General features: G+C 48.0%; 1 protein-coding gene and 1 long non-coding RNA gene across 2 annotated transcripts; one reads left to right on the forward strand and one right to left on the reverse strand.

The window, feature by feature from the left end:
• Nucleotides 1-393: 393 nt before the first annotated feature.
• Nucleotides 394-2,649, reverse strand: LOC134966575 (uncharacterized). Its single transcript, XR_010188669.1, has 2 exons — nt 2,552-2,649; nt 394-2,196 (listed from the first exon to the last, which is right to left on the reverse strand). It is a non-coding gene; the product is annotated as an uncharacterized LOC134966575 (long non-coding RNA).
• A 9-nt stretch (nt 2,650-2,658) lies between these two features.
• Nucleotides 2,659-42,018, forward strand: RPL22 (ribosomal protein L22). Its single transcript, XM_063943429.1, has 4 exons — nt 2,659-2,764; nt 6,506-6,610; nt 25,157-25,281; nt 41,823-42,018. Exons 1-4 carry the CDS (start codon nt 2,753-2,755, stop codon nt 41,965-41,967), a joined length of 387 nt encoding a protein of 128 aa, XP_063799499.1. The 5' UTR covers nt 2,659-2,752; the 3' UTR covers nt 41,968-42,018.
• Nucleotides 42,019-56,422: the final 14,404 nt, after the last annotated feature.

Here is a 56,422-nt window from a genome sequence, read left to right on the forward strand (position 1 = left end):
TATGAAGTGGTTTAAGTGGAGTGAGTTCCGTGAGCACATGGGGCATTCCGTTATCTACAGTGCGCCCATAGACTTTAATGTTCTGGATTCCCCTGTAGAAAATCCCTGAGATAATGTCAATGTTACTGAATACGTATATGTTTCCGTATTCCCTGACTCCGTGATTGTGAGGCGACTTTGCCCGTCTTTTCTCTTACTGTTATTGACTAGGTCTGGCAATTCCCCCCATCTTTAAATTCATGTTTGATTCTATTTGGTATGTTGTATGCTACCAAGAAAATATTAACAAAATCCAATAAAAATTATTGTTAAAAAAAAAAGAAGGGATGCAATACAATAACTTAAAATGTATATAAGATTAAAAGAAACCTGATTCAACAATACAAAACTTCATTTTTAGACTTCAATAATACATTTTTTTAATTTAAATCTACATTAAAAAATTTTTTTTGAATTTCAACAATAACAAGTTGCTATGGTAGTGTAATGTACCAATTTTTAATAGTCATTTTGTGTCCTTTATTACAGATATCATGTCTTTGGAGAAGAATGCAGAGTTTGTCACGGAATTCCCCGAAGTCTACCGGCAAAACGATTGTCTTTGGAGGATACGCTCCAAGGATAATTCCAACAAAGTTAAACGAATCGCAGCTGTACAGGCCCTAGTATTCGTCAGCAAGCCATTCCACAGCGAAGCTGACACGGAATGGGCGAAGAAGAAAATTCAAAGTTTCTGCACAGTCCTCTTAAAGGAGCACAAGAAAAGTATGGCATCCAAAAGATCCGATGCGGGATCAGATGAAGTCTATGTACCAACATTATGCTACTACAACTTGCTCAAATTCAGCATAAATCAAGGCGAACAGAGGGCATCTTAAACTCCATTGACCTGGTGGAAAGGGACGATGAAGGCGATAGGAAATGTAGCAGTATGGGGATGGCGGGCTAAATGTAATAGCCTTCAAGAAGCAGGGAGTGTTGGATTTAGTGAAGGTCTGGTTGGATTTTTAAAGCGGCAATCATGTATACAGCAAAACAAACCTGGTTATGCCGTGTAAATGATTGCAGCTTTAAAAATCTGTCCAGACTCACACGAAATCCCGCACCTTCTCTTTCTCGCAGACTTTTACATTTAGCTATCATCTTACCACGGCACTGTCCCCACACCACTGAAATATATTCCTGCCGGGCCTGTTTTGCATGTGCACTGAATGTTTGCACACCGGTTGCAGCAAGTGGTTTTCCATCTATCCCCCTCCTCTGCATGCTCCACGTCATCTGGCATAACAGTGCCAGCGGGCTTTTCATTTTGGCTGAGTGTAGAAAGTTTTGCAGCATACAGCATGGCAATACCACCCAGCCATCGCATCCACAGGCAGAGTGATGGCTGTATTAAAAACGCAGAATCTATTACTTAAAATTCCAAAAGCGATCCCCACATTCCGCTTAGCTCTTGAAAGTCTATAATTAAAAATCTGCCTCTGTTTGGTAAAATGCCCTTTGCGGGTATGGCTTTATAGAGTTTTCATGCAAAGCAAAGCCTCATCAGCCACAAAGACAAACGGCAGTCCATGCTTAGTTTCTTCAACAGACGGCACATTCACAGTGCTGGACATCAGTCTTTGGTAGAACGTTGTCTCTTGAAAGGAGCCACCATCTAAAGCTGTGCCATTCTTCCAGATGTCTACATAAATAAATTCCCAGGACACATTGACCACAGCAATCAGTACAGTGCTAAAGAAGCATTTATAAGGTAGTAGTAGGATCTACTGTTAAGGGCCCTACACACTTCCCGATTACACTGAGCAATATGAACGATCTCATTCATTAATGGATGAGATATCGTTCATATCGTGCAGTGTGTAGGCACCAACGATGAACGATGTGCGGTCCCGCGCTCGTTCATCGTTGGTGTCGGCTCGTTTATACATGCAAGCCAATATGGACAAACTCGTCCATATTAGCATGCAGGGCTTTGGGGCCGGGTGATGTCAGGGAGTGAAAAAACTTCACTCCCCCCGTCACCCTCCGCACCACCGCTGGGTTGTCCGGCTGCCATATTGTCCGACTGGCCCTTTAGAAGGTGGTGTTATGCGCATATGTGCTTCCCATCAATGGCTCCTCCACAATTTGGGAAATTCCAGCAGTCTTCAAGTTCTTGTGCAATACTTTTCCACTTCTCCACAGTGTAAGGAACTAGAAAAAAAAAAGGAATACAATGTCACTTATTTCATTTCCCCGCACCTCAACATATTATCCGTATACTTTGAAAACTATACTCATGTAATCTTTCAGAGTGGTACACTATGCAGAGCGCTCAGCAGGATGGCTTAGCCTCAGCAACCACTATGCAATACTGCAATGTCACTTATTTCATTTCCCCGCACCTCAACATATTATCCGTATACTTTGAAAACTATACTCATGTAATCTTTCAGAGTGGTACACTATGCAGAGCGCTCAGCAGGATGGCTTAGCCTCAGCAACCACTATGCAATACTGCACATTAAGGAAATGGCGTTTCTTCCTGTCCCCCCTTGCAGCCCATCACCGTCATTATAATGAACCATCGCAAACGACCAAACGATACGACAGCAGCAGCCATGCCCCTGGGACTCTGTCACGTGTCAGCACAGGGAAAGCAGACAGTGCTGAGCTATCGCTCCGCTCGGCGCTCGATGTCACCGGCCTGCCCAGGTTACATAGCGCATGCGCGCCGGTCCCTTCTTCCTTTCTGCCTTCTGAGGTCGCCATGGCGCCAGTGGTCAGTATCGGGCTCCTCACATTGTACGTCCCGGGGGCCCCGCTGCGCTCCCGGCAGCATCACCACGCGACCATCGCCTGCCCCACGGGGCTCCGCCGCGGCTGTCATAGTGCGGCCACAGCCGGCTAGGCCCGGGGAGCGTGCGGCACGCTGAGCGTGGGGAGCCGAGGCCTAGAGAGGCGCTGGGGCCGAGCGGAGCTGCCGGGGGCGCACGGCGCGGTGGCCGGGACGCGGGGTGTGGGTGGGTGGCTGGCTGGCCGACCGGCCGGCCGGGGTCAGGGTGAGAGAGAGCTCGGGTGTTCCAGGCCTCGCCCGCCGCCGCCGCACCCAGCTGTACACCCGCCTGGTTACAGTGTGACAGCGGAGAGCACGGCCCGGTTACCCAGCAGGCAGCTAGACCACCGGCCTAGTGTTCGGTATGCCCCGGGGGCTGCAGCAGCCGGTTACCCCGGGGCTAGTCCGGCTGAGGCTCAGTGCAGGAGGCGGGGGGAGAGACTGAGACATAATATATGATTACATAAGGGGGCTCAGACTGCACCCAGTCATCATGTCTCATTATTTGGCTAATTAGAACTATAGAACTTGTTACATTGTAAGCGTGTATACTTGGCGGTATGTACACTAGCACAGGTGTGTATTTATAGTTAATGCATAGGGGAGAGTTGGGGGTGGCAGGAACTGGCTTGGAAAGCAGTAGGAGTTATAGCAGCTTTCCTGGGTAGGGGGATAAGGAATCGCCCATTCTGCGTGCTGCAGTGGTTTTGCCTGGGCTGCTCCCGTCTCCGTAGTGTAGCACCAGCAAATGTCTAAAGTTTTTCTATTTTAAAATTGCCCCTATGGTGGGATTACTAAAAAGCTGAAATCTTCAAGTGCTTGCAGCAGCTGCGCTTTGTGTTTTTGGGTTGTCCATGTGTTCACTGTAAATCTCACTGTCCCTGGCAGTATGTAGGTATGGGCCTGGGTTTTTAATGTTTATTTTAGTTCCCAACCCCACAAGCAGCATTGAAGTAAAATCCATGTTGGTCAGGCAATAAACGTAGTTCGGCAATAGATTGCAAGCTTATGGGCTGTTAAACTTGAGTATAAATGGTCAAAAACTTTTGCATAATTCTTTGACACATCTATACAATATAAAAATAGGGATAATGCTTGGTGACTAATCCCACATCTTAGTAGTGACAAATCCTTGGGTATATAATGTTTCAGCCTCAGTTACTCCCCAATGCTGCCATCACGTATGTTCCTCAGCCAGGAGTTGTGAATTCAGCATAGTGACATGTGGAAGGCTGCCACTGAGCCACAGCACCACCATATTCCTCTGCAGTGAATTTGTAATCATTTACATCAATCCCCAACACAGAGCTTGCGTTCTAATTCCCTACCTCCCATTGAAGTTCATCTTCGTTGTCATCCATTTAAGCTACTGTATGTTAGAATCACTCGCGTGGGAGAACATGCAGACCCCACACAGATCAGGCCCTGGCCATAGTGCTGTGAAACAGCTATTGTAACAGCTGGGCTTCTCGCTGTATCCAGATTACTGTAACCATGGGAAGCCTGAATCTTCCAAAGTTTATCACTGTGCACTTGTAACTTTTCTGTATCCCAGCTGAGCAAGTAGGGCAGTCTGGTGTGAACGTTGGGTATGTTAGGATTATTAAACACTCAGACATAAATTGGTTTCTCTATACAATCGAAAAATGTTTGGGGAAGAGCAATAAAATTCATGGAAGGTTTTTACATATTGGAGCCACATTTAATTGCTTTTTGCTGGTCTGGGAAATTCAACTTTGTTTATTTGACATGATTTAGGGGGAAAAAGTTAGCTTCTCGACAGACTGGATCTAAGTGGTCCATGTACCGACGCTGGGATCCCAAAGGAGGAGCCAATCCCGGTGTCTAGATACAGATGCCGCACGGGACGCCGACAGCCCGATCGTCCTGTCGGCGTCCCGGGCCATTTTTTTTCAATCCCAGGTCTCGGGATCGATAAATGGTCAATCCTGGGGATACCCGGGATTGGCTTTTCCCTATGTGCTCTCCCCGTACACATAACTCACCTAGTGTTCCTTCTAGGCTGTTTCAGCAGGGTGCTGCACCCTGCCCATTTTTGAGATGTGAAAAAGCACCCTGCCCTTTTTCAGTGCACCCTGCAAGGACCATAAATCACCCCCTTGTATACAGAATGCAACAGTCAGAGTGCATGTTACAATGTTATTGTCTACTTGCTCATCTCTGAAATTGGAGCACAATTTCTATCCTTAGCGAACTGGATGGCAGATGAGGGACTGTAAATGACATCACTGCTGTGGCTGCCTGCATAACACAGCGCTCTGATGAAGAGGGAAAGAACAGGGTAAGCAGTGAGCATGTACTGCTTACAGTATTTCCCTAGTAGAAGAGCCTTTTTTTTTTTTTTATACCTATATATTTGAACCCCCTGCTTAACTTTTCTGTTTTATAACGCATACGAATTATAAACACTTCAGCACTGGAGGAGACATTTATTATTACCTACTTATTATGTATATGCTACAGCCAATCTTTCACGAAGACTGGACATATACAGTATGTTTCTCAGTACAGATGTTGGGGGTTACATGGGTGTCCTATATGTATGTAGAGGTATATGATATACTAAGGGGAAAATGTATGTACAAAAACTATAAACATTTGCGCTGTGCTTTGTGCGCAAAGCGTCACATCAAAAATGTGCCCTTCAAAATAAAAATGTGCCCCCCTCAATGACCTGCACCCTGCCCTAAAAAATCTTAGAGTGAGCACTACTCTCCATACACTGCAGGGGCGGGTGGGGAACATCTGTCTGAGCGTCCTGAGGACGCACAACGCTGCCCGGCTTAAAAAGAAAACAAAGGGCCACCTGATCCCGCAATCCCCGGGAATGGAGCTTCCAATCCCAGGATTGAATCCCGTCAGTTATTTGGCCTAAATCCCGGGATCCGCCACCTTAGGCACGCTGGTATCCTGTCGCGATGGGGTCAGGGTGCTGGGCCGGGAGGGTTAGGTACCCACAAGGGAGGGTTAGGGTACTTTAGGGGGGGCTGTCGGGATTGCCGCTGTCTGCATTCTGACTGCCGGCATCCTGTCCATCAGGAAACCATACTTTATTTAGGATGGTTCCTTTTCCGTATAGGGAAGATAAACTTTTTTATTAATATACATTAGTCCCCAAACTTTCTTGAATCACGGCACCCTAGAGTGTCAGCATTTTTTCACGGCGCCCTCAGACCAAACATTTCAGATAAATTTGGAAAGAACATTTGTGCCTACTGGTCATCCTTAAGGTCAGTTATGTGGCGGTGTACAGAGTTGTGCTTCTGACTGTCCACATGTTTTATGATAGGCAAAAACCAGTGCTAGCGGCTTACGATCACTGCTCATAATTTGATTACACTTTCATACAGGAGTGGACAAAATCTAAGCAGAAAATCGGCAATGGTGATAAATGTCCTGCTGGCTTCTATACAGAAAGGAATGGGTACACCACTTTCCTGGCTTCTATATACAGTATTTTGCTGCGCCAGATCTTTTGCCATGTCTGTTACCCTGTGTGCATATTCTCCATCCCAGCTAATAACCTCATGAGACCTGCAGATGGTTTCACAACTAGACTTTGGTGTGTGCAGTGTTTATATAGAATCTCATATTGTTACATGTGTTAGAGGGTGTGTATAAATGTGAGGACAGCACTCACTCACTTTTACTGTTGGTTTCCCCCAGAAAAAGACTGCGACGAAGGGCAGCAAAAAAAAGAAGCAGCTCTTGAAGTTCACCTTGGACTGTACACACCCTGTGGAAGATGGCATCATGGATGCTGCTAACTTTGTAAGTAAAACTTCGCTCGGCCTCTTGCGTGTCCCATTGGAGCATGAATCTGCCTGGTTTCCATGGTTACACTTAGTCTGCTGCACTGCAGCTCATGCCATTCTGTCATCCGGTCCACACAAAGTTGCTGTAGCTGTCAACAGGTCTTGCAGCAAATTGTGCACTCATCAGGAAGCATACATTTCCCAGATGTAGCTTTGTGCCATGGGTATAGCTCATCCTGCCAGGCGTAAGTCACCACAGGGCGGCAGTATGCCAATGTTATTCAGCTAAATGAATAGAAAGTTGAATAACTAGTCTTCTTTTATAAATCGATGTAGTTTCTTCTTTAATCTTATGAGCAGTTTTCAGCTCGACATAGGCAATAACTGAGAAACTACGGAGATCAACTTTGGCTGCAATAAAGGAGTGCCCATCTTTCTGTAATACGCATAGTTATATCAATTTCACTTTTAAAAGTTTATGCTCTTGCTACGGTTATAATAATCATCTAGCCCTTTTTTTTTGGGGGGGGGGGGGGGGGTGTCAAAACACTGCTGGTACTCCAAAAATGCTTCAAATCAACATTCTGTGCTCCGTTCTGGTACAAACAAGCCTTAATACCGGTAGAACATACCCTTAAAGGTTCTGTCCACCCAGCACTACTGGGGCGCAGGTGATTGGACATTAGAGACACGTGATTGAATGGGGCAGGCATTATTTGGTAGCATCTCTCTCTGCTCCTTCTTGCACTTTTCTGTCTTGATAAACTTCTTCCTGCCTGATTTATTCACATACTCCACTCTTGTGTGCACCGTGCTGTAACTACTCTATTGTGGTTTTCAGATTTTACTTTTTATGCTGGAGGCTGCATACCACACAAATCAAACACTCAGCCCAGGGGGGGGGGGGGGGGGGCTGACTTTCTATATAATGTATACCAACACACTCCAGGCAGTTGTCTGTGTTGGTTGAAACATGCCTATTTCTCTTTCATCCACTAGGGGACACTGGAGTTCCATCTTAGACATTAGGGGTGTGAAGCTGTGAACCGGAGGTGTGGCACAATCTAAACAATTTGCATTGACTGCACAGCCGGCTCCTCCCCTTCACGCCCCTCATGCCTCAGTTTTTGAAATTGTGCTCGAGGTGTAAGCACTCACAGGAGATGGCTCCTGACAAAACATTTATACTGCCAGGCTGCGTCAACCTAATAAAAGGGGGACAAAAGGCCTGAAGATACAACAGAGACAAAGATCCCTTCTGAAGGGATCGGCATCTCTTCTCAGGAGATCCTCTAAAGATAACCGGCTTTTCACTAAGTGAGTACTGGTAGAAAATATGGACCCTAGCATAAGAAGCCCCTGCATCTTAGACGCAGCTAAGGATTCCCCTTCCCCTCCCTCATGAAACCGGAGTGATTCTCCGTTCTCCAAACAGGCCGGTCAGTATCGCGCGCCCAGCGGTTAGCCCCGAGCAGGGAGAGCAGGTCTCCATGACGACGTCGGGCGCCGCTGGGCTGCGCGCAGTTACTGCTAAGTTAGAAGCCGCCGGCGGGTAAACACGCGCTGCGCGGGGAAATAGATCTCCCAGTGCGGCGCGTGTGTAAATCAGACAGGAAGGTTAAGTAAGTGTAACCTCCACACTTCTTGTAAGAAGGGGGAATAATATATATAAAACTTCAGTCCCGGGGCCGCGCTTTCCTCTCCACACGTCCATATAACCGCTAACGCTCCCTTAACTGGTAGATAGCCCTGGTCAGTGGTGGATCTACTAAAAGTAATGATCCTTACCATATAAAGCAGTGGCGGCCATTTTCTTTTTACATTTAGGCGCCATCCTGAGGGAAACTGTAATCCTTCCCCCACGTATAGATGAGGGTAGGGTTACAAAAGTTATATAAGACTCCCCCTGCTGGTGAACGTTTATATAAGACTCCCCCTGCTGGTGAAAAATTATATAAGTTAAAATGAGGATCTCCTGAAGAGAAAGTAATAATAAGAATTTACTTACCGATAATTCTATTTCTCGTAGTCCGTAGTGGATGCTGGGGACTCCGTCAGGACCATGGGGGATAGCGGGCTCCGCAGGAGACAGGGCACATCTAAAAAGCTTTTTAGGTCACATGGTGTGTACTGGCTCCTCTCCCTATGACCCTCCTCCAAGCCTCAGTTAGGTACTGTGCCCGGACGAGCGTACACAATAAGGAAGGATCTTGAATCCCGGGTAAGACTCATACCAGCCACACCAATCACACCGTACAACTTGTGATCTGAACCCAGTTAACAGTATGATAACAAAACGAAGTAGCCTCCGAAAAGATGGCTCACAACAATAGTAATAACCCAATTTTTGTAACAATAACTATGTACAAGCATTGCAGACAATCCGCACTTGGGATGGGCGCCCAGCATCCACTACGGACTACGAGAAATAGAATTATCGGTAAGTAAATTCTTATTTTCTCTAACGTCCTAGTGGATGCTGGGGACTCCGTCAGGACCATGGGGATTATACCAAAGCTCCCAAACGGGCGGGAGAGTGCGGATGACTCTGCAGCACCGAATGAGAGAACTCCAGGTCCTCCTTAGCCAGAGTATCAAAATTTGTAAAATTTTACAAACGTGTTCTCCCCTGACCACGTAGCTGCTCGGCAAAGTTGTAATGCCGAGACTCCTCGGGCAGCCGTCCAGGATGAGCCCACCTTCCTTGTGGAATGGGCATCTACATATTTCGTCTGTGGCAGGCCTGTCACAGAATGTGCAAGCTGAATTGTACTACAAATCCAGCGTGCAATAGACTGCTTAGAAGCATGAGCACCCAGCTTGTTGGGTGTATACAGTATAAACAGCAAGTCAGACTTTCTGACTCCAGCCGTCCTAACTATATATATATATATATATTTTTAGGGCCCTGACCACGTCTAGTAACTTGGAGTCCTCCAAGTCCCTAGTAGCCGCAGGCACCACAAGAGGTTGTTTCAGGTGAAAACGCTGACACCCCTTCATGAAGAAACTGGAGACGAGTCCCAGTTCTGTCCTGTTCAAATGGAAAATTTTAATATGGGCTTTTGTAAGACAAAGCCGCCCATTCTGACAATCGCCTGGCCGAGGCCAGGGCTAACAACATGGTCACTTCCCATGTGAGATATTTGTCAACAGCATGGTCACTTTCCATGTGAGATATTTCAAATCCACAGATTTGAGCGGTTCAAACCAATATGATTTTAAGAAATCCCAACACTATGTTGAGATCTCACGGTGCCCCTAGGGGCACAAAAAAGCTGTATATGCAATACATCCTTTACAATCTGGACCTCAGGAACTGAAGTCAATTCTTTCTGGAAGAAAATCTACAGGGCCGAAATTTAAATGTTAATGAACCCCAATTTGAGGTCCAAAACACTCCTGTTTTCAGGAAGTGTAGAAATCGACCTAGTTGAATTTCCGTCGTGGAGCCTTCCTGGCCTCACCCACGCAACATATTTTCACCACATGTGGTGATGACGTTGTGCGGTCACCTCCTTCCTGGCTTTGACCAGGGTAGGTATGACCTCTTATGGAATGCCTTTTCCCCTCAGGATCCGGCATTCAACCGCCATGCCGTCAAACGCAGCCGCGGTAAGTCTTGGAATAGACATGGTACTTGCTGAATCAAGTCCCTTCTTAGCTCCCCAGGCCCTTAGTCCTCTGTGAGCATTTCTTGAAGTTCCGGGTACCAAGTCCCTCTTGGCCAATCCGGAGCCACTAGTATAGTTCATACTCCTCTATGTCTTATAATTCTCAATACCCTGGTTATGAGAAACAGAGGAGGGAACACATACACAGACTGGTACACCCACGGTGTTACCAGAACATCCACAGCTATCGCCTGAAGGTCTCATGACCTGGCGGAATACCTGTCCCGTTTTTGTTCGGGCGGGACGCCATCATGTCCACCTTTGGTCTTTGCCAACGGTCCACAATCATGTTGAAAAACTTCCCTATGAAGTTTCCACTCTCCCGGGTGGAGGTCATGCCTGCTGAGGAAGTCTGCTTCCCAGTCGTCCACTCCCGGAAAGAACACTGCTGACAGTGCTATCACATGATTTTCCGCCTAGCGAAAAATCCTTGCAGTTTTCACTGCCCTCCTGCTTCTTGTGCCGCCCTTCTGTTTTCGTGGGCGACTGCCGTGATGTTATCCCACTGGATCAATACCGGCTGACCTTGAAGCAGAGGTCTAGCTAAGTTTAGAGCATTATAAATTTGCTCTAAGCTTATTTATGCGGAGAGAATTCTCCAGACTTAATCACACTTCCCTGGAAATTTTTTCCCTGTGTGACTGTTCCCCAGCCTCTCAGGCTGGCCTCCGTGGTCACCGGCATCCAATCCTGAATGCCGAATCTGCGGCCCTCTAGAAGATGAGCACTCTGTAATCACCACAGGAGAGACACCCTTTTCCTTGGATATAGGGTTATCCGCTGATGCATCTGAGGATGCGATCCGGACCATTTGTCCAGCAGATCCCACTGAAGAGTTCTTGCGGGAAATCTGCCGAATGGAATTGCTTCGTAATAAGCCACCATTTTTACCAGGACTCTTGTGCAATGATGCACTGACACTTTTCCTGGTTTTAGGAGGATCCCGATTAGCTCGGATAACTCCCTGGTTTTCTCCACTGGGAGAAACACGTTTTTTCTGGACTGTGTCCAGAATCTTCCCTAGGAACAGTAGACGTGTCGTCGGAAAAAGCTGCGATTTTGGAATATTTAGAATCCACTCGTGCTGTCGTAGAACTACTTAAGATAGTGCTACTCCGACCTCCAACTGTTCTCTGGACCTTGCCCTTATCAGGAAAGCGTCCATGTTTCTTTTAAGAAAAATCATCATTCCGGCCATTACCTTGGTAAAGACCCGGGGGGCCGTGGACCATCCAAACGGCAGCGTCTGAACTGATAGTGACAGTTCTGTACCAGGAACCTGAAGTACCCTTGGTGAGAAGGGCAAATTTAGACCTGTAGGTAAACGTCCCTGATATCCAGTGACATCATATCGTCCCCTTCTTCCTGGTTCGCTATCACTGCTCCGAGTGACTCCATCTTGATTTGAACGCTTGTATGTAAGTGTTCAAATATTTCAGATCTCACCGAGCCGGTTGGCTTCAGTACCACAATATAGTGTGGAATACTACCCCCTTCCTTGTTGTAAGAAGGGTACTTTGATTATCACCTGCTGGGAATACAGCCTGTGAATTGTGTGAGGGGGAGACGTCTCGAATTTCCAATGTACACCTGGGATATTACATGTAGGATCCCGGAGTTCCCTTGCGAGTGTTGCTGAAACTCTTGAGATGACCCCCTACCGCACCTGAGTCCGCTTGTACGGCCCCAGCGTTATGCTGCGGACTTGGCAGAAGCCGTGAGGAGCTTCTGTTCCTGGGAATGAGCTGCTTGCTGCAGTCTTCTTCCCTTTCCTCTCCCCCTGGGCAGATATGACTGGCCTTCGCCCGCCTGCCCGTATGGGGACGAAAGGACTGAGACTGAAAAGACTGTGTCCTTTTCTGCCAATATGTGACTCGGGGTAACAAAAGGTGGATTTTTCAGCTGTTGCCATGGCCACCAGGTCCAATGGACCGCCCCTTTATACGGCAATACTTCCATATGCCGTCTGGAATCTGCCTCACCTGACCACTGTCGTGTCTTCGTCTGGCAGATATGTACATCACATTTACTCTTTGATGCCAGAATGCAAATATGCCTCTGCGCATCACACATATATAGAAATGCATCCCTAAAATGCTCTATAGACAATAAAATCCTGTCCCTGTCAAGGGTATCAAAATTTTCAGTCAGGAAATCCGACCAAGCCCCCTCAGCGCTGCACATCCAGGCTGAGGCGATTGCTGGTCGTAGTATAACACCAGTATGTGTGTATATACTGTTATGATATTTTTCAGCTTCCTATCAGCTGGCTCCTTGAGGGCGGCCGTATCTGGAAACGGTAACGCCATGTTTTTTATATGCGTGTGAGCGCCTTGTCCACCCTAAGGTGTGTTTTCCAACTCGCCCTTACTACTGGCGGGAAAAAGGGTATACCGCCCATAACTTTCTGTCGGAGGAACCCCACGTATCCTCACACACTTCATTTAATTTATCTGATTCAGGCAAAACTACAAGTAGTTTATTCCCACCCTACAAAATACCCTTATTTGTGGTACTTGTGGTATCAGAAATACGTAACACCTCCTTCATTGCCCTTAACATGTAACTTGTGGCCCTAAAGGAAAAATACGTTTGTTTCTTCACCGTCGACACTGGGGTCAGTGTCAGTGTCTGTCGACCGACTGAGGTAAATGGGCGTTTTTACAAGCCCCTGACGGTGTCTGAGACGCCTGGACCGATACTAATTTGTCCGCCGGCTGTCTCATGACGTCAACCGGCTTGCAGCGTGTTGACATTATCACGTAATTCCATAAGTAAGCCATCCATTCTGGTGTCGACTCCCTAGAGAGTGACATCACCATTACAGGCAATTTTCTCCGTCTCCTCACCAACATTTTCCTCATACATGTCGACACACACGTACCGACCTACAGCACACACATACAGGGAATGCTCTGATAGAGGACAGGACCCACTAGCCCTTTGGGGAGACAGAGGGAGAGTTTGCCAGCACACACCAAAAGCGCCATAATGTATATAACAACCCTAGAAGGTGTTGTTTCTATATATGGGCTCTTAATATATAATTATATCGCCAATTTATGCCCCCCTTCTCTTTAACCCTGTTTCTGTAGTGCAGGGGAGAGTGGGAGCCTTCCTCACCAGCGGAGCTGGTCAGGAAAATGGCGCTGAGTGCTGAGGAGAATAAGCTCCGCCCCTTTCACGGCGGGCTTTTCTCCCGGTTATTAGGAAAACTGGCCTGGGTTAAATACATACATATAGCCTTAATGGCTATATGTGATGTATTTATTTGCCAAATAGGTATTTATATTGCTGCCCAGGGCGCCCCCAGCAGCGCCCTGCACCCTCCGTGACCGTGTCAGTGAGCCGTGTAGCAACAATGGCGCACAGCTGCAGTGCTGTGCGCTACCTCTCTGAAGACTGTGAAGTCTTCTGCCGCCTGTTTCCGGACCTCCGTTCCGCCGTCTTTCTTCAGCGTCTGTAAGGGGGATCGGCGGCGCGGCTCCGGGACGAACCCCAGGCTGACCTGTGTTCCGACTCCCTCTGGAGCTCAGTGTCCAGTAGCCTAAAACTTCAATCCTCCTGCACGCAGGTGAGTTGCAAGTCTCTCCCCTAAGTCCCTCGTTGCAGTGATCCTGTCGCCAGCAGGAATCACTGATTAGAAACCTAAAAAAAAACTTTACTAAACAGCTCCTTAAGAGAGCCATCCAGTTTGCACCCTTCTCGGACGGGCACAAAAACCTAACTGAGGCTTGGAGGAGGGTCATAGGGGGAGGAGCCAGTACACACCATGTGACCTAAAAAGCTTTTTAGATGTGCCCTGTCTCCTGCGGAGCCCGCTATCCCCCATGGTCCTGACGGAGTCCCCAGCATCCACTAGGACGTTAGAGAAAATTATTTTATTTATATTTTCAAGGGACTTCTGTTCAAAAGATCCTGAGAAAAATAAGGGGAGTAAGTGGACAACCCATCACCGTAGCTGATTGACAGCTGGTGCTGTGAAGGCTGATAACCGGCTGGTGTTTTACTAAATTTATTAGTAATTTTTATATTTTATATTTTATTTAATTTTTTTATTTTTATCTGAAAAGTAGATTTTTCCATTTACATACAGCCGGTTCTAAACACTTCACTCCCGTCATATACTACAAACTTTCCTTTCCCAAGTAAAGGGTGAAAGTTTTGTGTAAACTGTCAACTAAAAGGCTCATCATGTCTAAGGCAGCAACCAAGACATCTAAGTCATATTACGTGTGTACGAAATGTAATAAGAAAAGCACGAGGATTGACAGTACAGGGGTGTGCGAATCCTGCAGAGACAAGAGCGCACAGCCGGGGAGCAGTGCTCAATCCCGGTCATGGGAGGATGTTCTTACGGACAGAATATCCAAGGAGATGGCGGAATCACGCAAACAACAATCAGAGTGGGCTGCGGGATTCTCAAAGACAATGGAAGAGTTCCTCATTAGATTAACGCCGCCCGCACAACCAGATACAAATGTGCGCAAGGCAGTTAAAAGACCCCTTCCTGTGGCTCAGGTAATGGACGATGAGGGCCTCCTTATGGATACGGAGGAAGGTGAGTTAATTGAACCTAACCCGGATGCTGATACCACAGAAGAGGATTCAGCGATCTCAGGTATTGATTCCTTAATTGAAGCAGTTAAGGAAATACTGGAATTTAAGAGTGAGGAGGTTAAGGAACCTGAGGAATTCGATTTATTCGAAACCCAGAAACCATGTTCAGCAGTGTTTCCCATTCCTAAATCTCTCCAGAATCAAATGGAGGAGGCCTGGAAACAACCTGATAAACGCTTCCAATTCCCAAAACGGTTTCAGATAACGTATCCATTACCTAAGGGAGTGATGGATAGATGGGAAAACCCACCAGTAGTGGATGCTTCACTAGGTAGATTATCAAAGAAGACAATCTTGCCGATACCTAATGTAACGACTTTAAAGGATGTTTCAGATCGAAAGGTTGACACAGCTTTAAAGTCGATTTTTGTAGCAGCAGGGGCAGCACAGAGACCTACCCTTATCTGTGCTTGGGTCAACAAGGCCATGGGAGCATGGGCTAGTCGTATTATACAAGCTATAGAAGAAGAAAATAGCTTAGAAGAGATTACTCATCTGGCGGAACACATTCGAGAATCAGCATCCTATTTATGTCAGGCATCTAAGGATACCAGTAGGATTGCTTCACGCATATCCGCATCGGCCATTTCAGCAAGGAGAATATTATGGCTTCGAGAATGGCAGGGAGATTCTGACACTAAGAAGGCAGTGGAAGCTATTCCCTTTGCGGGGGACACGCTTTTCGGGCCAGAATTGGATAAGTGGATTTCCCAAGCTACTGCTGGGAAGTCTACATTCCTGCCCACTCCTTATACAAGAACCACTCCACAGGTTAAGAGGGGTTATTCGGGACCAATGTTTAATTCCTTCAGATCTCAGTCCTTTCGAGGCCGAGGAAGAGGTTTTGGTGGACAGACACGTGGGGGCAGAGGTAGAGGCCGATCACAGGCAACGTACAAGAAGCAGGATAAACCTGCTGAAAAGACAGTGGCATGACGGTCTCCCAGCTCACCTGGGGTCTCCCCTGGTGGGCGCACGATTGGAGAGGTTTCAGGACACATGGGCCAACACCTCCCCAGAGAACTGGATAAACAGCATAATCTCTCAGGGGTACAAGATGGATTTTCAGGAAAGACCTCACAGTCAATTTTTTACGACAGGCTTACCTCGGTGTCCTCTGAAGGCGAAAGCGTTACTTTCCGCAATTCAGAAATTGCTACAGTCGGAGGTTATTGTTCCAGTTCCTACCCCTCAGAGAGGAACAGGGTTTTATTCCAGTCTTTTTGTCGTGCCAAAACCAGACGGAACAGTCAGACCGATTCTAAATTTAAAAGTTTTAAACCAATTTATAAGAATTTACAAATTCAAGATGGAATCAATACAGTCGGTCATAGCAGGTCTAGAACACAAGGAGTTCATGATATCCATGGACATAAAGGATGCGTACCTACATATCCCAATTTGGTCTCCCCACCAAGCTTACCTACGGTTTGCATTGGTGAAGGATCATTATCAATTCAGAGCCCTACCCTTCGGTCTGTCTTCAGCCCCGAGAATCTTCACAAAGATCATGGCGGTCATGGTGGCAGAATTGAGAATAAGGGGAGTCACTATAATACCTTATCTAGACGATCTCCTAATCAAAGCCTCTTCTCAGGAGAAGCTGATACAAGATGCTCACACATCTCACCAATTTCTGATTCAACACGGTTGGATTGTGAATTTCAAGAAATCCAACCTCATTCCATCACAGCGGATTCAGTTCCTAGGTCTTATACTGGACACAGTGAAATTGAAGATTTTTCTACCAGAATCCAAGATTCAAGACATAAGAAAGTTGGTAACTCAGGTACTAGAGGCACAGACGGTGTCTCTGCATCTCTGTGTACAACTTCTAGGAAAGATGGTAGCGTCGTTCGAAGCTATCCAGTACGGAAGACTTCACTCCAGACTCTTCCAAATGAATCTCATTGCTCAAGGAGCAGGGTCACACTGGTTACTTCATCGGAGAATCAAACTTCAACCACAGGTACGTGTCTCCCTAGCATGGTGGTTGATACACAAGAATCTAGCAACAGGGAAGAGATTCGGCATTTGGGACTGGAGAATTCTGACAACAGATGCCAGTCTCAGAGGTTGGGGAGCCGTCCTGGAGGACCATCAATTTCAAGGAAGGTGGACGCCTCAAGAGAGCAGATTACCCATAAATATTCTCGAACTAAGAGCGGTGTACAACGCACTTCTGTTGGCCGAGAATTTGGTCATAGAGCAGTGTGTACGGATACAGTCGGACAATGTCACGACGACGGCTTACATAAACCGTCAAGGGGGAACAAAGAGCAGGATGGCGTTGAAAGAATCAACAAAAATCCTGTTGTGGGCGGAAAAGCAAAACATCATACTCTCTGCAATATTCATTCCAGGAGTAGAGAACTGGGAAGCAGACTATCTCAGCCGACAAGATATGCATCCGGGAGAGTGGTGCCTTCATCCGCGGATTTTCAGGATGGTGGTGAGGAGATGGGGTCTTCCACAAATAGACCTCATGGCATCGAGACAAAATCATCAGCTGCCCAGATATGTATCCAGGACAAGGGACACGGCAGCAGAAGGAGTAGATGCGCTGACGCTTCCTTGGGATTACGAAAGAGTGTACATATTTCCACCTTTCCCCCTCATACCAAGGATACTGAAACGGTTAAAACGAGAACGAGTGTGGGCGATTCTAATAGCACCAGATTGGCCACGCAGGAGTTGGTACTCGGATCTGCAGGGATTACTGTCAGAAGACCCGTGGAGGTTACCTCAGAGAGAGGACCTTCTATCTCAAGGACCGTTTCTTCACCCAGATCTGAACAGACTGCGTTTGACGGCGTGGCTGTTGAAACCCGGATCTTAAGAAACAGAGGTATACCAAGATTGGCTATTCCTACGATGATTGCGGCTAGAAAGCCGGTTACTGCGGGGCATTATTACAGAATTTGGAAGAAATATATTGACTGGTGTCAGGAACGTGGATGGGATTCAAGATCCTTTCACTTATCTAGACTTTTATTGTTCCTTCAAGCAGGCCTGTCATTAGGCCTGCGATTGGGATCTCTGAAGGTTCAGGTGTCAGCCCTTTCCATTTTTTTTCAACAACGGTTGGCAGCTTTACCAGAGGTTCAGACTTTTTTGCAAGGGGTACTACGGATACAACCCCCTTTTCGTAAACCCACGGCACCTTGGGACCTGAATTTGGTGTTGGATTTTTTAAGATCACCTTTGTTTGAACCGTTACTACGAACAGATTTAAAATATCTTTCTTGGAAGGTAACGTTGTTGCTAGCATTAGCCTCGGCTAGACGGGTCTCGGAGTTGGGAGCCTTGTCATGTAAAAGTCCCTTTTTGATTTTTTATGAGGATAGAGCAGAACTCCGTACAAGAGCAGAATTTCTTCCTAAGGTGGTATCGGGTTTTCATGTAAACCAACCCATTGTGGTCCCATCTTTCCAGAGTATAGCAGAAGGGGAGGTTTCATTGGATGTCGTACGAGCTTTAAAGGCGTACGTACAGGTTACATCGTCCTTTCGGAAGTCAGATCATCTATTCGTACTTTATGATGGGCCAAAGAAGGGTTGGCCGGCATCTAAGCAGTCCCTGTCTAGATGGATTAGACTGGCTATTAGACAAGCGTATATTTCCAGTGGTAAAGAGGTTCCTTTACGGACAAGTGCGCATACCACTAGATCAGTGGGTGCTTCCTGGGCAGCTGCTAGAGGAGTCTCCACTGCCCAACTTTGCAGAGCGGCGACGTGGTCCTCAGCCCACACGTTCGCTAAATTTTATAAGTTCGATACCTTTGCGTCTGAAGAGGCTAACTTTGGACGTTTGGTTCTGCAGGCAACAGACAGCACTCCCTCCCTGGGAAATAACTTTGGGACGTCCCCTAATGTCTAAGATGGAACTCCAGTGTCCCCTAGTGGATGAAAGAGAAAAGAGGATTTTGGTACTTACCGATAAATCCATTTCTCTGAATCCTCTAGGGGACACTGGACGCCCGCCTCTGTGCTGTCGGTCCTGCGGTGTAAATAGTTCTTGCTTATACAGTTCGTACAAACAACGTTGGTTGTCGGTTAGGATGTTCTTGGTTGCTGTTGACATGTTGCACGGTTCGGTTCCTTCGCCATAGGCTCTCATACGTGTCCTCATCTCTCGGTACAATTTCTAAAACTGAGGCATGAGGGGCGTGAAGGGGAGGAGCCGGCTGTGCAGTCAATGCAAATTGTTTAGATTGTGCCACACCTCCGGTTCACAGCTTCACACCCCTAATGTCTAAGATGGAACTCCAGTGTCCCCTAGAGGATTCAGAGAAATGGATTTATCGGTAAGTACCAAAATCCTCTTTTTAGTAAGACAGTGTGCATAGACAATTACAGCAGGACCTGTCATTCCTGCAGTAGATGTAACATGTAGACCAGTGACCGCTAAAGGAATAGTGCTGGATTAACTGGGCAACGAGGCGGTCACACAGGTGACCCAACATATAGCTACTTCACCAGCGTGGGGGGTACTGTGGAATATGTGATCTTGGGTTTCTGTGTGACATTGTGAATTGGGGGCACTAGTACTGGGAGGCCTTTGTAGTGGGTGCTTGGTAACGTGATCCTAGCTTTTCTGATGTATAGTTTTGGGGGGGGGGGGGGGTGTAGAGGTATTTTCTCTAACGTCCTAGTGGATGCTGGGGACTCAGTAAGGACCATGGGGAATAGACGGGCTCCGCAGGAGACAAGGGCACTTTAAGAAAGAATTTAGATTCTGGTGTGCTCTGGCTCCTCCCTCTATGTCCCTCCTCCAGACCTCAGTTTTGAATCTGTGCCCGGACGAGCTGGGTGCTGCTTAGTGAGCTCTCCTGAGCTTGCTATAAGAAAGTATTTTGTTAGATTTTTTGTTTTCAGGGAGCTCTGCTGGCAACAGACTCCCTGCATCGTGGGACTGAGGGGAGAGAAGCAGCCCTACTCTCTGAAGATAGGTCCTGCTTCTTAGGCTACTGGACACCATTAGCTCCAGAGGGATCGTACACAGGATCTCACCCTTTGTCGTCCGATCCCGGAGCCGCGCCGCCGTCCCCCTCGCAGAGCCGGAGGACAGAAGCCGGGTGAAAGAAGCAAGAAGACTTCGAAATCGGCGGCAGAAGACTCCAGTCTTCATATGAGGTAGCGCACAGCACTGCAGCTGTGCGCCATTGCTCCCACACTACACCCACATACTCCGGTCACTATAAGGGTGCAGGGCGCAGGGGGGGGGGGGGGGCGCCCTGGGCAGCAATTATAGACCTCTTTGGCAAAAGTTTGCATAATATACAGTTGGGCACTGTATATATGTATGAGCCCCCGCCAAAATTGTACATGAAAGCGGGACAGAATCCCGCCGTCGAGGGGGCAGGGCTTCTTCCTCAGCACTCACCAGCGCCATGTTTTTTCTCCACAGCACCGCTGAGAGGAAGCTCCCCAGTCTCTCCCCTGCAGTTACACGGTAGAAGAGGGTAAAAAGAGAGGGGGGGCACATAATTAGGCGCAAAAATCAATATAAACAGCAGCTACTGGGTTAACATTAAGTTACTGTGTTATTCCTGGGTTAATAGAGAGAGAGTATGCCAGCACACACCCCAGCGCTGTCTCTCCAAAGGGCCTTATGGGGGAATTGTCTTCAGATGAGCATTCCCTGAGTGTGTGGTGTGTCGGTACGTGTGTGTCGACATGTCTGAGGTAAAAGGCTCCCCTAAGGAGGAGATGGAGCAAATATGTGTGAGAGGGTGTCTCCGTCGACAACGCCGACACCTGTTTGGATATGTGTAATTAAGTGCTAAGGTGAATTTATTGCACATAAGATTAGAGAACAGACAGGAAATCTACCCATGTCTGTCCCTGTGTCGCAGAGACCTTCAGAGTCTCTCAATGCTCACTATCCAAAATAATAGACACTGATATCGACACGGAGTTTGACTCCAGTGTCGACTACGATAATGCAAAGTTACAGCCAAAATGGCAGAAAAGTATTCAATATATGATTATTGTAATAAAAGATGATTTGCATATCACTGATGACTCATCTGTCCCTGACACAAGGGTACACATGTTTAAGGGGAAGAAAGCTGAGGTAAATTTCCTTCCTCTCATGATGAAAAAGAGCGGGAATCTCCAGACAAGAGACTGCAGTTTCCCACAAAGAATTCTCAGGCAGTATCCTTTCCCCACTAGGGCCAGGATATGATGGGAATCTTCCCCTAGGGTGTCAAGCTATTCTCAGACCGGCGATTGTGTGGGCATGGGTTTATAGCGCTGTGGCAGCGTGGACAGGTACCTTATCAGCAGAGATTGAGACCCAAGTATGTATATAGATATATATGTGTATATATATATAATATATTAAAGATGCTGTCTTAAGAGATATGTATATATAAAACATGCCCAAAGAGACATGAGTATACTGGGTCCTAGAGTCAAAGCTATGTCGATTTCTGCTTGACGTGTCCTGTAGAATATGCAATGGACAGATGATGCCGACTTAAGAGGCATATGGAAGGCTGAGGATTGTGTGGAGAAGGGTTCTCGGACCTGGTCTCCACAGCTATAGCTGGTAATTCTGATATTTTGCCTTATATTCCTGTACAGCCTAGGAAAGCACGACATTATCAAATGCAGCCTTTCCAATAAAGAAACAAGAAAGTCCGAGGTGCGTCCTTTCTTGCCAGAGGCGGGGGCAGAGGAAAGAAGCTGCACAACACAGCTAGTTCCCAGGAACAGAAGTCATCCCCGGCCTCTACAAAAATCCACCGCATGTCGCTGGGGCTCCACAGGCGGAGCGAGGCCCGGTGGGGGCACGCCTTCGTAAGTTCAGCCACAAGTGGGTTCACTCCCTGTTAGATCCCTGGGCAATAGATATTGTGTCTCAGGAAAAAGCTGGACTTTGAGAAGATGCCCCCTCACCGACGGCCCTGCCGGCTTCCCCCACACGAGAGGGAAACTTAACTGCAATTCACAAATTTGTATCTTCAACAGGTGGTGGTCAAGGTTCCCCTCCTTCAACAAGGAGGGGGTTATTATTCGACCATGTTGTAGTCCCGAAACCAGACTGTTCGGTCAGACCCATATTGAATTTAAAATCCCTGAACATATACCTGAAAAGGTTCAAGTTCAAGATGTAATCGCTGAGAGCGGTCATTGCAAGCCTGAAAGGGGGAGATTTTATGGTGACTCGGGACATAAAGGATGCATACCTTCATGTCCCCATTTATCCACCTCATCAGGCGTACCTCAGAATTGCGGTACGGGATTGTCATTACCAATTTCAGACGTTGCCGTTTGGTCTCTCCACGGCCTCGAGAATATTCACCAAGATAATGGCGGAAATGATGGTGCTCCTGCGGAAGCAAGGTGTGACTATTATCACGTACTTGGACGTTCTCATAAAAGCGAGATCAAGAGAGCAGTTGCTGAACAACGTATCACTTTCTCTGGAAGTGTAACGGCAACACGGCTGGATTCTATATATTCCAAAGTCGCAGTTGGTTCCTACAGCTCATCTGCCTCTCCTAGGCATGATCCTAGACACAGACCAGAAAAGGGTTTATCTCCCGATAGAGAGAGCTCAGGAGCTCGTGACACTGGTCAGGAATCTATTAAAACCAAAACAGGTGTCAGTGCATCACTGCACTCGAGTCCTGGGAAGGATGGTGGCATCATACGAGGCCATTCCCTTCGGCAGGTTCCATGCGAGGACCTTCCAATGGGAATTACTGGACAAGTGGTCAGGATCACATCTTCAGATGCATCGGTTAATCACCCTATCCCCCAGGGCCAGGGTGTCTCTCCTGTGGTGGCTGCAGAGTGCTCACCTTCTCGAAGGTTGCAGATTCGGCATTCAGGACTGGGTCCTGGTGACCACGGATGCAAGCCTCCGAGGGTGGGGGGGCAGTCACACAGGGAAGAAATTTCCAAGGGCTGTGGTCAAGTCAGGAGACTTGCCTTCACATCAATATCCTGGAACTAAGGGCCATATACAACGCCCTACGTCAAGCGGAGTCCCTGCTTCGCGACCAACTGGTTCTAAATTCAGTCAGACAATATCACCGCAGTGGCTCATGTAAACCGCCAAGGCGGCACAAGGAGCAGGGTGGCGATGGTAGAAGCTACCAGAATTCTTCGCTGGGTGGAGAATCACGTAAGCGCACTGTCAGCAGTGTTCATTCCGGGAGTGGACAACTGGGAAGCAGAATTCCTCAGCGGGCACGACCTCCACCCGGGAGAGTGGGGACTTCATCAAGAAGTCTTCATGCAGATTGCAAGTCGGTGGGAACTGCCACAGGTGGACATGATGGCATCCCGCCTCAACAAAAAGCTGCAGAGATATTGCGCCAGGTCAAGAGACCCTCAGGCGATAGCTGTGGACGCACTGGTGACACAGTGGGTGTTCCCGTCGGTCTATGTATTTCCTCCTCTTCCTCTCATACCCAAGGTGCTGAGAATCATAAGGAAAAGAGGAGTGAGAACAATACTCTTTGTTCCGGATTGGCCAAGAAGGACTTGGTATCCAGATCTGCAAGAAATGCTCACAGAGGACCCGTGGCCTCTGCCTCTAGGACAGGACTTGTGCAACAGGGGCCCTGTCTGTTCCAAGACTTACCGCGGCTGCGTTTGACGGCATGGCGGTTGAACGCCGGATCCTAGCAGAAAAAGGCATTCCGGATGAGGTCATTCCTACGCTGATAGAGGCTAGGACGGATGTGACGGCTCAACATTATCACCGTATATGGCGAAAATATGTGGCTTGGTGTGAGGCCAGGAATGCCCTTACGGAGGAATTCCAGCTGGGCCTTTTCCTTCACTTCCTACAGTCTGGAGTGACTTTGGGCCTTAAATTGGGTTCCATTAAGGTTCAGATTTCGGCCTTATCCATTTTCTTTCAAAAAGAACTGGCTTCTCTGCCTGAAGTTCAGACGTTTGTAAAGGGAGTGCTGCATATTCAGCCCCCTTTTGTGCCTTCAGTGGCACCTTGGGATCTTAACGTGGTGTTGAGTTTCCTGAAATCACACTGGTTTGAACCACTCAAAACGGTGGAAGTAAAATATCTCACGTGGAAGGTAGTCATGCTATTAGCCTTGGCTTCGGCTAGGCGTGTGTCAGAATTGTCGGCTGTCACATAAAAGCACCTTATCTGGTTTTCCATGCGGATAGAGCAGAATTGCGGACCCGCCCACAATTTCTGCCGAAAGTGGTTTCATCCTTTCATATAAACCAACCTATTGTGGTGCCTGTGGCTACTACTGACTTGGAGGATTCCGAGTCACTGGATGTGGTCGGGGCTTTGAAGGTTTATGTAGCCAAAACGGCTAAGGTCAGGAAAACAGAGTCTTTGTTTATCCTGTATGCTTCCAACAAGCTTGGGGCGCCTGCTTCAAAGCAAACTATTGCTCGCTGGATCTGTAACACGATTCAGCAGGCTCATTCTGCGGCTGGGTTGCCGCTGCCTAAATCGGTTAAGGCCCATTCCACAAGGAAAGTGGGCTCTTCTTGGGCGGCTGCCCGAGGGGTCTCGGCAGTACGGCTGCTTGGTCAGGTTCAAACACCTTTGCAAGGTTCTACAAGTTTGATACCCTGGCTGAGGAGGACCTTGTGTTTGCTCATTCGGTGCTGCAGAGTCATCCGCACTCTCCCGCCCGTTTGGGAGCTTTGGTATAATCCCCATGGTCCTTACGGAGTCCCCAGCATCCACTAGGACGTTAGAGAAAATAAGATTTTACTTACCGGTAAATCTATTTCTCGTAGTCCGTAGTGGATGCTGGGCGCCCGTCCCAAGTGCGGACTTCTTCTGCAATACTTGTATATAGTTATTGCTGCAATAAGGGCTATGTTATGGTTGCATCAGGGTTGAACTGATGCTCTGTTGTTCATACTGTTGACTGGGTAAGTTTATCACAAGTTATACGGTGTGATTGGTGTGGCTGGTATGAATCTTGCCCTGGATTTCCAAAATCCTTTCCTTGTTCTGTCAGCTCTTCCGGGCACAGTTTCTCTAACTGAGGTCTGGAGGAGGGACATAGAGGGAGGAGCCAGAGCACACCAGAATCTAAATTCTTTCTTAAAGTGCCCATGTCTCCTGCGGAGCCCGTCTATTCCCCATGGTCCTTACAGAGTCCCCAGCATCCACTACGGACTACGAGAAATAGATTTACCGGTAAGTAAAATCTTATTATTTTTTTTTTTAATCTATCTTTATGGCTTTCCACATTGCTAATGTTAACAGGCTAATGCATTGTAAATGATGTGACTATTGTTAAACCATTACAGGAGCAGTTCTTGCACGACCGAATCAAGGTCAATGGAAAAGTTGGCAACCTGGGTGGCGGTGCTGTCGCCATTGAGAGGAGCAAAAGTAAAATCACTGTAACTTCAGAAGTGCCGTTTTCCAAGAGGTGAGTGAGCCCCATCTCCACGGTCTGTGTTGCGTTCACTGATGTCCGATGTATGAGCAGTTAAACATTTATGTGGGCTGTAATGCAGGGTTTGGTTCCTGGCACATATTGAATAGCAGTATGCCTGCTTAAAGGACATGTCCTTTTAAAAGTATTCGTGCCGACCCCCATTGTAGGGAACCTCCTCTATAAGCTACTGTGCCTTACAGTCTTAGGCACATAGTGTGGGTTCTTATCAAACAGTGACTTGGTACAGTGCCATTTGGTTGGCATTACCAGGTCTTTAAACCAGGTAAATACAGGAGTGCTGTGTGAGACTGTGTCCAACCAGGTCAGGTTCATTCTTGAGGCCCCCAAATTGCAAAGTTCTGTTAACGTCAAATGTAACATTCCCCATTGCCCAGTTCCGCAATAACCCAGATTATTGCAGAGTCTACCTGGGTCTGTAAATGGCATGAGCCGGGTCACCGGCACTTGGAGATGTCATCTCCTCCACGCGCCGGCAGAACACGGGTGCAGTCTGAAAGGGATCTACTTTCCAATATGCCTGGTCCAGCCTGCAGTGTGAATGGGTTCTGATGCTGCTGTGACACGAGTAGGATCCATTTTTGAAAACCCAGGTGGAACACGGCATTTTGGTGAAAAAGGGATATAAATTGACCGTTTACACACACCTTATTTACTTTATTGCCTGTTTGTTCATTTGGAACGTAAGATTTATATTCTCTTACCCGTCTTTCTCTGCTGTGATATGTCTGGTGTTGGGTACTGATGATAATTGTTTGCTTTCAATGTAAGTTGTTTCCTTTACAGATTTGGTTCCTGCTTGAATCTGTACAGAGCCTTTATGATAGTGCATTCACGTCAGTCAGATCTATGAAACTTCCAAGCTATATTAAACTTTCTCTTGCACTGCTCAACTTTTCATCTCTTTTCAAAGGAATAGAACAAGACAGGATGCTGTAGGTATTTAGTTTTTTGTGTGGAACCTAGATAATTTAGCTGATACTCCTTTTCCACTATCTAGCACGGGTCGCAGCCGGGAGCCTGACACGGCTGCGACCCGTGCTAGAGCCCCCTTCTACACTGCGCTCACCAACCCATATTGCCGGGTTGGTGACGCAGCAGGGGTGGTGCTGGGAGGTCACATGATCTCCCAGTGCCGCCCTTCCATAGACTGAACGGGAGCCGTGTCGCATCAACACGGCTTCTGTTTACACTACACAGCTTACCGGGTTGAACACGTGTTCAACCCAGCAAGCTACCTGGGTAGGATTCCCGGATCACTTGATCTGGGAATTTCCAGGGATGGGGGGGGGGGGTGCAGTTGCCACTAGAAAAAAACACTGGTAAATGCGCGTCCCCGCGCATTTACCCGTGTTTTTTTCTAGTGGAAAAGGGGTATTAGTAGTAGACGTGTAAGTTCTGGTTATTTTGGTGCATTTGCACAAGTTTCATATTTAGTAATGCCACTCAATGGGTGGCATTGCTGTTACTCAAAACCCAATTGACCGTACTGTGGCCATTTCTAATGAACCTGATATTTTCCAGAAAAGTCTTATGTGGAGGGATCTAATTACACTTGCCGCTTATAAGCTGATCTCACCTCCATAGGCTGCCTCAGAGGCACGTTTCACATAGCTGCCTGTACTCATGGGTAATTGTATTGCGCCCTTGGTGATATTAAGGTGTATGAGGATGGGTCAGATTGAGATAGGAGGAAATTGATAACACCTTAAAGCTGTGTGGAAACACCACAAACACTGCTGTATATATTTTTTTTTCTTCTTACAATTCTGTGTAGAAGCCGGGTTTTTCCCATGTTGGCAGTATCCCCACAGCCGCCACCTTGTGCTGGTTTCGGAGCCAAAACATTTTTTTTAAATTGGCTATCAAGGCCATTTGAATACAGCACTATGGTGCATACTTACCCTGGGTACGACGATATGGCATTCAGACGCAGGTCAGAACAATATCACGCCCATATCATCTGTGTATGGATGACTATGTGCTCCTGTGGGTATTCTCTCCTGGTCATCCTGTTGGGGGTATGCTGCCCAGTGGGGCTATCCAGGGAACGACTGCACACAGCTGAATGCAGCCACTGAGCAATATATTGCGCGCTTGCATGCTTTATCGTTCATGGCATATGGGCGGCCGATATACACTCTATGGACAAAAGTATTTGGCTACACCTGTTAATTATTGAATTCAGGTGTTCAATCAGACCCATTGCCACAGGTGTATAAAATTAAGCACCTAGCCATGCAGTCTCCATTTGCAAACATTTGTGATACAAAATGGATCGTTCTGAAGAGCTCCGTGACTTCAAGCGTGGTACTGTGATAGGATGCTACCTTTGCAATAAGACGGTTCGTGAAATGTCATCCCTGCTGGATGTTCCACGGTCGATTGTAAGTGATATTAGAAAGTGGAAGAGTTTAGGAACAACAGCAACTCATCAACGAAGCAGAAGACCACATAAAATCACTGAGCGGGGTCAACGAGTTCTGAGGCGCATGGTGTGTAAAAGTCGGCAACGCTCTGTTTATTCCATAGCTGAAGCGTTCCGATCTTCCACTGGCAATAATGTAGGCACAAATACTATGCAGCGGGTGCTTAATGGAATGGGTTTCTATGTCCAATGCCCAGTGTCAGATGGAGCGGTGTAAAACACACAGACAATGGACTGCGGAGCAGTGGAAACAGGTCCTGTGGATTGACTAATCACTCTTATGTTATGCAAACTGGGAAGTTTGGAGGAGGGCTAATGGTATGGGGCCAGTGAAGGGCAATCTTAACGCCTCATCATACCAAGAACTTTTGGACAATGCTATGCTTCCAACTTTGTGTCAACAGTTTGTTGCAGGCCCTTTTCTCTAACGTCCTAAGTGGATGCTGGGACTCCGTAAGGACCATGGGGATTAGCGGCTCCGCAGGAGACTGGGCACAACTATAAAGAAAGCTTTTAGACTACTGGTGTGCACTGGCTCCTCCCACTAAGACCCTCCTCCAGACTTCAGTTAGATTCTTGTGCCCGGCTGAGCTGGATGCACACTAGGGGCTCTCCTGAGCACCTAGAAAGAAAGTATATTTAGGTTTTTTATTTTACAGTGAGATCTGCTGGCAACAGACTCACTGCAGCGAGGGACTAAGGGGAGAAGAAGCGAACCTACCTAACAGGTGGTAGTTTGGGCTTCTTAGGCTACTGGACACCATTAGCTCCAGAGGGATCGACCGCAGGACCCGACCTTGGTGTTCGTTCCCGGAGCCGCGCCGCCGTCCACCTTACAGAGCCAGAAGCAACGAAGAGGTCCGGAAAATCGGCGGCAGAAGACTTCGGTCTTCACCAAGGTAGCGCACAGCACTGCAGCTGTGCGCCATTGCTCCTCATGTACACCTCACACTCCGGTCACTGATGGGTGCAGGGCGCTGGGGGGGGGGGCGCCCTGAGGGCAATATGACACCTTGGCTGGCAAATCTACATCATATATAGTCCTAGAGGCTATATAGATGTAAAATTACCCCTGCCAGTATTCCAGAAAAAGCGGGAGAAAGTCAGCCGAAAAAGGGGCGGGGCTTCTCCCTCAGCACACTGGCGCCATTTTTCCCTCACAGTTCCGCTGGAAGGAAGCTCCCTGGCTCTCCCCTGCAGTCTGAACACTACAGGAGGATAAAAAAGAGAGGGGGGGGCACTAAATTTAGGCGCAGTATAGATAATATATATATGATATATATAAAAAAGCAGCTATAAGGGAAAACACTCATTTATAGTGGGATCCCTGTGTTATATAGCGCTCTGGTGTGTGCTGGCATACTCTCTCTCTGTCTCCCCAAAGGGCTTTGTAGGGTCCTGTCCTCTGTCAGAGCATTCCCTGTGTGTTGCGGTGTGTCGGTACGGCTGTGTCGACATGTTTGATGAGGAGGCTTATGTGGAGGCGGAGCAAATGCCTGTAAACGTGATGTCACCCCCTGCGGGGTCGACACCTGAGTGGATGGTGCTGTGGAAGGACTTACGCGACAGTGTCGACTCCTTGCATAAAAGGTTTGACGACATACCTATTGTGGGACAGCCGGCTTCTCAGCCTGTGCCTGCCCTGGCGTCTCAAAAGCCATCAGGGGCTCTAAAACGCCCGCTACCTCAGATGGCAGACACAGATGTCGACACGGATACTGACTCCAGTGTCGACGACGATGAGACTAATGTAACTTCCAGTAGGGCCACACGTTACATGATTGAGGCAATGAAAAATGTGTTGCACATTTCTGATGTTACCCCCGGGACCACAAAAAAGGGTATTATGTTTGGAGAGAAAAAACTACCAGTAGCTTTTCCTCCATCTGAGGAGTTAAATGAAGTGTGTGAAGAAGCGTGGGCTTCCCCTGATAAAAAGCTGGTAATTTCTAAGAGGTTACTAATGGCGTACCCTTTCCCGCCAGAGGATAGGTCACGCTGGGAAACATCCCCTAGGGTGGATAAAGCGCTCACACGCTTGTCAAAGAAGGTGGCACTACCGTCTCCGGATACGGCCGCCCTGAAGGAATCTGCTGATAGAAAGCAGGAGGCTATCCTGAAATCTATATATACACACACAGGTGTTATACTGAGACCGGCTATTGCTTCAGCCTGGATGTGCAGTGCTGCTGCTGCGTGGTCAGATTCCCTGTCAGAAAATATAGATACCCTAGACAGGGACACTATATTGCTAAACGTAGAGCATATAAAAGACGCACTTTTATACATGAGGGATGCACAGAGGGATATTTGCCGGCTGGCATCCAAAATTAGTGCAATGTCCATTTCTGCCAGGAGAGGGTTATGGACTCGGCAGTGGACAGGAGATGCAGATTCCAAACGACACATGGAAGTTCTGCCTTATAAGGGTGAGGAGTTGTTCGGGGATGGTCTCTCGGACCTCGTTTCCACAGCAACAGCTGGGAAGTCTACATTTTTACCCCATGTTCCCTCACAACCAAAGAAAGCACCGTATTATCAGGTACAGTCCTTTCGGCCCAATAGGGGCAAGCGGGTTAAAGGCGCATCCTTTCTGCCCAGAGGCAGAGGTAGGGGAAAGAAGCTGTAGCATACAGCCAGTTCCCAGGAGCAAAAGTCCTCCCCCGCTTCCTCTAAGTCCACAGCATGACGCTGGGGCTTCACAGGCGGAGCCAGGTACGGTGGGGGCCCGTCTCAAATATTTCAGCAATCAGTGGGCTCGCTCACAGGTGGATCCCTGGATCCTTCAAGTAGTATCTCAGGGGTACAAGCTGGAATTCGAGACGTCTCCCCCCCCCCGCCTTTTCCTCAAATCTGCCTTGCCAACCACTCCCTCAGGCAGGGAGGCAGTGGTACAGGCAATTCACAAGCTGTATTCACAACAAGTGATAGTAAAGGTGCCCCTACTTCAACAAGGAAGGGGTTACTATTCCACAATGTGTGTGGTACCGAAACCGGACGGTTCGGTGAGACCCATTTTAAATTTGAAATCCTTGAACACATATATCAAAAAATTCAAGTTCAAGATGGAATCGCTCAGGGCGGTTATTGCAAGCCTGGACGAGGGGGATTACATGGTATCACTGGACATCAAGGATGCTTACCTGCATGTCCCCATTTACCATCCTCACCAGGAGTACCTCAGATTTGTGGTACAGGATTGTCATTACCAATTCCAGACGTTGCCGTTCGGTCTATCCACGGCTCCGAGGGTCTTTACCAAGGTAATGGCCGAAATGATGATACTCCTTCGAAAGAAGGGAGTTTTAATTATCCCGTACTTGGACGATCTCCTGATAAAGGCGAGGTCCAGGGAGCAGTTGTTGGTCGGGGTAGCACTATCTCGGGAGGTGCTACAACAGCACGGCTGGATTCTAAATATTCCAAAGTCACAGCTGGTCCCTACGACACGTCTACTGTTCCTGGGAATGGTTCTGGACACAGAACAGAAAAAAGTGTTTCTCCCGGAGGAGAAGGCCAAGGAGCTGTCATCTCTAGTCAGAGGCCTCCTAAAACCAAAACAGGTGTCGGTGCATCACTGCACGCGGATCCTGGGAAAGATGGTAGCTTCCTACGAAGCAATTCCATTCGGCAGGTTCCATGCAAGAACCTTTCAGTGGGACCTGTTGGACAAGTGGTCCGGATCGCTTCTTCAGATGCATCGTATGATAACCCTGTCTCCGAGGACAAGGGTGTCTCTGCTGTGGTGGCTGCAGAGTGCTCATCTTCAAGAGGGCCGCAGATTCGGCATACAGGACTGGGTCCTGGTGACCACGGATGCCAGCCTTCGAGGCTGGGGAGCAGTCACACAGGGAAGAAACTTCCAAGGACTATGGTCAAGTCAGGAGACTTCCCTGCACATAAATATTCTGGAACTGAGGGCCATTTACAATGCCCTAAGTCAGGCAAAACCCCTGCTTCAAAACCAGCCGGTACTGATCCAGTCAGACAACATCACGGCGGTCGCCCATGTAAATCGACAGGGCGGCACGAGAAGCAGGACGGCAATGGCAGAAGCCACAAGGATTCTCCAATGGGCGGAAAATCACGTGTTAGCACTGTCAGCAGTGTTCATTCCGGGAGTGGACAACTGGGAAGCAGACTTCCTCAGCAGGCACGACCTCCACCCGGGAGAGTGGGGACTTCATCAAAAAGTCTTTCAAATGATTGTAAACCGTTGGTAAAGGCCACAGGTGGACATGATGGCGTCCCGCCTAAACAAAAAGCTAGAAAAATATTGCGCCAGGTCGAGAGACCCGCAGGCGATAGCTGTGGACGCTCTAGTGACACCGTGGGTGTACCGATCGGTTTATGTGTTCCCTCCTCTTCCTCTCATACCAAAGGTACTGAGAATAATAAGGAGAAGAGGAGTAAGAACTATACTCATTGTTCCGGATTGGCCAAGAAGAGCTTGGTACCCGGAACTTCAAGAAATTATGTCAGAGGACCCATGGCCTCTACCGCTCAGACAGGACCTGCTGCAGCAGGGGCCCTGTCTGTTCCAAGACTTACCGCGGCTGCGTTTGACGGCATGGCGGTTGAACACCGGATCCTGAAGGAAAAGGGCATTCCGGAGGAAGTCATTCCTACGCTGATTAAAGCTAGGAAAGAAGTAACCTCAAACCATTATCACCGCATATGGCGAAAATATGTTGCGTGGTGTGAGGCCAGGAAGGCCCCAACGGAGGAATTTCAGCTGGGCCGTTTCCTGCACTTCCTACAGTCAGGGGGGACTATGGGCCTTAAATTGGGTTCCATTAAGGTCCAGATTTCGGCTCTATCGATTTTCTTCCAGAGAGAACTGGCTTCACTACCTGAAGTTCAGACTTTTGTTAAGGGAGTGCTGCATATTCAGCCCCCTTTTGTGCCTCCAGTGGCACCTTGGGATCTCAACGTGGTGTTGGATTTCCTAAAGTCACATTGGTTTGAGCCACTGAAAACCGTGGATTTGAAATATCTCACGTGGAAAGTGGTCATGTTGTTGGCCTTGGCTTCGGCCAGGCGTGTGTCAGAATTGGCGGCTTTGTCATGTAAAAGCCCTTATCTGATTTTCCATATGGATAGGGCAGAATTGAGGACTCGTCCCCAGTTTCTCCCCAAAGTGGTATCAGCTTTTCATCTGAACCAACCTATCGTGGTGCCTGCGGCTACAAATGACTTGGAGGCTTCCAAGTTGTTGGACGTAGTCAGGGCCCTGAAAATCTATGTTTCCAGGACAGCTGGAGTCAGAAAGACTGACTCGCTCTTTATCCTGTATGCGCCCAACAAGTTGGGTGCACCTGCTTCAAAGCAGACTATTGCTCGCTGGATTTGTAGTACGATTCAGCTTGCACATTCTGCGGCTGGACTGCCGCATCCTAAATCAGTAAAAGCCCATTCCACGAGGAAGGTGGGCTCTTCTTGGGCGGCTGCCCGAGGGGTCTCGGCTCTTCAACTTTGCCGAGCAGCTACTTGGTCGGGGTCAAACACGTTTGCTAAATTCTATAAGTTTGACACCCTGGCTGAGGAGGACCTAGAGTTTGCCCATTCGGTGCTGCAGAGTCATCCGCACTCTCCCGCCCGTTTGGGAGCTTTGGTATAATCCCCATGGTCCTTACGGAGTCCCAGCATCCACTTAGGACGTTAGAGAAAATAAGAATTTACTCACCGGTAATTCTATTTCTCATAGTCCGTAGTGGATGCTGGGCGCCCATCCCAAGTGCGGATTGTCTGCAATACTTGTATATAGTTATTGCTTAACTAAAGGGTTATTGTTGAGCCATCTGTTGAGAGGCTCAGTTGTTGTCATACTGTGAACTGGGTATTGTATCACGAGTTATACGGTGTGATTGGTGTGGCTGGTATGAGTCTTACCCGGGATTCAAAATCCTCCCTTATTGTGTCAGCTCTTCCGGGCACAGTATCCTAACTGAAGTCTGGAGGAGGGTCTTAGTGGGAGGAGCCAGTGCACACCAGTAGTCTAAAAGCTTTCTTTATAGTTGTGCCCAGTCTCCTGCGGAGCCGCTAATCCCCATGGTCCTTACGGAGTCCCAGCATCCACTACGGACTATGAGAAATAGAATTACCGGTGAGTAAATTCTTATTTTCTATTCCAGCATGACTGTGCCCCAGTGCACAAAGCAAGGACTGTAAAGACATGGTTTGAGTTCAGTGTGGAAGAACTTGACTGGCCCACACAGAACCCTGACCTCAACCCCATCGAGCATCTTTGGGATGAACTGGAACAGAGATTGCGAGTCAGGTCTACTCGTCCAACATCAGTATCTGACCTCATAAATGCTTTACAGAATGAATGGGCACAAATTCCCACAGCAACACTCCAAAATCTTATGAAAAGCCTTCCAAGAAGAGTGGAAGCCGTTATAGCTGCAAAATGGGGAACCAACTCCATATTAAAGTATACTGTATGCATCTGAATACAATGTCATTACAGTCCCTGTTGGGGTAATGGTCAGGCGTCCGAATACTTTTGTCCGTACAGTGTATATTGGTCATTCTGTCGACTGGGGTACACATCGTTCTAATTTTGGGATTTTTAGGGAAAGTATTTTATATTGGACTCTGTAAAATACAGGTAAGCAATGTAATGGGTGACTGAGTCGAGTAGCAGCAAAGGTTTTTGCAAGGAAAATTAGTCTAGCCACTTCAAAATAGGATTTTAAGGGATGTAAGGGAAGCATTAAGGAGGAAAATGCTGTAGTAGATACAGGATATTATGAGTGGGTCTATGATACAGGATGTGATTGCAAACGTATGGTTACCTACTAAGATGGCTACGGTATAGGCTTCTGCTATTGTACTCGATGGCTAAAAACACTGTTCTAAAAATGAGTTGTGCCAGAAGTAGCTGAATATTGGTTAGTTTTCGTTTCCATTTACCTATGGGGGGGGGGGTGTGTGTGTGTGTAAGTAAAAACTAATTCCTGAGATGGATCTGGTCCTAGTGAAATCATCATAGATTTATACCCCTTTTCCACCAAAGTCCCGGCTCTGACAAGGGATTTAAAGCACTGTTCCAATCCGGGACAGACACCATTCCCACTGCGGCTCCAACCCAGGTCATTCCAGGGTTGGTGCCGTGTCTTCAGATGGCGCTTGGAGATTACATCCTCTCCAAGTGCTGGGAAATCTATCTCTCCCCATGCTGTAAACAGGACCCAGGTAGCACCGGGGATACCAGTTTACACTGAGCTTCACCCAGGTCCTTCCTGGTACCCGGGCTTGTGTTCTGGGACCCTTTTTCACAGAGCTGCGACCTCTGTTATCGTGGCAATAACCTAGATTTCTCTAAGGTCCTAGAGGATGCTGGGGACTCCGAAAGGACCATGGGGATAGACGGGCTCCGCAGGAGACATGGGCACTTTAAGAAAGACTTTAGGTCTGGGTGTGCACTGGCTCCTCCCTCTATGCCCCTCCTCTAAACCTCAGTTTGATACTGTGCCCAGAGGAGATGGGTGCACTTCAGGGAGCTCTCCTGAGCTTCCTGATAGAAAGTATATTTGTTAGATATTTTATTTTCAGGGAGCCTGCTGACAACAGACTCCCTGCATCGAGGGACTGAGGAGAGAGAAGCAGACCTACTTCTGTGAGTTTCAAGGCTCTGCTTATTAGGCTACTGGACACCATTAGCTCCAGAGGGAGTCAGAACACAGGTCTCACTCTGGAGTTCGTCCCGGAGCCGCGCCGCCGTCCTCCTCACAGAGCCGGAAGATAGAAGCCGGGTGAGTATGAGAAGAAAAGAAGACTTCAGAGGCGGCAGAAGACTTCATGATCTTCACTGAGGTAACGCACAGCGGTGAAGCTGTGCGCCATTGCTCCCATACACCTCACACACGGCAGTCACTGTAAGGGTGCAGGGCGCAGGGGGGGCGCCCTGGGCAGCATATAAACCTCTCTTTTCTGGCAAAAATAAGATACATATATAGCTGACCACTGTATATATTTAAGAGCCCCCGCCAGTTTTTCAATATATTTGAGCGGGACAGAAGCCCGCCGTCGAGGGGGCGGGGCTTCTCCCTCAGCACTCACCAGCGCCATTTTCTTCACAGCACAGCTGAGAGGAAGCTCCCCGGACTCTCCCCTGCTTGATACCACGGTGAAAGAGGGTTTTAAAGTAGTGGGGGGGCACATAATTGGCGCATTGACATATTACAAACACCGCTACTGGGTAAACATATAATTATATAGTGTTTTTTTCCTGGGTCATATAGCGCTGGGGTGTGTGCTGGCATACTCTCTCTCTGTCTCTCCAAAGGGCCTTGTGGGGGAACTGTCCTCAGATAAGAGGATTCCCTGTGTGTGTGTGGTGTCGGTACGCGCGTGTCGACATGTCTGAGGTAGAAGGCTTTCAGGAGGAGGAAGAGATAAAAATAAATGAGGTGTTAGCCGTCGGCAGCGCCGACACCTGACTGGATGGATATGTGGAATGTTTTAAGTGCTAATGTAAACTTACTGCACAAGAGATTAGACAAAGCTGAAGCTAGGGTACAGCCAGGGACTCAACCCATGCCTGTCCCTATGTCGCAGGGACCTTCGGGGTCTCAAAAGCGCCCACTATCAAATAGTTGATACCGACACGGATTCTGACTCCAGTGACGACTACGAGGATGCAAAGCTACAGCCAAAAGTGGCTAAATGTATTCGATATATGATTATTGCAATAAAAGATGTTTTGCATATCACAGAGGAACCCCCTGTCCCTGACACGAGGGTACACATGTATAAGGGAAAGAAACCTGAGATAGCCTTTCCCCCCTCACATGAGTTGAACGAGTTATGTGAAAAAGCTTGGGAATCTCCAGACAAAAAACTGCAGATTCCCAAAAGGATTCTTATGGCGTATCCTTTCCCGCCAACGGACAGGATACGGTGGGAATCCTCCCCTAGGGTGGACAAAGCATTGACACGCTTATCCAAAAAGGTAGCGCTGCCATCCCAGGATACGGCTACCCTCAGAGATCCTGCTGACCGCAAGCAGGAGGTTACCCTGAAGTCCATTTACACACATTCTGGTACCTTACTCAGACCGGCAATTGCGTCTGCCTGGGTTTGTAGCGCGGTAGCAGCATGGACGGATACCTTATCAGCGGAAATTGAGACCCTAGATAAGGATCGTATTGACCCTAGGGCATATAAAAGATGCTGTCCTATATATGAGAGATGCTCAAAGAGACATTAGTTTACTGGGTTCTAGAATAAACGCTATGTCGATTTCTGCTAGACGAGTCCTATGGACCCGGCAATGGACGGGTGATGCCGACTCACAAAGGCATATGGAGGTTTTACCTTACAGGGGTGAGGAATTGTTTGGGGAAGGTCTCTCGGACCTGGTCTCCACAGGGACAGCTGGTAAATCAAATTTTTTGCTTTATATTCCCTCACAGCCTAAGAAAGCACCACATTATCAAATGCAGTCCTTTCGATCACACAGAAACAAGAAAGTACGAGGTGCGTCCTTTCTTGCCAGAGGTAAGGGCAGAGGAAAAAAGCTGCACAACACAGCTAGTTCCCAGGAACAGAAGTCCTCCCCGGCCTCTACAAAAATCCACCGCATGACGCTGGGGTTCCGCTAAAGGAGTCCGCCCCAGTGGGGGCACGTCTTCGAGTTTTCAGCCACATCTGGGTTCACTCGCAGGTGGATCCCTGGGCAATAGAAATTGTTTCTCAGGGTTACAAGCTGGAATTCGAAGAGGTGCCGCCTCGCCGGTTTTTGAAATCGGCCCTACCATCTTCTCCCCAGGTAAGGGAGATAGTCTTAAATGCAATTCACAAATTGTATCTTCAACAGGTGGTGGTCAAGGTTCCCCTGCTTCAACAAGGAAGGGGATATTATTCGACCCTGTTTGTAGTCCCGAAACGGGACGGTTCGGTCAGACCCATATTACATTTAAAATCCTTGAACCTATACTTGAAAAGGTTCAAGTTCAAGATGGAATCGCTAAGAGCGGTCATCGCCAGCCTGGAAGGGGGGGATTTTATGGTATCCCTGGACATAAAGGATGCATACCTTCATGTTCCCATTTATCCACCTCATCAGGCGTACCTAAGATTTGCGGTACAGGATTGTCATTACCAATTTCAGACGTTGCCGTTTGGTCTATCCACGGCCCCGAGAATTTTCACTAAGGTAATGGCGGAAATGATAGTGCTCCTGCGAAGGCAAGGTGTCACAATTATCCCGTGCTTGGACGATCTCATAAAAGCGAGATCAAGAGAGCAGTTGCTGAACAGCGTATCACTTTCTCTGAAGGTGTTACAGCAACACGGCTGGATTCTCAATATCCCGAAGTCGCAGTTGGTTCCTACGACTCGTCTAACCTTCTTGGGCATGATTCTGGATACAGACCAGAAAAGGGTTGATCTTCCGATAGAAAAAGCTCAGGAACTCATGACTCTGGTCAGGAACCTATTGAAACCAAAACAGGTGTCAGTGCATCACTGCACTCGAGTCCTGGGAAAGATGGTGGCATCATACGAGGCCATTCCCTTCGGCAGGTTCCATGCGAGGACCTTCCAATGGGACCTATTGGACAAGTGGTCCGGGTCACATCTACAGATTTGTCAGTTGATCACCCTATCCCCCAGGGCCAGGGTATCTCTCCTGTGGTGGCTGCAGAGTGCTCACCTTCTAGAGGGCCGCAGGTTCGGCATTCAGGACTGGGTCCTGGTGACCACGGACGCGAGCCTCCGAGGTTGGGGAGCAGTCACACAGGGAAGAAATTTCCAAGGTCTTTGGTCAAGTCAGGAGACTTGTCTTCACATCAACATCCTGGAACTAAGGGCCATATACAACGCCCTACGACAAGCGGAGACCTTACTTCGCGACCAACCAGTTCTGATCCAGTCAGACAACGTCACCGCAGTAGCTCATGTAAACCGCCAAGGCGGCACAAGGAGCAGAGCGGCGATGGCGGAAGCCACCAGAATTCTTCGCTGGGCGGAGAATCATGTAAGCGCACTGTCAGCAGTGTTCATTCCGGGAGTGGACAACTGGGAAGCAGACTTGCTCAGCAGGCACGACCTGCATCCAGGAGAGTGGGGACTTCATCAGGAAGTCTTCGCACGGATTGCAAGTCGGTGGGGACTACCCTAGATAGACATGATGGCGTCCCGTCTCAACAAAAAGCTACAAAGGTATTGCGCCAGGTCAAGAGACCCTCAGGCAGTAGCTGTAGACGCCCTAGTGACATCGTGGGTGTTCCGGTCGGTCTATGTATTTCCTCCTCTTCCTCTCATACCCAAGCTGTTGAGAATAGTAAGAAAAAGAGGAGTGAGAACAATCCTCAATGTTCCAGATTGGCCACGAAGGACCTGGTATCCCGATCTGCAGGAAATGCTCACAGAAGATCCGTGGCCTCTTCCTCTAAGACTGGACCTGTTGCAACAGGGGCCCTGTCTGTTTCAAGACTTACCGCGGCTGCGTTTGACGGCATGGCGGTTGAACGCCGGATCCTAGCAGAAAAGGGTATTCCGGATGAGGTCATTCCCACGCTGATAAAGGCTAGGAAGGACGTGACATCTAAACATTATCACCGTATATGGCGAAAATATGTTTCTTGGTGTGAGGCCAGGAATGCTCCTACAGAAGAATTCCACCTGGGCCGCTTCCTACAAACTGGAGTGAATTTGGGCCTAAAATTAGGCTCTGTTAAGGTTCAGATTTCGGCCTTATCCATTTTCTTTGAAAAAGAATTGGCTTCTCTCCCAGAAGTACAGACTTTTGTGTAGGGAGTTCTGCATATTCAGCCTCCTTTTGTACCTCCTTGTAATAAGGCCTTGGGACCTTAACGTGGTAAGTTTCCTTAAGTCACACTGGTTTGAGCCACTTAAAACAGTGCAGTTGAAATATCTCACTTGGAAGGTGGTCATGTTATTAGCCTTGGCTTCGGCTAGGCGAGTGTCGAAATTAGCGGCTTTATCACATATGGATAGAGCAGAATTGCGGACCCGTCTTCAATTCCTTCCAAAAGTGGTCTCATCCTTTTCATATGAACCAACCTATTGTGGTGCCTGTGGCTACACGAGATTTGGAGGATTCCGAGTCCTTTGATGTAGTCAGGGCTTTGAAAATGTATGTGGCCAGAACGGCTGGAGTCAGGAAAACGGAAGCACTGTTTGTCCTATATGCAGCCAATAAGGTTGGCGCCCCTGCTTCGAAGCAGTCTAATGCTCACTGGATCTGTAATACGATTCAGCAGGCGCATTCTTTGGCTGGATTGCCGTTACCAAAATCGGTCAAGGCCCATTCCACTAGGAAGATGGGCTCGTCTTGGGCGGCTGCCCGAGGGGTCTCGGCACTACAACTGTGCCGAGCTGCTACTTGGTCGGGTTCAAACACCTTTGCAAAGTTCTATAAGTTTGATACCCTGGCTGAGGAGGACCTACGGTTTGCTCATTCGGTGCGGCAGAGTCATCCGCACTCTCCCGCCCGTTTGGGAGCTTTGGTATAATCCCCATGGTCCTTACGGAGTCCCCAGCATCCTCTAGGACGTAAGAGAAAATAAGATTTTAAACCTACCGGTAAATCTTTTTCTCGTAGTCCGTAAAGGATGCTGGGCGCCCGTCCCAAGTGCGGACTACTTCTGCGAGACTTGTATATAGTTTTGCTTACATAAGGGTTATGTTATAGTTTCATCAGGTTGGACTGATGCTACGTTATTTTTTCATACTGTTAACTGTTTAATTGATACACAAGTTATACGGTGTGATTGGTGTGGCTGGTATAAATCTTGCCCTTGGATTAACAAAAATCCTTTTCTCGTACTGTCCATCTCCTCTGGGCACAGTTTCTCTAACTCAGGTCTAGAGGAGGGGCATAGAGGGAGGAGCCAGTGCACACCCAGACCTAAAGTCTTTCTTAAAGTGCGGAGCCCGTCTATCCCCATGGTCCTTTCGGAGTCCCCAGCATCCCCTACGGACTACGAGAAAAAGATTTACCGGTAGGTTTAAAATCTTATTTTTAAAGGGGTATTAGTGTGCTTTTTCTTCATGCGACTCCTTCAACAGGTTATCCTTTTTTTTTTTTAAGAGTAGGAAAGCAATCCTAAATACTGCACACTTCTGTGTATTGGACACAAATACCTTTTTTTTTTTTTTTTTTTTTCAAATACTCTCCATTTGCTGGCTAGAAACAGATGGCAGTACTGCTATATTTGCTGGCTATACTGAATGCTCCCAGGAACAAACACGCAACTCCAGGCAGTCCACTCTGTCACTATTCCTGACCGCAACTGCACCCTTCCTTTTATACTGCCCTCAAGTCTGATGCTGCTCGCTGCTGACCCTGCCAGTAAGTTGCGTTGGCATTTCTATATGATACGTCAGTGTAGCATGACTTTCGGAGGCGTCTGTGCCAGACGGCAGGAGAATTTTGCCGGGCGAACTGCTTGAACAATAAGGTGTGTGGAGAACACGGCCCACAGATAGTCGCGTTGTCTGCTGTTCTTGACTAGGTCATTTTGGGGGGGGGGGGGGGGGCTGCTTCTATGTTAGTCATTGTATGACCTTTGTATTCAGGTTATGGTGAAAGAAAGTCTGTCAAATCTACAAATCTTCACCCCTAGGTGTGTATTTTAGAAGTGGAGATGTTGCCCATAGCAACCTATCAAATTCTACTTGTTTTTATCTAGTGCCTTGTGAAAGGTAATGGCTACACTGGTTGCTATGGGCAACATCTCTACTAATATAAACACACACTAGTAAATATACCCTCTAGTTTCCAGACCATACAGCCTTGTGGCAGCACCACAGATTGTCTATTGGCTGCTTTAATTGACCTTTAACAACTTAACGTGTATACAAGTGTTCATCATGTGCACTTAATATGCAAGTAGTATTTTTCAGCATTTCTTACTCCACCCTGCTGTATCGTGGTTGTCCCTCTGACAGATTTGGATGCAGGGTTAATAGCCACTTGTGTGTCTAGAATAGATCTGTATGCCTCCCTTCTCAAATCATGAGCTCTTCACATCCGATAGAAGGACAGATAAACAACTGAAGCAACTGAGGCACTTGGAAGTAATATTTTGTATTTATTTTTTTCTTGCAGGTACTTGAAATACCTGACTAAGAAATATCTGAAGAAAAATAACCTCCGTGACTGGCTGCGTGTGGTCGCTAACAGTAAGGAAAGCTATGAGTTACGATACTTCCAGATCAACCAAGATGAGGAGGAGGAGGAAGATGAGGATTAAATTGTCGATTTGGATGGCTTTTGTATTTACAAAAATAAAGATATAAACACATTGGTTTGTTTCAGTAATTCCTCTTTTAGGTTTTTGTGTTTTTCCAGTATTGGGCTACAGTATGATCCACATACTTCTTAAAGTACTTGTTGCCTATAGTCAGTGGTGGCTGCCGTAGTCTACGTGCACATTCCGGAATGGTGACCAACAATTCGCTGGGAACCAGTGACCTCGCTGAGCTGCTTACGTATTGATCAGGACAGTACAATCGCTGCCTCCGCTGTGTAGAAGCAACTCATAGACTTTGAGCCGAGGCTTCAGAATTTCCTTAAAAATTCTTTCATACTTGTTCCCACGCATGGAAATACTCTAGAAGTACCCCCAAACATTCGGCTTTTGAGGATTACATAACAGTTTTTCACTTCGTGATTAATATGTCAGATTGATATCAACAAAGAAACGTTACTGCATCTTTTACATTGGTTCTTAAAGGCATTTGCCGTTTTAAGATAACGAACTTCACTGGTAACTCGGCGGAGGTCATCCATCATCCTATTTTTACCTTTTGCTGTTTTGGATGGTTAGGCTTTATGTGAGTAACATTATCCTTTTATAAGTGGAGGCAAAGCTTTTAGCATGCCACATTAAAAGGTTTACCACCACCATGTGTCACGGAAGTTTTCATGAAAGTGGATTAAAGAAAATGTAATCAGTTAAGTTCAGAGGCAGATTCCACACGTTGACTACAGAAGGTAATTCCCACTAGCCATCTGTGGAGGTGCGAGCAGAACCTGCCTACCGTAACTGGCAGTTTTTATCATTGCAATAGTTGCAGATGGCAGCTGTACAATAGACAGGGCTGAGGTTTGCAGTCTAGGCATCTCTCTGTACTAACTGCCACGTAAAGGAAACAGTACTGAAGGAGCGCTGTGTGGGACCCATACAGCCATCCGGACCCCAGTGAACAGTGCAACTGACATTTTCTATAGGATGTACATTTAACACAAAAAATATCTTGCAATTTGTTTAGACATAAGGTATAGGAAGTTCACCAGGCTGCTAATTGCCTGTAGATGAACAGGTGTTCACGGTCACATGATACGCAACCAGTGACGGCTACTTCTTAAAGCTTATGTTTCTCCTTCGTCCTAGAGGATGCTGGGGACTCCAAAAGGACCATGGGGTATAGACGGGGTCCGCAGGAGACATGGGCACTTTAAGACTTTAATGGGCGTGAACTGGCTCCTCCCTCTATGCCCCTCCTCCAGACCTCAGTTAGATTCTGTGCCCAGAGGAGACTGGTCACACACTAGGGGAGCTCTACTTAGTTTCTCTAAAGACTTTTGTTAGGTTTCTTATTTTCAGGGAGCACTGCTGGCAACAGGCTCCCTGCTTCGTGGGACTGAGGGGAGAGAAGCAGACCAACTTCTGTGAGTTCAAAGGCTCAGCTTCTTAGGCTACTGGACACCATTAGCTCCAGAGGGTCTGATCACTTGGTGCGCCTAGCTGTTAGTTCCCGGAGCCGCGCCGCCGTCCCCCTCACAGAGCCTGAAGAGAGAAGCCGGGTGAGTAAAGAAGCAAGAAGACTTCAGATCTTCCGGAGGTACCGCGCAGCGGTCGCGCTGCGCGCCATTGCTTCCTTACACAAGCAGCACTACATGGGTGCAGAGCGCAGGGGGGGGCGCCCTGGGCAGCAATAAAACCTTATATTTAACCTAGCTATATGTATATACACTGCCTAGGCAATGTATAGGGACCCCCGCCAGTATAAAAAAACGCGGGACCGAAGCGCCCCATATAGGGGGCGGGGCTTCCTCAGCTCTAACCAGTGCCATTTTCTCCACAGCACAGCTGCAGTGACGCTGCTCCTGGACCTTCACTGCTACCACAAGTAACAGGGTGCACAAAACGAGGTGGGGGGGGGGGGCATGGCAATTTGGTGTTGATTACTGTTATATAGAAAGCGCTTACAGTTCTGGGGCATTTGTTAATTCCTTCAGACCGGTGGGGCGCTGGGTGTGAGCTGGCAAACTCCCTTTCTGTCTCTCTGAAGGACTTTACTGTGGGTCTGTCCTTTATAGCCCAGTGTGTGTCGACATGTCTGAAATTGAATGCTTTTCCCAGGAGGAGGCTGGTGAGGGAGCAGAACAGAATGTGGGAGTGACTCTGTCGGCACCGCCGACTGCTGATTGGGTAGATATGTGGAAAGTTTTAAATGCAAGTGTGGCTTTATTGCATAAGAGGCTAGACAATTCTGAATCTCAGAACCAAGCATGGAGACGATCCATGGGTGAGGTTTTATCACAGCCTCAGGCCCCCTCAGGGTCTCAGAAACGTCCACTTTCCCAGGTAGCAGACACTGATACCGACACGGATTCCGACTCCAGTGTCGACTATAATGATGCCAAGTTACATCGTAAAGTGGCTAAGAATATTCAGTACATGATTGTGGCTAATAAAGATGTGTAACATATCACTGAAGACCCCACTGTCCCTGACACAAGGGTCTGTATGTTTAAGGGAAAGAAGCCTGAGGTAATGTTTCCTCCCTCTCATGAATTGAAAAGGCTTGGGAGTCTCCTGACAAGAGACTGCAGATTCCCAGGAGAATTGCTATAGCGTATCCTTTCCCCTCGCCGGATAGATTACGGTGGGAATCATCACCCACAGTGGGCAAAGCCCTGGCGCGTTTGTCCAAGAAGGTGGCGCTACCGTCCCCTGACACGGTAGCCCTTCAGGATCCTGCGGATCGTAAACAGGAAACTACCTTAAAATCTATTTGTTACTACCGGCACGCTACTCAGGCCGGCCGTGGCATCGGCATGGGTGAGTAGCGCTATTGAAAAGTGGGCAGATAACTTATCTGACATGGACACCCTGGGTAGGGACAGCGTAGCTTTGACCCTGGGTCACATCAGGGACGCAGCGGTTTATTTAAGGGACGCTGCGAGGGATATTGGCATCTTGGGATCAAGGGCCAATGCCATGGCAATCTCGGCTAGGAGGGCGTTGTGGACTCATCAATGGAATGGTGATGCGGACTCTAAGAAGGCTATGGAGGCTCTGCCCTACAAAGGTGAAGTTTTGTTTGGTGAGGGCCTCGCGGACCTGGTTTCCACAGCTACCGCGGGTAAGTATTCCTTTTTGCCTTTTTGTCCCTCCACAGCAAAAGAAAACCTCAGTACCAGATGCAGTCCTTTCAGTCGCATAAGTTCAGAAAAGGACGTGGTTCTTCCTTCCTCGCGGCCAGAGGTAAGGGAAGAGGTACAAAATCTCCGGCTGGGAACAGAAGTCCTCCCCGGTTTCAACCAAGTCCGCCGCATGATGCTGGGGCTCCGCTGCGGGAGTCCGCACCGGTGGGGGCACGTCTTCAACTCTTCAGTCAGGTCTGGGTTAGCTCGGACCTAGATCCTTGGTTGCTGGATAGTGTGTCCCAAGGATACAAGCTGGAATTCCAAGACGTGCCTCCGCACCGATTTTTTTTTTTAATCGGCCTTACCAGTTTCTCTTCCAGAGAGAGAGAGGTAGTACGTGCTGCAATACAAAAGCTGTGTCAACAGCAAGTCATTGTCACGGTACCCCCGTCACAACGGGGAGACAGGTTTTATGCAACCCTGTTTGTGGTCCCGAAGCCGGATGGCTCGGTCAGACCGATTCTGAACTTAAAATCCCTCAACCTTTATTTTTAAAAAAAAAATTAAATTCAAGATGGAGTCTCTCCGAGCAGTGATCTCCAATCTGGAAGGGGGGGATTTTATGGTGTCGGTCGACATAAAGGATGCGTACCTACATGTTCCCATATATCCTCATCAGGTGTACCGGAGATTCGCTGTTCAGGATTCTCACTACCAATTTCAGACGTTGCCGTTTGGTCTTTCCACGGCCCCGAGGATTTTCACCAAGGTAATGGCGGAAATTATGGTGCTCCTGCGCAAGCAAGGGGTCACAATTATGCCATACTTTGACGATCTCCTGATAAAGGCAAGATCACAGGAGCAGTTACTGAAAGGCGTTGCGCTCTCCCTGCAGATCCTGCAACAGCATGGCTGGCTCCTAAATTTACAAAAGTCGCAGTTGATTCCGACAACTCGGCTATCGTTTTTGGGCATGATTCTGGACACCGACCTGCAGAGGATCTTTCTCCCATTGGAAAAAGCTCAGGAAATCCAGAACATGGTCAAGGAACTTCTGAAACTGCCAAGAGTGTCGATTCATCACTGCACTCGAGTGCTGGGGGAAATGGTAGCGGCCTACGAGGCCATTCCTTTTGGCAGGTTCCATGCAAGAACGTTTCAGTGGGACCTGCTGGACAAGTGGTCCGGGTCCCATCTGCAGATGCACCGGAAGATAAGCCTGTCCCCCCAGGACCAGGGTTTCTCTCCTGTGGTGGCTCCAGATTTCTCACCTTCTAGAGGGTCGCAGGTTCGGAATCCACGATTGGATTCTGGTGACCACGGACGCGAGTCTCCGAGGTTGGAGAGCGGTCACACAGGGACAAAATTTCCAAGGAAAATGGTCAAGCCAGGAAGCTTGTCTGCACATAAACGTGCTGGAGCGAAGGGCCATCTACAACGGCATGCGGTAGGCGGAACATCTTCTTCGCGACCGGCCCGTCCTGATTCAGTCGGACATCACAGCCGTGGCGCACGTAAACCGCCAGGGCGGAACGCAGAGCTGCGATGGCGGAGGCCACCAAGATTCTTCGCTGGGCGGAAAAACATGCAAGCGCTCTGTCAGTGGTCTTCATTCCAGGAGTGGACAACTGGGAAGCAGACTTCCTCAGCAGACACGATCTCCATCCAGGAGAGTGGGGTCTTCATCAGGAGGTCTTTGCAGAAGTGGCAAGTCGTTGGGGACGTCCTCAAATAGACATGATGGCGTCTCGCCTCAACAAAAAGCTTCAGACATATTGTTCCAGGTCAAGGGGCCCTCAAGCAATAGCAGTGGACGCACTAGTGACACCGTGGGTGTTTCAGTTGGTCTATGTGTTCCCTCCGCTTCCACTCATCCCAAAGGTATTAAGGATCATAAGAAGAACAAGAGTTCGGACGATACTCGTTGTTCCAGATTGGCCACGGAGGGCCTGGTATCCGGATCTTCAGTAATTACTCACAGGAGATCCCTGGCCTCTTCCTCTCAGAGAGGATCTGTTACAGCAAGGGCCGTGTGTGTTCCAGGACTTACTGCGGTTGCGTTTGACGGCATGGCGGTTGAACGCCAAATCCTAGCTAGGAATGGTATTCCCGGGGAAGTCATACCCACTCTACTCAAAGCTAGAAAGGTAACGGCGAAGCATTATCACCGTATTTGGAAAAAATGTGTCTTGGTGTGAATCCAAGAAGGTTCCTACGGAAGACTTTCAGCTGGGTTGTTTTCTCCATTTTTTTGCAAGCAGGTGTGGATGTGGGCCTAAAATTAGGCTCCATTAAAGTGCAGATTTCGGCCTTATCGATTTTCTTTCAAAAAGAATTAGCCTCACTTCCAGAAGTGCAGACCTTCGTGAAGGGCCTGCTACACATCCAACCTCCGTTTGTGCCCCCTGCGGCGCCATGGGACCTTAATGTGGTGTTACAGTTCCTTACGTCACATTGGTTTGAACCTTTACAGGAGGTAGAGTTGATATTTATCACTTAGAAGGTGGTCATGCCATTGGCCTTGGCGTCCGCAAGGCGGGTGTCTGAATTGGCGGCTTTGTCTCACAAAAGCCCCTATCTGGTTTTCCATGAGGATAGAGCAGAGTTGAGAACTCGTCAACAATTTCTGCCAAAGGTGGTTTCTTCGTTTCACATGAACCAACCTGTTGTGGTGCCTGTGGCTACTGAAGCCTTGGCTGATTCCAAGTCTCTTGATGTAGTCAGAGCTTTGAAAATTTATGTAGCCAGAACGGCTCGTGTTAGGAAAACAGAGGCTGTTTGTCCTGTATGTGGCCAACAAGGTTGGCGCTCCTGCTTCCAAGCAGACTATTGCACGCTGGATCTGTAATACGATTCAGCAGGCTCATTCTACGGCTGGATTGCCGGTACCGAAATCGGTGAAAGCCTATTCCACTAGGAAGGTGGGCTCATCTTGGGCGGCTGCCCGAGGCGTCTCGGCATTACAGCTTTGCCGAGCAGCTACTTGGCCGGATTCAAACACTTTTGCAAAATTCTACAAGTTTGATACCCTGGCTGATGAGGACCTCATGTTTGCTCAATCGGTGCTGCAGAGTCATCCGCACTCTCCTGCCCGGTCTGGAGCTTTGGCATAAACCCTATGGTCCTTTTGGAGTCCCCAGCATCCTCTAGGACGAAGGAGAAAATAGGATTTTAATACCTACCGGTAAATCCTTTTCTCTTAGTCCGTAGAGGATGCTGGGCGCCCGTTCCAGTGCGGACTTTTTTCTGCAGATATTGTTAATGGTTATTTTGTTACACAAAGGTTGTGTTTTGGTTAAGGTCAGCCTGTTGCTGATCTCTTTGGTTCACGCTGTTACCTGGTTTTAGTTAAATGCCATGTTGTACGGTGTGTTGTGGTGTGAGCTGGTATGTATCTCACCCTTAGTTTAACAAAATCCTTTTCCTCGAAATGTCAGTCTCCTCTGGGCACAGTTCCTATAACTGAGATCTGGAGGAGGGGCATAGAGGGAGGAGCCAGTTCACACCCATTCAAAGTCTTATAGTGTGCCCATGTCTCCTGCGGATCCCATCTATACCCCATGGTCCTTTTGGCGTCCCCAGCATACTCTACGGACTAAGAGAAAGGGATTTACCGGTAGGTATTAAAATCCTATTTTCTTTGCTACGGGAATATAAGAGGGTTGGCATCTGTCTACACCAGACCTGGCCAACCTGTGGCTATCCAGCTGTTGTAAAACTAAAAGTCCCAGAATGCCCTGCTACACTTTTGCTATTAGGAAATGCTAAAACTGTGGCACATCAAGCTGGGATGTGTAGTTTTTCACAACAGCTGGAGAGCCACAGGTTGGCCAGGCCTGATCTACACAATTGCAGGACAGATAAACCAAATGTTGGGCATCAATAATGTATGTTAAGGCCCATGCATTTCTGAGCTAAATAATACATGTTGTGTACATCAGTCTTTCCCCGAAGCCCTGCCTAGTCTTATGGTGCGTATACGCTAGATGATATAGTGGTGGATGTGCCCTATTCGGACACATCGTTCACGATAGCGTCCACTGTGTATTTATTACCAGTTATTTACGTAGCGCACACATACTTCGCAGCGCTTTACAGAGAATATTTGGCCATTCACACTGTGCACTATGTCGCTGACAATGCGCGCTCTGGCTCATTGTCAGCGACATCGCCAGCGAGGGCAGCATGGCCCCAGCTGCCGTTCATCGCTACCTGAATTGGCAAGTGTGTGCGCACTTGCTGAGGCCGGGTGCAGTCGCTGAAGACTTTGGTTCATTCGTACAGACTAAACTAGATGAGTCACAATCTCATTGCTGAAAGCACATGTTAAATACCTGCCTAACAGGATGTTGCTTCTGTCTTGTATGACTTGTCATAGCAGAGGCTTGCAGTCTCCAGCCAGTGTTGTGTGGCAGGAATGCAAACTACTGCCTTACCCCCCTACCCTTGCTAGAGGTGTCTGGCGCAGAGGAGAGAAGCTGCCCGAGTCCAGTGAGATTTGACTGGTAATTATGTGGAACATAGCCAGAATCAAGCACTTAATTCCCTCAGATGATCTGCCAAAAGTCATACATGCATTTGTATCATCTCGATTAGACTACTATAATGCCCTCTACCTTTGTCTCCCAGCAAAAGAATTGCACCGCTTACAGCTGGTGCAGAACACAGCTGCCAGGCTGTTAACCAACCAGCCCCATTCTAGCCACGTATCATCCATTCTCTACTCACTTCACTGGCTGCCTGTAAGATGGCGAATCATCTTCAAGATTGGCCTACTGAGTTTCAAAGCATTACATGACCAGGGCCCAAGGTACCTGAAGCAGCTTCTGACCCCATACTGCCCCAATCAATTACTGCGATCTGTAGATGAAGGACTTTAAGCAGTACCTAGAATCTCCCGTAATTCATCTGGGGGTCGAGCTTTTAGTCATGCGGCTCCGACTCTATGTAACTCACTTCCCCGCACAGTGCGAGAGGCCCCAACTATAGAATCCTTCAAAAGTAGACTCAAAGACTTTCCTGTTTAATAAAGCATTTCCATAATGTCCTTTTTAGTATCTTCATGCTTCTGTATTCTATGAAAATGTACTTCATTATTTTCTGTACTATATTATGCTATGTATCTGTTAAGCGCCTTGAGTCCTATTGGAGAAAGAACGCTATATAAATAAAATTATTATTATATTATGTCTGCTGAGAGGATGAGGTAACTGCTGACTATAGATTGTAAGCTTGCAAGCAGGGCCTTCCTACCTCTGTCTTCTCTTACGTCCTAGAGGATGCTGGGGTCCATATTAGTACCATGGGGTATAGATGGGTCCACTAGGAGCCACTGGCACTTTAAGAGTTGGAGAGTGTGGGCTGGCTCCTCCCTCTATGCACCTCCTACCAGACTCTGTTTAGAAAATGTGCCCGTAGGAGCCGGTCACAGCTAGGGGAGCTCCTAGAGCTTCTTTTAGTTTTATTTTATTTTTTAAGAGTAAGTTAGGCACAGGGAGGCTGCTGGCAACAGCTTTCCTGCTTAGTGGGACTTAGGGGGGGAGTAGTGTCCTACCCTACGGGGTGAGAGCCACCATCTCTGCTGACAGGACACTGAGCTCCTGAGGGGATAGATTGTTAGCCGCCCCAGGCGACCGCTCACCCCATCAGCATGCCGCCCTTACCTAACAGAGCCAGAAGATGTTTGTGGCGAGTGAGTCGCCGGCCCCCCTAGCAAGTGGGAGCCGGTGTGAAGATGGTGGCAACAGGGAAGGGAGCGCAGTTCTAACTGCGCTCCGGTGCTCAGCGGTACTTAGTGCGACGCTGTGAGGGGCGCCCTGAGTCAGCACCTACACCTTAAACTGGTCGGCAAGCCTGTCAGGGACCCTGGATCACTGCCACCACACACCTCAGGCCAGTATAATAAACTCCAGAGTGGGAAGCAGCGCCATGTTCAGGGGCGGAGCTTCTCAGAGCGGACCCAGCAGCGTTCATCGCCATTTTCCTGCCTGCAGCTCCTATTCCACAGACGCTGACAGGGAGAACTGTCCCTCCAAACACCTCCAGCTATCCTGTGTGGTACAAGGGGGTTATAGGGGGGGGGGAGGCTGTGTAAAGTCTGTGTAACCTATTAAAATATACAGATTAGCGCTGGTAGTTTTATTTGGGCTACCTCTAAAGGGCTGTGTGTGGGGGTTGGCTCCAATTTCTGTGTCCCTCTGTGTCATAGTTGGGGGGGGTAGATCTGTAGCTGACATTTCTCTGTGTGTGGGTGTTTTTTGTTTGTTTGTTTGTTTTTATAATCTCACATAGCCATGTCTAGGAACTCTGTGGCCAGTATTTACTAAAAATCCGAGTTTGGCCGATTTGTGTTTTTTTTTCTAAGTCCCAATCCGGGAATTCACTAAGCACCAATCTCGGCAGTGTCTGGTCTATTCGTAATGGTTTGAATGACAACGTTCCGAAATACGAATGAATAGACCATCGGTCAAACGCGGCTGTTATTTCATAGAATACGGGCAATCACTATTCATTCTTATTTGGGTGTTAGTTTCTGAGTGCTCAAGTGCGGGTCTGTTTTTTTTCGATTCGTTAAAAAAAGCAGCAAAAAAATAGACCTGCTTTTTCCAGTCGAGTTTGGATAACCATGCACGGATCAGTGAGATCTGTGCATGGTTATCTATGGGAAAGGGTCTGTTTAGTGTAAAATCTGAAAAAAAAAATTGCGTGGGGTCCCCCCTCCTAAGCATAACCAGCCTCGGGCTCTTTGAGCCGGTCCTGGTTGAAAAAATATGGGGGGGGGGAATGACAGGGGTTCCCCCATATTTAATCAACCAGCACCGGGCTCTGGTCCTGGTTCCAAAAATACGGGGGACAAAAACCGTAGGGGTCCCCCATATTTTTGAAACCAGCACCGGGCTCCACTAGCTGGGGAGATAATGCCACAGCCGGGGGACACTTTGATATCGGTCCCTGCGGCCGTGCCATTAAAACCCCAACTAGTCACCCCTGGCTGGGGTACCCTGGAGGACTGGGGACCCCTTCAATCAAGGGGTCCCCCCCTCCAGCCACCCAAGGGCCAGGGGTGAAGCCCGAGGCTGTCCCCCCCCATCCAAGGGCGGCGGATGGGGGGCTGATAGCCTTGTGTGAAATTGTGAATATTGTTTTTAGTAGCAGTACTACAAGTCCCAGCAAGCCTCCCCTGCAAGCTGGTACTTGGAGAACCACAAGTACCATCATGCGGTGGAAAACCGGGCCTGCTGGTACCTGTAGTACTACTACTAAAAAAATACCCCAATAAAAACAGGACACACACACCGTGACAGTACAACTTTATTACATACATGCACACCAACATACACACATACTTACCTATGTTCCCACGAGGCTCGGTCCTCTTCTCCATGTAGAATCCTAGGGGTACCTGTGAAAAAAAATTATACTCACATAATCCATTGAAGAATCCGACCTTTGAATAATTCACGTACTTGGCAAAAAAATAAAACGGAAACCCGACCACGCACTGAAAGGGGTCCCATGTTTACACATGGGATCCCTTTCCCCGACTGCCAGGTCCCCCCCTGACTCCTGTCAAAGAGGGTCCCTTCAGCCAATCGGGGAGCGCCACGTCGTGGCACCCTCCTGATTGGCTGTGTGCTCCTGTAGTGTCTGTCAGGCAGCACACGGCAGTGATACAATGTAGCGCCTATGCGCTCCATTGTAGCCAATGGTGGGAACTTTGCGGTCAGCGGTTGACCGAAAGTAACCTCACCGCTGACCGCAAAGTACCAGCGGGCCCGGTTTTCCACCGCATGCTGGTACTTGTGGTTCTCCAAGTGCCAGCTTGCGGGAGAGGCTTGCTGGGACTTGTAGTACTGCTACTAAAAACAATACTCACAATTTCACACAAGGCTATCAGCCCCCCATCCGCCGCCCTTGGATGGGGGGGACAGCCTCGGGCTTCACCCCTGGCCCTTGGGTGGCTGGAGGGGGGGACCCCTTGATTGAAGGGGTCCCCACTCCTCCAGGGTACCCCGGCCAGGGGTGACTAGTTGGGGTTTTAATGGCACGGCCGCAGGGACCGATATCAAAGTGTCCCCCGGCTGTGGCATTATCTCCCCAGCTAGTGGAGCCCGGTGCTAGTTTCAGAAATACGGGGGACCCCTACGCTTTTTGTCCCCCGTATTTTTGGAACCAGGACCAGGCGCAGAGCCCGGAGCTGGTTGATTAAATATGGGGGAACCCCTGTCATTTTTCCCCCCATATTTTTTCAACCAGGACCGGCTCAAAGAGCCCGAGGCTGGTTGTGCTTAGGAGGGGGGACCCCACGCAATTTTTTCCAGATTTTTTAAGACTTTAATCAACTTTTTAAGGTACACAATGAAGCCCTGCACGGATCTCACAGATCCAGCCGGGATTCCTTGTGTTTTTTCAGGCAGTGTTTTACTCATCACTCCCGGAAAACACTGCCTGATATTACGAATCACATCGACATCGGAAAAAAACGATTGTGCAAAACTCGGCAGCTTAGTGAATGATCGTATCAGGATTAAAAAAGTTGCAGTAAAATGCACCCGATACCATTCGAGTTCAAACACCCTTCAAAACGGCCAAAACACGAATCTTTGTAAATATACCCCTGTGTCTTATGCTGCAGAAAAGATTTCCTCTCAGGAGGAATCCATTCCATGTACACAGGAATGTAATGCCTTGTCTCAGATCCCTATTGTTGAGCCTGAGTGGTTAACTTCTATCAAAGGAATGATCTCTCAGATCTCTACCAGGGTAGCTAATACTGAGAATGAAACTCAGGTGTTAAAGAAATCTATGGCAGTGTGGTCAGGCTCTGTTCCTATTCCTGCAAAATCCCCTAACATTTTCCCACAGAAACGTGCACTTGCCCTGATTATGCAAGATGACACGGATACCGACTGATACTGCAGACTGTGATGGGGATTTGCTGAGGGGGGCGGCATCCCTTGCTAAGGGGGTGCAGCTCACGATTGAGGCCATTAGAGATGTGTTCAACATTAATGACACAACACCTGAGCAGGTTAAGGTGGCTTACTTCACTGACAATAAGAAAGCCTCGCTAACCTTCCCTATTTGAGAAATCCTGGGAAAACCCGGAGAAAAAATGCCAGATCCCTAAGAGGGTTCTGGTTGCTTTTCCCTTCCCTGAGGTGGATGGAAAAAAATGGGAAAACCCACCCATTGTTGACGCATCTGTCTCCAGACTGTCTAAAAAAGGTGGTTTTGGCCGTCCCTGGATCTACCACGTTAAAAGAACCGGCTGATCGTAAGATTGACATTACGCTCAAATCCATTAACACTGTTTCAGGAGTGGCGTTAAGGCCGACTATCGCCTGTGCATGGATTTCTAAAGCTATAGTAAAGTGGTCAGGCACATTACTAGAGGATTTAGATTCAATGGATAGGTATCAGCTCGCAGGGAACTCTGGCTACGCCAATGGTCTGCAGACGCGGAATCCAGGAGAAGTGTGGAGAACCTACCCTACACAGGTCAGTCTTTATTTGGGGATGTGTAGATTTCCACGGCAACCGTGGTAAGTCACCTTTCCTTTTCTTTTTTTTTAAGAAGAATTTTATTGGTCGATTCACAGTAATACACATAAATGGTGTGTTTCATAAGCATAGCAAACATTTTAGTACTAAGATGTACACAACTAGGAAATAACAGTAATCAAGTGAGTAAATCCTTTTTTTTTTTTTTTTAAGTGAGACAACAGAGAGAGTGTAAGAAAGGAAAGAGTCCTCTAGGTCCATGGTGTGGCCAACCAGCCCAGGGGAGTGAAAGAACGGGAAGAATAGAGACAGGAAAAGGAAGAAACAAGATTGTGGGCAAAAGGGAAGGTAGAAAGAAGAGGAGGGGAGTTACGAGTGGCGGGATCCGGGCAGCCAACATAAAAATAAGGGTGCGTAGCTTAATCAGTTACCGAATGGGGAGGGGGCATTTTGAGAAGTGAGCCAGGGTGCCCAGATTTTATCGAACGCCCTGGCAGATTGTCTAATAAGACTAGTCATATATTCCATCTCATAAACGTACCAAATGTAAGTGACAACGGATTGTAGAGACGATGGGGAGGGCAAACTCCAGGCCTTCGCTATTTGACATGTCGTGGCAGTAGCCACATGATGTAATAACTTGTTCTGATGTGTAGTCAAAGTCGGAAGGTCCAGAGGCAGTAGAAAGTATTGGGGTGGAGAATAGGGATGAATGAAGTCGGACAACTTCCTTCCATAAAGGTATTAGTTTCGGGCAGGTCCACCAAATATGCATATATGTCCCCTCAGAAGCACAGCCCCTCCAAGAGCCGTCCGTAACATCAGGGAACATCGCCTTCAATCGCGAAGGTACATTGTACCAACGATATACCAGTTTATATACATTTTCCTTTATCCTGACACAGAGCTAGAGGATGCATTACTCCAAATTTCACCCCATTCCTCCTCATCCAAAGTGACACCCAAGTCTCTCTCCCAGGCCAATTCTCTGTGATCTCTGGGAGTAGCAGAGCCCTGCAATAGCAAAGTATAGAGATCTGATATAAGACCTTTCGTAGAAGAGCGTCGCCAACATATATTTTCAAGAGTGGTGAGAGGCCTAGAAGAGAGAGTGGTATGAACCCCGGAGTGAAAGTGTCTAAGTTGGAGGTAGCGGAAAAATTCACTATGAGGGAGAGAGTATTGTGTCTGAATCTGGGTAAACGAAGGAAAGGGTGTAGTAGAGGCAATGTCGTTAAGAAAGGCAATGTTTCTCTGTTTCCAGAGTGAGAAAGCAGATTTAACCATTCCAGGAGGGAAAGCAGGGTTGTGGAACAGAGCTATGAGGGGATGGGTTAGGGGCCAATTGATGTTTCTTCACAACAAAATCCCAAATGTATAAAGAACGGGCCACCACTGGGTGAGATGACGTGGCACGAGGGAGGGCGGTTCTCGGAAGCCACAAGAGGGAAGAGAGCGTAGAGAGTCCCAGCTCGCCAGCTTCGATAGCTATCCACACCTTGCCCGCCCCCGGGCCACACCACTGAACACAGGATGCCATCTGGGCTGCGTCGTATTACTATTTGAAGTTGGGTATGCCTAAACCTCCGCCCCAGGAAGGCCGTTGTAGCAGTGAAAGTTTAATTCTAGGATGTTTATTGGCCCAAATAAAACGGGAAGTTTGATACTGCAAGAATTTAAAAACGTAGGGGGGGATATAGATCAGGAGCGTTTGAAAAAAGATAAGTGAGTCTGGGAAGAACGTTCATCTTTACAGAATTGGCACGTCCAATCCATGATGTGAAATAGGAGGACCAAGTTTGGAGGTCAGAGCTAATTCGGTCCAA

This window comes from Pseudophryne corroboree, chromosome 10 (assembly GCF_028390025.1).
Source record: "Pseudophryne corroboree isolate aPseCor3 chromosome 10, aPseCor3.hap2, whole genome shotgun sequence".
Taxonomy (NCBI): Eukaryota; Metazoa; Chordata; class Amphibia; order Anura; family Myobatrachidae; genus Pseudophryne; species Pseudophryne corroboree.

Bases quoted from the DNA above. Each gene is read 5' to 3' on its own strand.
- RPL22 (XM_063943429.1), top strand. The intron at 6,611-25,156 runs GTAAGTAAAACT...AAACCATTACAG, and splicing joins TCATGGATGCTGCTAACTTT to GAGCAGTTCTTGCACGACCG. The intron at 25,282-41,822 runs GTGAGTGAGCCC...TTTTTCTTGCAG, and splicing joins GAAGTGCCGTTTTCCAAGAG to GTACTTGAAATACCTGACTA.